The sequence below is a fragment of the Lactuca saligna genome, chromosome 8 (assembly GCF_052625555.1).
Source record: "Lactuca saligna cultivar CGN05327 chromosome 8, ASM5262555v1, whole genome shotgun sequence".
NCBI lineage: Eukaryota > Viridiplantae > Streptophyta > Magnoliopsida > Asterales > Asteraceae > Lactuca > Lactuca saligna.
This window is the reverse complement of record NC_136424.1, coordinates 83,641,682-83,713,770: the sequence shown is the minus strand read 5'-3', so window position 1 is coordinate 83,713,770 and position 72,089 is coordinate 83,641,682. Positions and strand designations below refer to the sequence as shown.

Genomic DNA, 72,089 nt, shown 5'->3' with positions numbered 1-72,089 from the left:
AAGTGAAAATTTTGATCAAATGCACAAAAATTCAAACACCATATATAACCATTACACAGGATCCAATTCCATTCTAGATTTAGAAGCCGCCCTCGAAATCATCCGATATTTGACTAAAAAACACCCGATAACATGTCCAGCCACCACAAAAACAAAAACGCCAACATTGTACGACATCACACACAACATAATTAGATAAACAAGAGCCATTCGTAGTCCATAAAACGTAGCATGAACCAATCCACCAATGAACGGACTACTTCCCTGCAGCTTGACGACTGGAAAAACTGACAGAAACTCGACAACAATGGTGAGTACAAGAACACAAGCTAAAGCCAGTATGTACATACCTAATTTCCCATTCGGCCACCCATTGATTAACATCACAACGTCTTTGCTCCAGAAGAAACTCATGTGCATCATCACCATGTCATTGCTATCCATGGTGTCGTTATGCATGATCATCTTTGCCATGATCATGAAATATCAATTTATATGGAGAAGATGATGTTATGAAGAGAAGTTTTCTAGTGTTTTTGGGATTTGGGTGTGTTAATAAATTTTTAGAAGTTAGATCAAATCCAATATGTTATATATTGAAAAGTTGAAGAATTCCTCAACAAGTTGTATATATATAAATCGTTGTTTCTTGTTATTTATTATAATTTAATAGTTCGTTGATAGTTGTGGTTTGTGATGTTTACGTAAAAAGTTGGCATGATTTTCGATCAATTATCATTTCCATGTCGAGTTTGCACTCAAGGAAATAAAGATGGTTGCACATGAAAAGTGATGATGTAAATACACTCTTTTTATGTATCAAAACCTCAAGAAAGCAGCCTTTCATGTAATGTTTTCGTGTATGTTACGTAAAACATGATGTTTTGTTGGTTATTTATTTAAAGACATAAGATTATTCTTTGATAATTTCTCAGGTTTATGATTTTCGACAAATATATGTATATATCATCGTAATAATTATTACATTTATTTTGTTGCCGTATAAACGTTATTACTCAGCATGCAATATAGATTTCAAAAAATATGTGTATCTTTAATCGTAACAAAACTGGCCTCATGGTGTTCTTTGACTTGCTTATAGAAAGATTGAACTAACTTAGTTATATGTTATTCCCAATATGTCAAAAGGTTAATTCTAGGAATGTATATCTGGTTGGAACTTGGAAACAAATCAAAATAAAACAGAACACTAGCTGAAATTGAAAAATCAAAATTACCGACTTAAGAAAAGCGAAGCGTTCAGCTGTTCTGAAAAAAAAAAAAAAAAAAAAAAAAAAAAAAAAAAAAAAAAGTGAAGCAATCTAAACTAATCTACACTCCAGTTTTTAGTTTTTACCTGGTTTGGTTACATCTTTCTTATAAATTATAATCCAGCCTAAATCAAACCCAAAATGTATAAGCATTTACCCAAATTTTTTTTATGGGCCATCAAAAAATGATTAAAACAGGTCCACTTGTAGTATACATCCACTAGTTTTATACTACAAAATAATATGTTTTCTATTATAATACATCAATTAATGTTGTCTTTGTTGCCCAACTAAAATTAAAAAAGTCTGACGGTTTACAACCTATAACTAAAATTCTATCCGACTCGTAGGATTCAACACAAAAGACACAATTTTGCCTGAAAGCTACTTAATAATTTTATACATTTGAAACAAACAGATTGATTTTAAATCTAATGATGTGCACCTTTAAATTTTAATGTGGGATTTAGTCTCTCTCTCTCTCTCTCTCTCTCTCTCTCTCTCTCTCTCTCTCTCTCTCTCTCTCTCTCTCTCTCTCTCTCTCTCTCTCTCTCTCTCTCTCTCTCTCTCTCTCTCTCTCTCTCTCTCTCTCAACCACACACACAATTTTCTTACTACTATACTTACCATTCCTTCATATAAATTATCACATTACACACATTATTCCACTCACAAGGAGTACATAAAACAAATTACCCATTAAATATACTCTTATATTTTGTTACCATCATATTCATATTAAATGTTAACATGTGTAATATTTAATGAAATTAATAATATTTTAATATACTTGTCACCGATTAACATGTGTATGAGGATGAATATGAACAAAATATAGGAAGATACATATGAACAAAATATATAAGGATATTTAATTTCTCTCACTTTTTTTTTTTTTTTTTTTTTTTAGTTTCTGTCACACATATATATGAATGCTTTTTATTGAAAAAAATCCATGTGTTTTTTGAATGAAAGAAAATCTATTGAAAAAAAGTCTTATCTCTTTGTTATTTAAATACTCAATGTGATATTATTATTATTATTATTATTATTATTATTATTATTATTATATATGGGTTAAGAGAATACGTGACTATTATATACCCAATATTATATATGGGAAGTGATTCATACACAACGATTTTTTGCTATACACAACAATTGATGCATTATAGAGTTGTACAATACAACACTTTAAAGCACAAATTGTTGTGTACGGAGAAAAAGTGTTGTGTACGAATCAATTCTCATTATATATAGAACCATAAAAAACTATATAGTTTGAACAAAATGCAATCAAATCTCTCTACCATCTTTCTCGCATCCTTTGTTTGAGCTTATGATAAGCTTTGCATACATTTGTTTATGAAGTTTTAAAACTTAAATTTTGCACCAGAAACTGTGTATAATAATATATTGTCAACTACCTGTAAAGACTTCATAATGAAATTTATGTAACATTTAGTTTTAGAATGTTTCTGATCTTGGGATAGCAGACCGTAATTTGATCGAATAAAGGTCTTGAGCTTCAAGGGAATAGAGTTTAGACATTATTGGATGATCTTAATGTTAGTTAAGTGATTTAAGCCCTTAAACTGTGTTTTGAAGCCAATGAATAAAATAGGAAAAGTGATATTTCAGGATTCTTGCATGAATTAATGAATTTATTTTGGTATGTTTTTTAAGTCAAAAGTAATTAAATAAGGTTGTGGGGGTTTTCTATACCTTCGTGTGCATACAAATATAACTGAAAACGGAGTTAGAATGAAGAAGTTATGAGTGTTTGAAGCTGAAGCTGAAAACCAAAAAATCAGAAATTTATCTGAGGAGCGCAGAGCGCCCTTAAAGAGCGTGGGGTGCCCCTGACCCAGTGGGATGCATGATTTTGAACATTTTTGGGGTATTTAAAGGCCATTAACCCTAAGGGTTCGTCATTTCCAACCTCCACCTCTAATGAAACCCTAGCCTCCATCTAAGTGTTTGGATCCCATCCTCTCTCTCCAAAATCCATTTTGGTACTCTTTTAATGTCCATTTGGTACTTTCTTTGGTGGTATTGTGCTTTAGAAGGGATAAAAACAAGAAAGATTGGTCCTTGAATGTAACACCCGGAATCCAGAAGACCAAGAAAGGAAAGGAAACCCCTAAGTCAAAGGGGTCAACTCGTCGAGTCCATGGGTGAACTCGACTAGTCGGAGCGGGTTCTGCATCGAGATTTAAGTGATCGACTCGTCGAGTCAGAGGAACTGACTCGGTGAGTTAGGTATGGGTTGGGAAACCCTAATTTTCGGACTTGGTACCCTATTTAAGCATCATTTCAGGCCTCCACCCCAGCCTCCATCACTCCCTTTACCTACTCTCTAAACCCTAAGCCTCCATTGAAGTGCTCTCAAGCTTCTTTACCATTTTTAGGTGATTTAAAACTAGAAGGAAGAAAGGAACCTTTGGTGATTCAAGAAGGGGCAGTAGATCCAAAGTTGGTGTGATATTTCAGATCATTTGAAGGTATGAAGCTCATACCTTGGCTGTTACTCATTTAGACCCCCTTTCCTAGTTAGATTTTGTCACTTTTGGGCCATTTTCAAGGCCAATCCGAGTATTGTGCCTTTGAGGATAGAGAAGACTTCAGATCTGAGTACTTTTGGGTTCTTGAAGCTTAGAGTTGTTAGCTTTTTCCATACATGGCTCCATTCTATGTCATAGACCACCATTTTTGCTTGGATTTGGTGTTTTAGCTTCATAAACCTTTGCATGCACGTAAAGTTAGCAACTTTACGTATGATGCTGGCTTTAAGAGTCCAGATCTACGATTGGGTAGCAATGGAATGGACTGAAATCGACAGAATGAAAATGATGAAGGTGGACTCGGCGAGTCCGTTCTTGGACTCGGTGAGTCGGGTCAAAACCATAACCTCTTCTGGATGCGAGTTGAGTCAGTGAGTTAAGGCGGTGACCCAGTGGATTGGTCAGAACCAGGACTAGGACTCAGAAGTTGAAGGACTCGATGAGTCGCGGGGTGACTCGGCGAGTCAAGTCGCGATTGTGGGGGATTCTGAATCCATGAACTCGGCGAGTATGGTCAACCTGGAAGATTGACTTTGACCAGGACTTTGACTTTGACTAGGGTGTACTTAGTTTGACTTATGGAGGTCAGTTTGGGACTAAATGTTATATTGATATTGAAGCTCGGGGAGCCATTGGAGTAGCGTTTGGGGAGTTGTCAGATAGCATTCAGAAGAGTATCAATCAGAGCTTCAACAGTACAAGGTGAGTTTTCCCTTTTGTGTGGATGGGTCTATGGCTACAATGTCGGCCCATGTAGAAATAAGTAGGAAGACCCGGGGGTTAGCCCTAGCCACTATATGCTAGTATGATATTCAAGACCAAGGTCTAATGTTAGCGGGAGGGTGCCCAAGTATCGGTTTACATGATAGTTTATGCATGTTGTTTGTGTGATACATATATGTGCCTGGTAGGGAGGTGAGTGTGGGCGAGGTCCCGTATCTCACCAATAGCAGAGGGTGGTCGGTGTTCCATACCTCATTAATAGCATAGCAGGGGCGAGGCCTTAGTAAAGGAATGTAGTAGGGAGTGCTCGGTTTATGTGTTATATGTCATTGTTATATGTAGTATGTGTTCAACGGGCGGGGCCTGGAGACAGGAGGGGCCTAAGAGAAACAGATATGTATCCGAGCAGGGCTTGAAGACAGGCAGGGCCGATGTAGCGGGCGTGGCCCAATATATGCAATATGTGATTATGCAGGGTATGTGGTAGGTTGGGGAACTCACTAAGCTTCGTGCTTATGGTTTTCCGTTTTGGTTTCAGGTACTTCCGGTAGCGGAGGAAAGAGCTCGGGGTGATCGCATGGCACACACCATTGATTAGTCAGCCTGGGATGTTTTACTCTAATAATGAAAATATGTTTTAGAATTAACACTCTGAATTATGTTAGGATTTATTTATGGTTGGACAATTATGATTTAAGTAATGTTTTAAAAGAAATTTTTAGACTGTATTTTTGGGACGTTACATTGAAGCTATGCATTTGAAGTATTTAGCCTCCATTCACCTTTTAGACTCTTGTGAGTTGCAAAGATTCTTGATTTATTGTGTTTCATCATTAGATCTAAGAGTATTTGGTGTTTTGGTCCATTTTAATGAGATTTGGTCCTTTTGTGACTTGTTATATGGAGTTTGAAGAAGTCCATGATCTTTAGTTGATGTTCAAAGTTCAGATATAACTATTTGGTGGAGTAAAGAGCGTATGCTAGAACTCTCTTTACTCCATAAATGAAGAAATTGGGTTTTTGGATATTTCTCAACTTAGGGTTTTAGGTCTTGGAAGTTTGTAGTATTATTATGGATAAAGTTGGAAATTTCATCCATCTTAACATCATGTTGATTTAGATATGAAAGTTGGAGGCTTGGACTTAATGGATTAAGTTGAGGAAGATGCATTCTTCGAATCTTTGGAAACTTTATCCATTATGAAGTTGTTAAGTACCAGTTCCGAAAAGTTAAAGCTTCGACTTAGTGGTTCAGAGCTTAATGGAATAAGTTGTTGGGGGTGTTCAACACGATGCGGTGGAGTGCAAGTCCCACATCTGTTTTATCACCTTGTCGATACAATGTGGTCATGGGGTTGACAACGGCGTGGTGGGTCTAGCATGGACTTTTACCTTTGACCAATTTGACTTTTGGTCAAACTTTGGTAGAATCGAGTACTTGAATAAGAAATGGCCTCGGTTTAGCATTATGTAGATTAGGTTAGTTATTCTTTTGTTGAGGTAGCTGTAGAACTTTTGGTGAATAGTTCAGGTTAGTCATGTCACTTTACTGTGTAGAATGCTTGATTGTCTTTGTGACTTTTGTGTGTATATTAGTTGGGGCCCGTTATGTATGTTTGGTGGGGGGGGGGGGGGCGTTATGCAAGTTTGGGGTTAATTATGCATGTTGGGTGGGGCCCGTTATGTACGTTGGGAGGGGCTCATATTGGTATGTGGTATCTTGGAAAACTCACTACTTTGTGCTTATGGTTTTAAGTTTAAATGTTGTGGGTATTTTACTTTATATTTTGGGGACGTTACCATTTAATACAAAAAACTACAGTGAAAGATTGAAAGTGTTCATTAAAAAAACTAACAAACCTCTTCCCATAACCTATAAAAAAGAACCATGCAAGTATACATATGGTAGGTTTTGGAGGGAGTTATGAAGTCTACTAAAGTGTTGGGTAAAAACCCTAAGAACGATTTGATGAATATAATGTCGAATATAAGAACGAACACAATAATGAAGATATATCGAATGATCAATCGATTTATTCAAGAACGTGAGGAATAAATTACACTATAAGAAAATATTAAAGTAAATCTATTCTATCCAAGAAACCTCATTATGATTGGCGGCTACATTTTGCCTCACTCTTAACCCTAATTATGAATAATACATAACAATATATAGGAAATAAAACAAGTCTTGGACCTAATAACCTACACTTCATCAAGGGGGCACATTGCCATAATCCATAGAGTACTTTGAACCCTACAATCTCCCCCTCAAAGTATAGATGGATGAGAAGGCTTCAACTTCCAAAACAAGCATCTAGCAAATAAGAAAAGATCTCGTGACAAGGAATATCAAAAGCGATCCACAAATCTTGATTCTTCAATAGTCTTCAAAAACGGGTTCTAGGATATATCAATCAAGCACTGAAGTAATGTTTTGAAACTTCATTTTCTAATGTAATCCCAAAGATCTTCAACAAAGCCAAACACGCCATAAAAACCCATTTCGGAATAAAGAAACAAAATAACTTCTTGTCTTTGAAGAACTCCCCTTCCTAGTCACAATGATATTCGAATAAGATAATGATATAAGCCACCAAAAAGTACATGTAACAATCCAAATTAAGATTCGTAGCGTCACTTGATCGAGAAATCACTAAAAGTCGAAGATATATCAAAGCTTTATAAGAGTTCCTCTTGAACTTTTCTGTAAAAGCTACTTCTTTGTAAAAGCTTTAGAAGAGTTCATCTTGAACTTTTCTGTAAAAGCTACCTTTATGTCAACACCAACCACAAACTTCATCAAAAATCATCAAATTTGAATATTCACAAATCCAATTTCGAATAGCCATATCAAATTCTCCCCCTTTTTATAATAAAAAATGTGATTATAAAACCTTCAAATGGTCTTGAGAATGATCTTGAATTGGATAAACAGTTACTATGTTCCCTGCAACAAAATGGAATAAACAATGAAGTTTAAAATCTGAAATAGTCGAAAAAATTTGACGTTATCGCGAAAAACGACTTTCCGAACCACCAAGACCTGTTGGAATCCATAATTTACTATTCACGGAAAATATGTGCATTAAAAACCCAAGTATGTTCATCAACCCTTAAATTTGCAAGGTTTTCGGAATATAGGGCTGAAACTGACACATTGCTGAAAGTCAAGGGACTGAAATAGTAATTCTGCATCATTTTCTCTTTGATTTGCAACAAATTTGGAAATTAAACCAAAATTGCCAAGTTGCTGAAGTTACAGGGACCAAAAATGTAAATCAAAGTCCTCTTCCCCATTTAGTATCTGATAAACGAACACAACAAAACAAAAACAACTTGTAACGTGAACTCCGGACATCGACTGAAAACCAAATCGAAAATCATCCAAAGTTTCGAATCCAAATAATTTCGAACATCAATGAACTCCGAATGCATCAGCTCCGAGCATCGAGTTCCAAATGGTACGCAATTCCGAACACAATCCAATTGGGATATGAGCAACGATTCCGAGATTCCTTTCGTTCCGAATCAAGCCATCCAACACCACACATCCGATTCAATTCCGAGCCACTCGTCATTATAATTCTGAATCCTCAAACATTTGTTCCGATTCCGAATAGTCATCCAAATGTCATGGTCACGATTGTTTCGATACAGCCGTCGATTCCAATTATATTCGCAGGTAAGTCCATTCATTCCAATTTTCACTTTCTAATTTACCAGCAATTGCGAACATATACTCAAATCATTCCGGCTGAGTTTCAATTCTGATTGCGAATCTCATCACTTGTTCTTGACTTCAAACAAACGCTGGTACAAACAACAACCCTAAAGATTGATTCTCCAAATCATCTTTAATCCTCACCGAATGATATAATCAAGAAACGAAATTAATATTCGATGAAATAATGTATTGACTTAGATTGAACACAAAATCAGATAAAATCAAAATCGATCTTGATAAGGTATTGTTTATGAATATCGACTCAAGAACAAAAGAACAATGGTTTTGAAGGAAGGAAAATCACAAAAACGAGATTAACCGATTGCAGTAAGCGAATTCAAAGAACGGGATATATGGGCAGTGAGCATTACACGAAAAAGATGGACTCATTACCGGCTGAATGAAACAAATATCAAAAACAATTGAGCCACTATTGACGGAATGAATAATTTTTAGATTCAAATTTAAAACAGTGAATATGATGAACAAAAACACAATTATATGGGCTAAAACATGGATCTATAGAAAATAATTGAATCAAAAGACTTTGATCTTAAAACAAATTAGATGCAAAGAACAGAAAAATATCACGATGAACAGTAGAAGAATATCATAAATCTTCATGAACAGTAGCTTGAACAAGAATCTTGATTTCAAACCGCCAAAATACAAAAAATCTTCAATAACTTGTGCAGAAAATCATCAAATCAAGAACGATTTATGATATTCTTCAAAGACCTGCTCTGATACCACTTGTTGGGTAATAACTCTAAGAACGATTTGATGAATATAATGCGGAAAATAAGAACGAACACAATAATGAAAATATGTCGAATGATCAATCGATTTAATCAAGAACACGAGGAATAAATTACACTATAAGAAAAGATTAAAGTAAATCTATTTTACCTAAGAAACCTCATTAAGATTGGCGGCTGTATTTTGCCTTACTGTTAACCCTAATTATGAATAAAACATGATAATATATAGGGAATAAAACAAGTCTTGGCCTAATATCCTAAACTTCATCAAGGGGGCACATTGTGGTAATTTGTGGAATACTTTGAATCCTACATAAAAGTCTAATAGAAAACAAAACATTCGAAATACATAGTCACATAGATGTTATGGATAAATCATGAAATCAAAAATAATATGAATTCAAACGCAATAAGAAGAAGCTAACCATGAAAGAAAAATATGTTTTTCGAAATCAAAATAAAGTCAATTTGGATGGTTTTACTTTTATATATAATATTGCATACATGACAGCTATATATATATATATATATATATATATATATATATATATATATATATATATATAGAGAGAGAGAGAGAGAGAGAGAATACCTTTTTCTCATTTTTTTTTACCTGAGTTGTTGAGATTGTTGAGATTGTGACTATTTGGTATCATGGAACCATTTTCTCATCCATGCACAATAACTTTTAATTGAAAAAAATTATTGTGTACAAATCACTCATATTATCTAAACTATTATGATCCTTTGATTGTTTAAGATGCTTAAACTTGATGCATGAAGACTATTAATGATTGAACTATTCAAAGGTTGCCTATGAATGGAACTATTAAGAGACTACCAAGCAACAAGCAACCTCAGTAACTTGGGCGAATTGTCACAACTCATACTTGCTCGCTATGCTATTCCTTTATCGATAATATTATACCATAAGTAAATATGTAAACTCAAAACTTTAACATGTTTTGAGACAACTTAACCTTTGACTTGACGAGTCAAAATAAGTGTTTGAACTATAATTTTAATACTCTACATAGAATTTATCCGGTGGCCATGATCTTTTTGTCACATACTTTATCACATGTTCTTACAAAAATAATATTGTCCTTACCAAATCACGTTTTTGTTTATTTTAATTTGTGTGAAAGAGAACGTTTGTTTGACAAAGTTACATCCACTTTATCATGCCCACATATAAAGCCAATTTATTGTTTAAATTTTCAAAAAAGTGTTTGAGGAAATCACGCAGCTTCATTAGTATGCAATTGTGCAAACCCAAAAAAATTGTTTTCTTTTTTTATGAAAGCCAATAGATTTTTATGTGTTGACTAGTCAGTGTAGAAGTAGAACGACTTTTTAAAGTTTAAACTAGTAACATCAATATTAATTCTTAAGCCGGTGAGAATTTTAGTATGTTTAGCATGTTGTCACATTAAGCTGGAGAGAATTTTAGTATGCTTAGCATGTTGTCACATAAGATTTTTTGAAATCATGTGAGATTTTTTGAAGCCGGTAAGATTAGAAATAATGAAAGCATCCAATTTGTTAAAAGGTAAGGAATAGTAACATCTAAAATATGTATTAATTTTAATGAGTTTTATTTTGAAAAAAAAAATTCCATCAAAAGCCCTTGAAGATCCACTTTCTTTCTCTCTCTCCTCTCGTTGTACCTATAGCGAACTCCTTCTAGTGAATTGTCTAGCGAAAAGTGAGGGTTGGTCTAGCATCTTCCTAGCAAGGGTATTGATGAGGCTTAGCGCCTCCACTCACTAAAGCCTTATTATTGGAGTGCGAGTGGATTACTTTTAATTGATTTGTACATAACATTTTTTTTTCATACACAATAATTTGTGCATTGAAGTATTATATTGTACAACTCCATAAAATATAAATTGTTGTGTATGGAGAAAAATTGTTGTATACGAATAACTTCCTGTTATTTTTTAATGTAAGATTACCAACCATTTTTTATTTTTATTCTATTAATTTTAGGGATAATGACTTAAAATAATAATATTTTTTCGATTTGTACACGTTTAGTCACTGAAAGCTTTTTTGTCCATATTTGCCCATTAAACTTGTTTTTCTGTCCATATCTTACCCTTATGACCACAATTAGTGTGAGTTTAGCCGGTTTCGGACGGTCTTTGCATCTCCAGCAAGACTCCGATCATCTTCTTTGGCGAGTCTCCGACCAAAATCTAAAACAATTTGATTTTTTGCTTTTTAGATCAAGAACACACATCCATTCCTTAACTTAATCTATTCAAGAACATACACACTCATGATGCTCTGATCCATAAATCTAAAACAAATATGATGAACTCAAAAGCATAAACACATAAATTCTTTCAATATGTAACAAGATTGAAGAATTTTGACTGATGAAGAACACAAATAGAAGAAGAACACACACACAAACATTTGAATATGTAACAAAATGGAAGAAGCCATTCAAGAACCCACTAATATGGGAAATGAAAACGAAGATCAGGATTTGTTCTTGTGTTTCATCGTTCTTGTGTGTTCATCTGATTAAAAAAAAAAAAAAAAAAAAAAAAAAAAAAAAAAAAAAAAAACTCATATGTGTTCGCGTCTGGAACAAAATTCAAGAACAAAACTGAAAAAGAAAACCAGGCTTCTGTTTTTTTCCCTTGCTCTTGCTATATTGGATGAACACAAAGAACAAAGAAACCCCAAATTGAACATCTTCTTCCTAGAAATCGACGTTTGTGTTCTTGAACATCTTCTTCCTAGATTTCGATTTTGAAAGCATGTGTGAGTTCTTGAAAAGAAATTGTTGTGTGTTCTCGAACAAAAATCGATGTGTGTGTGCTCATCTTTTTTCCAAAAATCAAATGATCTTCAAGGTATTAGTGTGTGTGTGTGTGTGTTTATCGTGTTAATCGTCTATATAGAAATCAAAAATCGAAGTATGTGCATGTGTGTTCACCGTGTTCATCTTCTTCATAGAAATCAAACGACTTCCAAAAGTGTTCTTGTGTATGTGCTCATGCTCGAACATCAAATTTCGGTTTATTTGAGCGATTTTATGATTTGTGTGTGTTCATACTCGGTTTTAGAACAACACACATACACTCATATGATGTGTATGTATGTGTGTGTTCATCACAGATCTTTAGTTCATGAAAAAAGATAAGAAAGATAGAGGGGAGAATAGAAGCCTTGATTTTGTAATAGATTTGATGTGTATGTATGTGCGTTCATCTTTGTCGGAAAAATGATGAACGCTGGAGACTCGTCGGAGAAGATGACGGGAGCATCGTCGGAGGTGTCATATACGTCATAAACCGACTAAACCTTGAATAGCAGGTCATAAGGATGTTATTTGAACAATCCAATGAGAAAATATGGAAAAAAAGCTCAGTGACTAAATATATACAAATCAAAAAATATGTTTATTATATTAATCTCAAAACCTTTATTATCTTCTTTTATTAATTATTATTTTTCATCTTATCTTCGATGTTAAATATTAAATTTCCAAATTGTTATATTATATTTTTATCGTTATATATATATATATATATATATATATATATATATATATATATATATATATATATATATATATATATATATATATATATATATATATATATATATAATTTGTTCGACTAGATAAAAACAAAATATGGACTCTAGATTTAGCAATATCTATTACTAGATGTGAAGTGTGTGGTCATACCTAGACAGTCGAGAGTGAAATATGTTTTTTTATCTGAGTCTATAGATCGAAAATTATGATGGATAATGAGAGTGAAGGAATTCAATGTCTTATGATTAAGGATGGCATAACAAAGACACATGTACATGATAATGTATTTACCCATTAAGATTTAATGTTGGCATTTCAAAGACAAAAATCATTAGTAGGCAGGACAATGAGATGTTAATAGACGCTTCCCGTTGTGTGTATGGTTTTTTGTTGTATCCATTACACACACGAAAGTCTACTAGAAATTGTATGCAATAAATAAACAAATTATTATACTATTAATCGTGTGTGAAAGTAAGAGTAAGAGTGGGAGTGATACTAGACCCAACAAGTTGATACACGAAACCAACATGACATACGTATTTTGTGTACGAGTTTCAGAAATTTATGTTTCGTGTCTATCCGTTTCAACATGAATTTTAAATCAGTCGTTTCCTTGGACGACATTCAGGTGGACGAGAGCATGAACTATATTTAGAGGCATGTTGTGATTTTGGATAGGAAGACCAAGGTTCTTTGGAACAAGTAAGTGAAGCCGGTAAAGGTGCAATGGTAGCACCGAAGGGGCTCCGAATGGATATGGGAGCCGGAGGACGAGATGCAAGAGCATTTCCCCGATCTATTTGCGTCTACAGACTTCGGGGATGAAGTCTAGTCCAAGTGGGGGAGAGTTGTAACACTCCAAATCAGGTATTATCTTTGAAGCACTTGAAATTTAAAATATTGCAAAATAAGTCTCATAACTACACTGGGCGTACTTCATGAGTACGCTTAGCGTACCATGCATAGATGATCGCAGAGGGCCAACGCGTATGTTGGGTGTACCAAAGGGCACACGGGGTGTATGTGATGGATGTTCAAACCCTAATTTCCAGACTTAAGACTTATATGAGCATCCTTATCTCATTTGAGCTTCACCCTAAGTAGCCTTCTTCATATTTAAAATTCCCTGAAAACCCTAAAATCATTATAGAGTGTGTTCTTGAGCTTTTGAGTGGTTAAACATCATCCTTGTTGTGTGTTAGCTACAAAGAAGAAGAGGAAACAAGCTTAAACGAGGAAGAGCTTCTGGATCTTGCATTTTGAGCAGCCTAGGAAACTTAAGGAGGTAAAAAGCTTACACCTTGGTTACCATTTCCATTTCTAGAGCTAAGGTTTCTCCTTAGTCCCTTTTTGTGTTCTTGAACCACCTCTTGAGAGTTTAAGCAACTCCAGAGCTTAGGGATGATAGATCTGAAGTCCTTTGGTCCATTCATAGCTTAAAAATGGAGTCTTGGTGGGTTTTTTGACTTCATGCATGGATTAAGACTCTTGGAAAGGTCTTAATGGGTTGTTGGGAGCCTAGGGGACATGCAAAGGCATAAAGTTGCCAACTTTATGCCTTAAGACGTCAAAATGTGCTGAACAATAATAACATTACCCAAGGTTAGCACTGAAATAATCCAATTGAAGAACCCAAACCCCAAGTCCTCTCAAAATGGCCCAAAAAGTCTTCCTTTGCTAATAGGCCCAAAGTCAATGTCCAAAATCATTAATGGGCCTCATGGCCTAATAAGGCCCAACTAGAGTATCCATGGCCCAAAACAAATAAGCTGGCCCACTAACTCCAAAATTACGGACTATTAGGAGATCAACTTCCAGATTCAGTAGACAAATGTGAGTCTCCTCACCATACCAATGGGTCGAAGGCACCAAGTTCAACACATTTTATGTTATGTGGTACACTAACTGAAGCTATATTATGAGGCATGATAAATAGTTATGTGATAGGAAGTATGCTAGATGGATATGTGGTATGCTTGTATGGAATTCCATGGGAGATTCCATGACACATGGATGTAAGACCATGTGGAGATCACATGGCTTTCTTACTAAAGACCATGGGAGAACCCATGGCAACTGGATGTAAGACCATGTGGAGAGCCCATGACATTCCTTTTAAAGACCATGGGAGAGCCCATGTTACTTAGGTGTAAGACCATGTGAGGAGCCCATGGCATCCTGGAGTAAGACCCTGGGGACGAGCCCACAACATCCCTATATGATTGTATGCATGGATGTCGTGATATATGTAGCTTTTATAACTAATATGATTATGTGTATATGTGGATTGTGTGAAGTATGCTCTAGGGAACTCACTAAGCATTAGCTTATAGTTTTTGGATTTGTTTCAGGTACATCTAAGCGAAAGGGCAAGGGCAAGGCTTGATGGCGCAAGGTGCACTCTCTCTCTCTCTCAGGCATTTTATGGGACACTCTGATGTTTTGAAATAAAATTTTAAATGATATGAATTTTGAAAACAATTGTGTTTAGGATTTCATGGTCCGTGGAAAGTATTTTGGGTAACCAAAAGTAAAAATTTTCTTTTGAAAATTGGGTCGTTACACAAGGAAGGCCATGAAGTGGAGGGTTACTGATTGGCAATTTTGACTTTGACTTTGATCATTGACTTTTTGATCGGTTTTACTTTTGGTCAAACTTGGTTAGAATTGAGCATTTGGCTAAGGATTTGTTTCGATTTGGCATTAGGAAGCTTGGGTTGGATGTTTTATTGTTGAGGTAGCTGTAGGGCTTTTGTAGAATACTTCAGGTAAGTCTCTTCACTATAATCGTAGGTCGAAGGTATCAATGCTGACCCACTGGATTATGTTTGTAGGATGATAGTTGTCTTTGTGACACTTACTGTTATGCCACTATGTGCTTGTTATCTTTGTGACTCTTGCTGATATTATTTTATGCTTAGTTGTAGGGAGTAAAATAGTCTCGATACCGGTTGAAAGAGAGACCAAAGGGGGTAAAATAGACCCAGTACCAGTTGAAAGAGACCAAAATGGGTGAAATAGACCCAATATTGGTTAAAAGAGACCGAATAGGATGAAATAAACCCAGTACCGGTTGAAAGAGACCAAAGGGGGTGAAATAGACTCATTATCGATTGAAAGACATCGGAGGGGTGAAATAGACCCAATTATGTTTTGACTGTTATGTATGAATGGTATGGGTATTTTGGTGAACTCACTAAGCTTTGTGTTTATGGTTTATGTTTAAAATGTTCTCAGGTACTACTGGTTTCAAAGGGAAGGGCCTGACTTGATCGCACTGCATCCCCTGGAGGTTTATTCCGCATTGACTATTTATGATTTTACTCTAATGTTTTAAGAATACTTTTATTATAACCAACTTTTGGGATAATGAATGAATGGTTTTGAATTATTTAAAATGAAATTTTTACTTAGTATTTTTGGGGTGTTACATAACACTTTCCACGTGTGTTATTTGAGGAAGTTTTGTAACATCCCAAGTCCAGGTATACCTTGTAACCCTTGATCTTTTGAGTACTTGTCCATTTTAGCCCCTTATTGAGAAAAGGTGGTAAATGAGTACACAAGTGTATCCTCAGCGTACTCATATGCGTGCTTTTGATGCGGAATCCACCTAGTACGTTGGGCGTACTAGGCCTAGAGTGAAAAATCTAATTTAGGGTGAGTCCCCTATATAAAGGATATGATAGCCTCATTCCTGGCCACCATTCTCAAACAACGAACCCTATTAAACCCTAAACCTTTGTTCATAGATCTTGTGAGTGCATTTGAGAGCCTTCGAGTGATTTTATGTGTTCTTGGAGTGAAGAAGAAGCCTTGGAGAAGAAGGAGAGAGAGTCCAGACCCTTGAATCTGAGCATATATGAGTTGGGAGCTTCATATAGAGGTATAAAGCTTCAATCTTTTGATTTATGCATCATAGTAGAGTATTCTAGGGTTTTGTCCCCAAAGTTGGAGACTTTATGAGATATTGAGCTCCAGAGACTATGATCGACTACCTTTGAGTGTATTCAGTGGTGTAGTGTCATAAAAATCAAGACTTGGACATTGGAATCAATCCATGCATGAGATATGAGCATTTTGAGTAAAGAGAGTGAGATTTTTGTGTGTTTGTGACCTTATCAGCCTTGCCAAGGCTTAAAGTCACTGACTTTATGGAGTAAGAGCTATCAGGGAGTCCTAATCTGTAATATGAGCCAAGGTCTTAATTGATTAAGACCAAACGAGTAGAAAGAGTTAAATTGGGACGTACGTTGGGCGTAATACCAGTACACGCAGTGTAGGGGTCGAGCATCCCCGATGCATGCATGTCAGTTGAGTACGCCCATCGTAAAGAGCTGGTATGCGCAACGTACGCACTGCCGTTGACTTTTGGTTGACTTTTAGGGTTTGGTCAATTTGTGGACTGTTAAGTCCATGGAGGGGTAAAATGGTCTTTTACCCTTCTGTAAGTTTGTAGAAGGGATAGGCTAGCTTCATTGAGAGCCATTATTAATTATGGATAATTATCGTATTGTGTTAGGCGGAGGCTAGACCAGTGATTCGAGTTTGAGATTATCTGAGCTCTTAAGAGGTGAGTCTTCTCACTATACTTTTGTTGGAATAGTGTCAAAGGCTGCAACTATATTAGGCAAGTATTTGACCCGGTTGTGCATGGTCCTTTTGGGTTGCCTTCACCATAGCAACTTGATGGGATGATTTGTTAAGAGAGAGTAAATATTATAAGGAATAATATATATAGTTATTTGATTAATATAAGTCATACATTAATTAGTATTAATTTGGTGACTTAAAGAGATTAATTAAATAAGAGGGTATAAACTGTCAATTGTTTGATAGTTAAACTTGAGACTATAAATGCATATAGATATGGATTGGACGAATTCTAGGAGCTAAAGGATAGCTCAAAATCGTCCATGATGTTATCTAGGAATGGATTTGGATAGCCTTAAGAGAAGATTATCCAATTAGGGTTTAGACTGTAACCCTTAAGGAGTCTGCAAGTATAAATAGACCCTATTGGTTAGAGAAATTGGCATCTCATTTAAAGTAAGAGAACTCTGGCTGATTTCCTCCCCTCTTCTCTCTCCTAAATCATCTTCTTTGCTATTGGTGTTTGTAAGCCATTAGATGAGTGACATTTGTGACTCTAGAAGCTCAAAGACAACTAGATCAACAAGGAATTCAAAGGTATGGTTCTAGATCTATTTCAATGTTGTTATTTAACCTAATTAGGCATTAGAAGTCTTGGATTCAAAGCATGTTTAATTAGAAAGCGTAGATCCGAGCATTAGGGTTTTGCATGCGCACATAGGAAAGTTCTTATGGCTAAAACCCATCAGTGGTATCAGAGCCTAGCTTGGTTTTCTTTAAATTGTTGCTTGATTAACTGAAACAAACCTGCAAAATTCGATTTTTTGGGTTCTGAGTCATGGACTCGGCGAGTTCCAAAGTGGACTCGGCGAGTAGGCCTGACTCGGCGAGTCCCTTTGTGTACTCGGCGAGTCCGGGCGTCAGGATTAGCCAAAACCGGGATTTTTCCATGTTTATCTTATGGAAACTTACCTTAATCATATTAGATCAACCCTAATCCGATTTTTTGATATATATGACTATAATCTTGATCTAATTAAAGATATTTATCATCTAATAAAATATTTAATTTCCTTATATGATAATTAATTAATTATTTTGATTATTTTGGTAATTATCTTAAAAGAAATCTTGGATAAATCAAATATAGATAATTAGGATATTAATTGTTAATGGGAATTATTTGTTATTTGATCCTCCATGTTTTAAATGTTTAAAACTTGCCCTCACGTTTTGAAATTTATATTTGTGATTAAAAGTTTTAATTTAGACAACTTAAATTTCAAACCCTACGTTTTAAAAGGTTTAAAACACAACCCTATACTAATATGATATTACTAGAATAATATATATATGTATAACTAAATGCTAGTCTTACCGTTAGTAGGCCTCATTCACGAAGCCGATCTATAAGGTGGGTATAAGGTTGCGGCCTATAAAATGGTGCTTAATGGGTGTACACTCACACCCACCGCTTGCTTGATTAGTGGAGGGTCGTTAGCCGAACGGGTAGGATAGAGCAACCTCATCCTCTCATTAAAAGTATAATAAATAATACAAAGTAACTACACGTTTTAAAAATTTCCCAATCTTAGTTACTTTAGGAAAAGTGAATTGATGCAATCCCATGAAATTACACTTTGCACCCTTGCTAAGAAGTTAGTGGAGCGTGTGTTGTTTACCGGCACACTGATTGGTTCTAAGCAAAGGTGGCAAAGGGTGATTCATTGTTTATCATAGTTCGATGGAGCGTGTGTGGTTTACCGGCACATCGAATAGGTGATCGTTACAATGAAGACACCATGTGAATTTGCATGGTAATTCACACCCGCTTTGTGATCCTCGGTATCCCAGTCACAAACAAGAGGGGTATATCGAGATTTAAACATGTCATTGAATAGTTTCAATGAATCTCATCCGAACCTAGGAATTCTCAATACACTTAGGACTAATAGTTTAGGTTTTGTGATGGAGAATTAGTGAATCGTCATTCACTTACCTTCAATTTATTTACATGTTAGATTACGACATCCCTTTTCTAGTATGTAAATGTTATTGTTGGATCCTAACCCTAATTTTCTTATTGGGTGATAATTAGGGATTCTTATTCTAATCTATCTTTGTCCTTTCTATAGATGTCGAACGCAAACAACGCTACTGCTAGTTCTTTCACGTTGATGAGCCTTTGCCAAAAGGTCACCTTCGATGGAACGAACTTTAGCGAATGGATAAGATACATTCGCACCATTACTCTCTATGAGGATAAGGAGTATGTCCTCGATGAAAAGCTTGAGAAGATCAACCCCGAAATCGCTACTCCGGCCGAAATCACCGCTTTTGAGACTCATGAGCGAGATGCAACGAAGGTACATTGCATCATGATTGCCACCATGAACTCCGAATTCCAAAAGTCCTACGAGGACATGTACCCGTACGAGATGCATCAAGACTTATTGGAGAGATACCACCAAAACGCGAGACATGAGCATTATGAGATTTTCACTAACATGATTTCCGCTAAGATGGGTCATGGAGAATCTCTTACCGTGCACCTGCAAAAGATGCAAAGGTATGTCGACCGCCTTCGCAAGTTAAATGTTGACTTTGGGGAAGACTTGGCGATCGACATGGTGCTTCTCTATTTGCCTCTGATGTACAACCAATTTAGGATGAACTACCACATGAACAAAGAGAAGGTCACCCTAAGCAAACTCCAAGGTCTCTTGAGGGTCGCTGAGAGCAACTTCAAAGACAAGTCTGTTGCACCTACTCCCAATCCGCCTGCTGCTCCTGTCTTGGCAATTGGTCAAGGAAAGGGAAAGAAGAGGAAGGCTTCATCGAAGAACTATCGCAAGGTTAAAGCCCGAGATGGTGCCTCTTCTAGTGGGACCAAAGTTGATCCCACTAAGCCCTATCCTAACCCGAAGGAGGCAGAGTGCCACCACTGCCACAAGATAGGACATTGGAAGAGAAGCTGCCCAGAATACTTGCAAGCAATCAAAGAAGGAAAGATCAAGCCATCTTTCGCAGGTATATACACAATTAAATCTAACGATTCTAATCATGCTATTTCTTGGGTTCTTGACACCGGTTGTGGTTATCACATTTGTTCTAATGTGCAGGGACTAAAAAGAAGTAGGGATGTGGAGCAAGGAAGGATCAATCTAATCATGGGGAACAGAAGATCGTCGCCTGTGACCAAGATTGGAGTGTATTCTTTAGTGCTTAGGAATAATTTATGTTTAGATTTGAACAATTGTTGCTATTCGCCAGAAATGGGTAGAAACATCATTTCATTTCATGGTTTATATAGACAAGGATTTAGATTTTCTTTTAATAATGAGAGTGGTTCTATTTTGGCTTATCTAAATGGTGTCTTTTACTTTGAAGCTATACCATGTAATGGAATATATGAAACTGTTATGATTGTTGATAACTTAGGAAATGATGTATTGAATATTGATTCTTCCACTAGTATGGATAAAGCATCCTTGTGGCATTGTCGTCTTGGACATGTCAACAAGAAACGCATAGCCCAACTCCAAAAGGATGGAGTGTTGGAGTCATTCAACCTTAGGGAAGATGACACATGCGAGTCTTGTTTACTTGGAAAGATGACTAAGTCACCCTTCACGAGTACTTGTGAAAGAGGTGATGGACTATTAGACCTAATACATACCGATGTATGTGGACCCTTTCGATCAACTACGAAAGATGGGAACCGCTTCTATGTGACTTTTACCGATGATTATAGTAGATATGGGTATATCTATTTAATCAAGCAAAAGTCAGAAACCTTTGAAAGGTTCAAAGAGTTCAAGAATGAAGTGGAGAATCAATTGGGCAGGAAAATCAAGATGCTTCGATCCAATCGAGGAGGAGAGTACCTAAGTCTTGAATTCCATGATTATCTCAAGGAGTGTGGAATAGTTTCACAATTGACGCCACCTAGGACACCACAATTGAATGGTGTGGCAGAAAGGCGTAATCGAACCTTATTGGATATGGTTTGCTCTATGATGAGTCGTGCTTCACTACCTATCTTCATTTGGGGGTATGCCTTAGAGACTGCCGCCCATATCCTTAACCGAGTCCCTACTAAGAAGGTTGCCAAAACACCTCACGAGATGTGGACAGGGAAAGCTCCCTCGTTGGCACACATCAAGGTTTGGGGTTGCGAGGCTTTCGTAAGACGAGATACTCACGACAAGCTTGAACCTCGTAGTGAGCGATGTATTTTCATCGGCTACCCGCAGACATCCTTTGGATATCTCTTCTATAGACCGAAGGACAATGTTGTCTTCGTTGCGAGGAGAGGAGTTTTCCGAGAACGAGAACTCATAAGCCAAGGAGACAGTGGGAGGCAAATCGAACTTGAAGAGATTCAAGAGTCGATAGATGAAGGAACCTCTACCGCTGGCACTCAACCCGAGGAGGAAACTCCGGTTGAACCGATTGACGAGTCCTTACCTCTTAGACGTTCCGATAGAGTTAGAGTTCATCCCCAGTTTTATGGTTTTCATATTACTACCGAAGGGGACACGTATATTAGTGATGGTACACTAGTAAATCTTGATGAACCTAATAGCTATAAGGAAGCCATGGCAGGCCCGGAGTCTGCGAAATGGAAAGAGGCAATGGATAGCGAGATCCAATCCATGTATGATAACCAAGTTTGGAATTTGGTTGATAATGTGCCCGGACGTAAGACCGTTGGGTGCAAATGGATCTTTAAGAAGAAGACCGACGTGGATGGGAACATACACACGTATAAAGCGCGATTAGTTGCGAAGGGCTTTACTCAAACTCCAGGAGTTGACTATGATGAGACCTTCTCACCAGTTGCGAAGATTAAATCTATTAGAGTGATGCTAACAATTGTCACATTTCATGATTATGAAATTTGGCAAATGGATGTCAAGACCGCCTTCCTTAATGGAAAGTTGGCTGAGGATGTTTACATGGCTCAGCCAGAGGGGTTTGTGGATCCGAAGCATCCAAATAGAGTGTGTAATCTTGAGAAGTCTGTTTATGGACTTAAGCAAGCGTCTCGCAGATGGAATCTTTGCTTCGATGAGAAAGTCAAAGAGTTTGGATTTGTACGAAGCGAAGACGAATCTTGTGTATATGTCAAAGCCAGTGGGAGTATAGTAAGCTTCCTCGTTCTATATGTCGATGACATATTACTCATAGGAAACGACATCCCGACTCTGCAGGAAGTCAAGTCCTGGCTCGGGAAGTGTTTCGCTATGAAGGACCTCGGAGAGGCTTCTTACATTTTGGGAATAAGGATAGTAAGAGAAAGAAGTAAGAGACTAATTGGACTTAGTCAGAATACTTACTTAGAGAAGGTACTAAAACGTTTTAGTATGGAAAACTCAAAGAAGGGAGAACTACCGATACAAGGTAATGCCAAGTTGAGTAAGACTCAAAGTCCGAGTACCGAAGCTGAAATAGCAGAAATGAGTCGAGTACCATACGCTTCCACAGTTGGCTCAATCATGTACGCTATGACTTGTACTTGCCCTGATGTAGCCTTCTCTTTGAGCATGGTTAGCAGATATCAAGGGAACCCTGGCAAAGCACATTGGATTGCGGTGAAGAATATCCTTAAGTACCTTCGGAGGACGAAGGAATGGTTCTTAGTCCTTGGAGGGAGTGATGACTTGAAGGTGCGAGGGTATAGTGATGCCAGTTTTCAGACCGATAGGGACAACTACCGTTCGCAGTTGGGCTGGGTCTTTACCCTAAATGGAGGAGCAGTAACTTGGAAGAGTTCCAAGCAAGAAACCGTAGCTGATTCAACGTGCGAATCAGAGTACATCGCAGCGAGCGAAGCGTCGAAGGAGGCAATATGGCTAAAGAACTTCATCGGTGATCTTGGAGTTGTGCCTGCCATAAAGGAGCCCATGGAGATTTTCTGTGATAACGAAGGTGCGGTTGCCTTGACCAAGGAACCGAGGGATCATGGTAGATCAAGACATATCGACAGAAAATATCACTTCATTAGACATCGTGTAGAAGAAGGACAACTTATAGTTAAGAGGATATCATCAGAAAATAACCCAACAGATCCGCTTACGAAGGGACTGAGTAGGGTTAAGCACTTACAACATGCTAGGAGTATTGGGCTGAAGGATGATATTAGTATAGATTAGATAGTATTAGAAACGTATAATAGATAAATGTAATTAACATTTGGCGATTAAATAAAGGAGTTTTATTTATGAGTAATGTTACTGTCTTATGTTAATCGTTTAACTATTGTTTCACTTTGCATGTTTTGACTTCCAGAATAATTGAATTTATTATGAATAATCGAATTGTTAAAATTGTCCACAATCGTTCATATGTTGGAAGTAGATATGAATGAAGATTGTCATGAATTGGTGTGTAGATTGTCTAAATGGTATTAGACATAGCAAAGGGTTGCTGCAACGTTCATGAGTGCTTATGAACTGGTTTTGAGCATTGGAATAAACCCGCGCTTGCTGGAATCACTTTATGGAATACGATATAAAAGGTGATCGCAAGACGATAATATCATATAGTCTTAAAACCTAGATATATGGTTTATTATTTGTTAATTGATTGTACATTGATAATGCGAAAACGCATCAGTAACTCGATGTTATAAAACACATTGTTGTGTATAGTTGGTTAATGAATAAGTAAATGCATATAAGTCGAAGTTTATCTGTAACTTTTATCAAAAAGGTAAAAGCGATATCTCGGCCGCTCGATGATTTGATTTGACTTATGTGTCGGGCCCGGTCTGAACTAAATTGATTTGTTTGATTAAGTTCTATGTCGAATAAATCAGATATCGAGAAATCAAATGCTATACTAACCATTCCATAGGATTGTCAGCATGATATCTAACAGAGGACTGTACGATCGAGTTTGACAGCATCTTTGAGAGCTACGATTGCAAACTGAATTGTACTTGTATAGTTACTAGACTTATCCAAGTGGGAGACTGTTGGAATAGTGTCTAAGGCTGCAACTATATTAGGCAAGTATTTGACCCGGTTGTGCATGGTCCTTTTGGGTTGCCTTCACCATAGCAACTTGATGGGATGATTTGTTAAGAGAGAGTAAATATTATAAGGAATAATATATATAGTTATTTGATTAATATAAGTCATAGATTAATTAGTATTAATTTGGTGACTTAAAGAGATTAATTAAATAAGAGGGTATAAACTGTCAATTGTTTGATAGTTAAACTTGAGACTGTAAATCCATATAGATATGGATTGGACAAATTCTAGGAGCTAAAGGATAGCTCAAAATCGTCCATGATGTTATCTAGGAATGGATTTGGATAGCCTTAAGAGAAGATTATCCAATTAGGGTTTAGACTGTAACCCTTAAGGAGTCTGCAAGTATAAATTAGAGGTGGCAAAAATTGACACGACACGAAACCCAACACGAACCCGACACGAAATAAACGGGTTTGGGTAAGATTTTCAACCCGTTTAAATAAATGGGTTGACACGACACGACATGAAAATTAAACGGGTAAGGTTAGGGTTGAGAATTTCAACTCGAATATGACTCGAAAATGACCCGTTTATTTATATGCAAGTTTTTTGAATCATTTAAATAAACTAGAAAGATACAAAACCAAAACCATAAGTAAAAGAAAACCTTCAAATTGAGTCGTTTTGTAATGTTGAAATGACTTAGCCATCTAGATCAAGACTTAATTTCAGTTTTTCCATTCTCTCCCAAATTACCCAGTCTCTTTCACCACTCTCACATCCTCGCGACCTTTTCATCCGCCTCCCCAACTCCCACTCTTTTAATTTTGTCATCTAAACTTGCTATGACTTCATCTATTCTGCCTCCAAACTATTAGTTTTTCCTTTCCGCCTACCCAACTCCTACTCTTTTAACATGCTCAATCTTTTAACCTCACATGACACGACATATTTCAAGGTATAGCCCTAACCTGAAACCCGACACGAAATCCACACGAAAATAAACGGGCTGACGCGACACGACACGTTAATTAAATGGGTCGGGTTAGGGTCAAGCATTTTCAACCCGTTTAGTGTTTCGACACGACACGAACCCGACACGACACGACATGATTGCCACCTCTAGTATAAATAGACCCTATGGGTTAGGGAAATCGGCATCTCATCTAAAGTAAGAGAACTCTGGATGATTTCCTCCCCTCTCCTCTCTCCTAAATCATCTTCTTTGCTATTGGTGTTTGTAAGCCATTAAAGGAGTGACATTTGTGACTCTAGAAGCTCCAAGACAACTAGATCAACAAGGAATTCAAAGGTATGGTTCTAGATCTGTTTCAATGTTGTTATTTAACCTAATTAGGCATTAGAAGTATTGGATTCAAAGCATGTTTAATTAGAAAGCCTAGATCCAAGCATTAGGGTTTTGCATGCGCACATAGGAAAGTTCTTATGGCTAAAACCCATCAACTTTATCATGAGTGGTATCTATGTGTGACCGGAGGGTCTTATGTGCTTATTTGAGTTATGTGATATTATCCATTTTGTTTGTGTGATATATATGCTATATTTTATGTTTACTGAGATGGGACCGGAGGGCCCAACCCGAGTTGTAGGACCGGAGGGTTTCCACTAAGACAGGACTGGAGGGTCTAAACCGAGTTGTGAGACCGGAGGGTCCTCACTGAGACACATGACCGGAGGGTCCAAATCAAGACACATGAGATCGGAGGGTCCATGTCGAGTTATAGCCACGAGAGGCTTATTATTTGTGCATGTGGTATTTTAGGAAACTCACTAAGCTTCGTGCTTACCGTGTTATGTGTTATGTGTTTCAGGTACTTCTCAGGATCGCAGGAAGACCCCGACTTGATTGTACACACACCCACATTGGAGATATGTTTTTGGAGGATCCTGGATTTGTGATAAACAATTTTTGAAATATGTGTTGATAATTGATACTTGAGATTTTTGTGAAAATGTGACATGTGTTTTATTGTGTTCGAAAATGAAAAATTTGGTTTGAAAATTTATGGTGTTATAAATTGGAATTAGAGCCTTGGTTTGAGGGATTTAGATGCACCTGTGACATCCCCAAAATCACGGCCAGAAAAGACCGATTTTGTTTATGCTTTGTTTAAAAATCAGAGTAACATTTTAAATAAAAGTGTTGCGGAATTTGTCCCAAAACAAAATATGATAAAGATTTATCAAAAGCATTTCCATAGAAATGTATTTCATTAAAAGACTTGGGATGTCATGTTCGTACAGATCAAAAGCATAAACAGTACAATATAAGCCTTACTACATTATTTCATATCTACAGGCCTATATCCGTAATCCCTCGTCCAAACATCATATCTATGCTCATGCACCACTACCTGTAATACATAAAACTGAGTGGGTCAGGCTTGGGAGCCTGGTGAGCACATAGGATTGTCAACCCACAATAAATAAGTTTATTAATTCCATCAATCAACAATAACCCGATTACCGATTCCCGTTATCCTCACATTACGTCTCTAAACACCTATCATAAGGGACCTATCCTAAGGATCATCATCGGGATGGATACTACTGCTAAGGGGGTTCCTCAGCAATAAATGTCCTAAAGGCAACCATGTGGGGGATGGAGTACACCGTTGAACACATCGTTTACAAACACCTACAGGTTGCGAGCCTGCTAGTGTTCCACTGGAATGTCTAGAAGAGTCCGTGGTTGTCATCTATACTCCGCTAGATGACCGGATCAACAACAACAACATCGAGGCCTCTCATCATTTTATCACACATCACCTATTACATCTACCCATGTTTTACCCCAACATTTTCATATATATAAAATACATATACAATTTAAATCATTGAAAACATGTATAAAAACGTTCATCCAACATAGATAGCAAGTATTCAAATAATATGCACACACATAGCACGTAATTTATATAAAATACTTCATATCTATGTGTAAGCTGAAAGTAACTATGCACTCACCTGAAAGGTGGTGACTCAGCACTCGGACAGTGCTTCGATACTCTCAAAACGATTTTCCTTCGATAAAACCTAGTATCGATACCACTAGGGTTTAGTCTAACAATAATCGCGACAAATTAATTGTCTGGGTATTATTATTATTATATAAGCATTAATAACACTCAATATAACTCATAATAATAGCCCAAATAAATATTTTAAGGACCTAATAACATTCCTATAATTATTTGAAAGCTATATAAAAAATTGCGTAATCGTAGCACACTTACAACGAATTTTATCGAAAACCAGAACTTAATTGGAGCAGCGTTTCAAAACCGAAATACTCCTTTTTCTCGGGACTCCGGGAGCCTCGGGGCTTCCCTAGGGTGCTAGGGGTTTTATCTAAGGCTTAGGGGTGTTTAGAGCATTCAGAAAGAATAAGTTTTTAGAGAGAGAGAGTGAGTTTTGGTGTGAAAATGAGGGTTGCCTTCGGACCCCTTTTATAGGTGCAAAGCCTCGGTCTACGCTGGGCGTCCAGCAGCGCTACGTTGGGCGTAGCTCGGATATAGTTGCCAGCTCGCACCATCTGGCTCACACTCGGACTCGGAAGGGATAAGAGCGAAGGTACGCAGGGCGTACAGACTTCGGATGCGGGGCGTAAGTGAGGGGTGGCGTGTCGCAATCCAAAGCGACTTCTGAGACTAGCATCGGACGGTTGTGGTGCTGCCACGTCATCGATTTAGCAACAGACTTCGCAATTTCGAGTTACAACTTAAAAAATTCGTAACTTTCGCGTACGACCTCCGTTTTCTACGTTCTTTATGTCCACGCGAAGGTGGGAACATACTCTACAACTCTCATTTAGACTTCATCGGCTAATTTTGGCTCGATTTTTAATTTTATATTATTAATAGGCCGGGACAGGATTGGTCCGTTAAATCCTCATAACTTCTTCATCCGACATCCGTTTTCACCCATCTTTTTCTCGTTACGCTACTCTCAACGAGATCTTCGATTCTCGTTTAGGTCGTGTTGGCTAAAAATCACTCGATCTAACATTCGAATTTCGAGCTGTAAACTACTATTCCGAAACTTCGAAAAATCATAACTTCTTCATACGAAGTCAGATTTGGGTGTCCTTTTTATCGATGTTCTTAGTTTAACATACTCTACAACTTTTGTTTAGATCGCTAAGGCTAAACCTTGCTCTATCGTAAATTCACTATTTAAGCTTCCCGGTATCGAGCCGGTTCTGTCGCGAAACTTCAACGGGTCATAACTTCTTCGTTATAACTCGGATTTCGGTGTTCCTTATATGTATGGAAACCTTGAGACATATTCTACAACTTTATGTAGAGATATCGGGCTTATATCACACTTTAATTTTGATGCTTATTTTTATTCTTTATTAATTATACATTTATAATTAAATCATAAACACATAAACACACATAATTCACATAATACTCAAATATTTCATCTTTATTACTTCAAAAAGAGTTATAAGAGTTGACCTAGACTATTACATTGGAAAAAATGCTTAGCCCTGAAAGTCGGGCGTTACAGCACCTCCGGGTGTGTTTGGACTCAAACTGAGGATTTGAGAAAAAATTTCAAAAGAGATAATTTTTCTAAAACAAGAAAAGAGTTTAAGAGAAAACGAGTTGGAGCGGTGTGTATAATCAGCCAGAGCCCGTACGGTGATTTCCCAAAATACCCTTAATTTTGTGTTATGAGATATTTTATTAGAAATGCATGCTAAAGAGTAGGCTATGTATTTCATATTCTAGGGCTAGAGTTGCATGATTTTTGATGCCTTAGCCTATGAGATGCTTTTGATTAGTGTTATCTTTTATTTGCTCTGAGTATGTGCTGAGTTCTGAGTCGAGAGATAATATAGGAAGGATACATAGATGAGCATATGAGTAGTCTGCTGAGAGAGTAGTCTGATATGTGAGAGATAGATTACTTGTGAATTAGAATCCTAGGAGGAGGACTTGGGATGACTACAGGTTGGTATGGAAGGTAGTATTGGGCCCATACTACTGGAAACAATGGATCTGTAGACAGTCCAAGTAAGAATCCTTAGGATGCTAAGGAGAAAGTAGGGGCGAGTGATCGAGTGTGACTATACTCGAGCGAGTATCTGATGATTTTGTGTTGTGTTTCAGAGACATCATGGTGGGTACACGCCACAACCCAGAGAGCAGTAGAGTTAGCGATGATAAGATTCGCAGGATGATTCACGACGAGGTGGCCGCAACCATATGAGAGGCTATTTCGGAGATGTTTGGGTCTATTAAGACCACTTTGGTTGAGACGTTTGATGAGCGATATGTTGCAGTCACTGAGGCGGCTGCTGCTGTAGCAACTGCAGTTGTCGCTGCTGCCAGGCCATAGGGAGGTGACTCGTTGTTGTACCGGGAGTTTAGCAACACGAAGCCACCAGAGTTTGATGGGACTCAGGATCCTATTATTGTGATGAGATAGATCTATGATATCAAGGGGTGTTTCTATACTTGTTCATGCCCAGAGCATTTGAAGGTATGGTTCGCACTGAACCAACTTCGCTTGGGAGCGAAGGACTGGTGGAAGTTTGTGACAACTAGTTTTACTCCTGTATATCACACTGCAGTGATATGGGAGAGGTTTACATTGATGTTACAAGATGAGTATATTCTCTTGGTGGAGAGGGAATGATTGGCCCATGAGTTTTTGTCTCTCAAGCAGAAGACAGAGTCAGTGACATAGATTACGAGGATGTTTCACAAGAGGGCGTAGTTCTGCCCTGAGCACGTGTCTACTGAGTAGGCACGTATGCGCCGCTATTTAAGCATTTTAAGGAGGGATATTCGAGAGTTCCCAGTGAACTTGTCTTATCGGACATTTGCTGAGCATCAGGAAAATTCCCGGAAGAGGGAGATTAAGCTGGAGAATCAGGCCAGGGAGGAGGCGGAGTCTCAGGGGAGAGACTGGCGGCCTGCATAGTTGCAGCCGGCAGCTAAGCGGGCTAAGCCCACTGATGCGATATCAGGGGGCCAGAAAGGCCGCACTTGTGGGAAGTGTGGCAAGAGTCATAGGGGATCATGTCGAGCAGGTGTTTGCTACAAATGTGGCAAAGAGGGGCATATGGCGAGGGATTTCCCAAGGGGTTTGCAATCTGCTTCCACTACAACCAAATTGGCCATCGAAAGGCCGAGTGCCCCCAATTGCTTCAGGGATCTGCACCTACTGCTATACGAGCTACCGAGAGCCAGCCAGCAAATGTCAAGACACTGAGGGTTTGTGGAAGAGCCTTTTAGCTAACAGCGGAGGAGGTTTGCGCAGCACCAGATATTGTGGTCAGTATGTGTTCTTTTACTTATTCTATTTTGTGTTATATTATGCTTATATTATGTAGTGTATAGGTACTTTTCTTGTGAGTTCTGTACCTGCCTTGGTGTTATTTGACTCTGGTGCGAGTCGATCCTTCATGTCATTAGCATTTAGTCGCCACATCAGTATTCAACGTGAGGTATTGAGTCGACCTTTCAGAGTTTCTATAGCCTATGAGCATGCGGTGTTTGCTACTGATGTGTGCTCGAGATTTTTGGTGTTGAGTTTCCGATAGATTTTTTGCCAATCGTGTTGGGTGATGTCTGTGGCATTGTGGCCATCGACTAGTTGAGGAGGTTCAAAGTTGCGATCGACAGCGAGCGTCAGATGGTGACCATACGAGACCCTAGTGGGGGAGTGCTTACAATGTATGGCGAGGGTACCAGATTTGGGACAGCTTTCTGCTCGGCTGCTAGAGCGAGACAGAGTCTACAGCAGGGTTGTAGGGGCTTTTTCGCGTATGTAATGGACACGGGTTGCTACTGAGAGACCGAGTTCTATCACCGAGGTTCCGATAGTGAGTGATTTTCTAGATGTTTTTCTCGAGGAGTTACCAGGTGTGCCTCCCGAGAGGCAAGTGGAGTTCCGGATTGATTTGGTTCCAAGAGCGGCACCTTTTCGCCTTGTACCACCAGAGATGCATGAGTTATCCTCATAGCTCCAGGAGCTGTTAGGGAAGGGTTTTATTAGGCCAAACAAATCGTTGTGGGGAGCGCCAATCCTTTTTGTTAAGAAAAAGGATGGTTTACACCGGATGTGCATTGATTATCGGGTGTTGAACAAGCTGACGGTCAAGAATTGTTATCCACTTCCGATGATCGACGATTTGTTCAATCAGTTTCATGGGGCGTCTTGGTTTTCCAATATTGATTTGAGGTCTGGATATCATCATATGAGAGTCTGCGATGAGGATATTCAGAAGACGACCTTTAGGACTCGTTATGAGCACTACGAGTTTGTGGTGATGCCTTTCGGGCTCACCAACGCACCGACAACTTTCATGGACCTCATGAACCAGGTGTGAAGGCATTTGTTGGATCGAGCGGCGATCATGTTCATCAATGATATCTTAGTGTATTCGAGATCCAGAGAGCAGCACGAGGAGCATCTGAGAGAGATTCTTGGAGTTTTGAGGTCGGAAAGGCTTCATGCCAAATTCTCCAAGTGTGATTTCTGGTTATGAGAGGTCCAATTCCTGGGGCACCTCGTTAACCAGAATGGGATATTAGTCGAACCGACCAAGATTGAGGCGGTGATGAGATGGGAGGTGCCTACCCCCCGAGATCAGGAGTTTTTTGGGTTTGGTCGGCTACTATCGGAGATTTATCACGAATTTATCCAAGATTATCATCCCTCTCACCAGGTTGATCCGGAAGGGTGTTACTTTTATTTTTGGTCCCGAGCAGCATGCCTCAATTGAGACTATTCGCCAGAAATTGTGAAAAGCCTTGATGTTAGCCCTCCCTAAGGGAGTGGAGGACTTTGTGGTTTATTACGATGCGTCTATATTAAGGATGGGTATGGTGCTGATGCAGAAAGGGCACGTGATAGAATACGCATCGAGGAAGTTGAAGCCTCGTGAAACAAGATATCCTACCCATGATCTAGAGCTGGGGGCGGTGGTGTTTGCCCTCAAGATATGACATCACTATTTATACGAGGTTTGGTGTACCATATACATGGACCATAAGAGTCTGGTTGGATGTAGTGAAAGACTTTGACTACGAGATCCTGTATCATCCAGGAAAGGCTAATATGGTAGCCGAAGCCCTGATCCGTAGAGCAGCGAGTGCTCCGATATGAGATGTGTGTATGAGGATGACGGTGATGACTCCATTCTTAGATACCATTCGAGACGCATAGGTGGAGGTTGTGAAACCAGAGAACCGCAAGAGGGAGTGGATGATTGGGTAGGTGTCTGAGTTTATGACGGATAGTCCAGGGCTTATGACTATCCGAGGGCGGATTTGGGTGCCCTATACGGGTAAAGCTTGACGTATACTGATGGAGTAGGCACATAGATTGAGATTCTCGATCCATCCAAGGGGTGCTAAGATGTATTTGGACCCAAAGAGAGATTATTGGGGGCCCTGGATGAAGACAAATGTGGTATGGGTAGTTGAGAGGTGCTTAACCTGCCGTCGGGTTAAGGCAGAGCACCAGCAACCACATGGTCCATTACAGCCTTTAGAAATTCCCCAGTGGAAGTGGGAACAAATTTCTATGGACTTTATCACCAAGTTACCGAGGACTGGGCGTGGGGTTGACACGATATGGGTGATTGTGGACCGACTAACGAAAAGTGCTTACTTCCTTGCTATTAGTGAGAGCTCTTCTGCAGAGAGACTGGCTGATATTTATGTGAGAGAGGTGGTAGCATGGCATGGAGTGCCGACCTCTATGGTGTCAGATTGAGACATGAGTTTTACTTCCAGGTTTTGGAAGAAATTTCATGAGGAGCTGGGCACATCTTTGCATTTCAATACCGCATACCACCCGCAGACGGACGGACAAAGCGAGCGAACAATTCAGACGCTTGAGGACATGTTGCGTGCATGTGTCATGGACTTCGTAGGAAGTTGGGACACTTATTTACCCCTGGATAAGTTTTCTTACAACAACAGCCATCATTCGCGTATTGGTATGCCTCTCTTTGAGATTCTACACGGGAGGAGGTGTCAAACGTCCATTTGTTGGGGAGAAGTGGGGCAGAAAGTGATGGGTGGCACTGAGATAGTGTCGAAGATGATTGAGCAGATTCAGCAGGTCAGACAGGGGTTACTGATGGCCTAGAGTCGCCAGAAGAGTTATGCAAACAAGCGACAATCCAAGCTAGAGTTACAAGTCGGAGATTTTGTCCACCTGAAGGTATCCCCTTGGAAAGGGGTGATCCAATTTAGGAAACGGGCCAAGCTAGGGTCCCGATACATCGGTCCTTTCAGAGTGACAACCAGAGTGGGTAAGGTAGCAAACCGATTGGAGCTACCTGCAGAGTTGAGTTAGATTCATCACACCTTCCACGTGTCCCAATTGAGGAAGTGTGTAGCCGATGAGACAACAATGGTACCCCTAGAGGACGTTCAGGTGGATGCGAGCCTGAACTACATTGAGAGACTGGTTGCTATCGTGGATCGATAGGAGAAAGTTCTGAGAAACAAAGAGGTGCCCTTGTTTTAGGTTCAGTGGCAGCATTGGAGAGGGTCCGGTTGACTTGGGAGCCGGAGTCTGAGATGTGAGAGTAACATCCAGAGTTATTTACAGACCATAACTTCAAGGGTGAAATCTGATTATAGTGGGGGAGAATTGTAACATCCCAAGTCCAGGTATACTTTATAACCCTTGATCTTTTGAGTACTTGTCCATTTTAGCCCCTTTATTAAGAAAAGGTGGTGAATGAGTACGTGTGGCGTACGCGAGTGTACGCTTAACGTACTCATATGCGTGCTTTTGATGCGAAAGCTACCTAGTACACTGGGTGTACTAGGCCCATAGTGAAAACCCTAATTTAGGGTGAGTCCCCTATATAAAGGATATGGTGGCATCATTCCTGGCCACCATTCTCAGACAACAAACCCTCTTAAACCCTAAACCTTCGTTCATAGAGCTTGTGAGTGCATTTGAGAGCCTTTGAGTGATTTTGTGTGTTCTTGGAGTGAAAAAGAAGATTTGGAGAAGAAGGAGTGAGCCTCCAGGCCCTTGGATCTGAGCATATCTAAGTTGGGAGCTTCACATATAGGTATAAAGCTTCAAGCTTTCTCACTTTTTTGATTTCTGCATCATAGTAGAGTATTTTAGGGTTTTTTCCCAAAAGTTGGAGACTTTATGAGATATTGAGCTCCAGAGATTATGATAAACCCCCTTTGAGTGTATTCAGTGGTGTAATGTCATAAAAATCAAGACTTGGACGTTGGAATCAAGCCATGCATGAGATATAGGGATTTTGAGTAAAGAGAGTGAGAGTTTTGTGTGTTTGTGACCTTACCAGCTTTGCAAAGGCTTAAAGTCACTGACTTTATGGAGTAAGAGATATCAGGGAGTCCAGATCTGTAATATGAGCCAAGGTCTTAACTGATTAAGACCAAACGAGTAGAAAGAGTGAAATTGGGATGTACGCTGGGCGTAATACCAGTACGCGCAGCATAGGGGTCGAGCATCCCCGATGCATGCATATCATCTGAGTACGTCCATCGTAGAGAGCTGGTATGCACAACGTATGTGCTGTCGTTGACTTTTGGTTAACTTTTAGGGTTTGGTCAATTTGTGGACTATTAAGGCCGTTGACTTTTGGTTGACTTTTACCCTTCTATGAGTTTGTAGAAGGGTTGGTCTAGCTTCATTGAGAGTCGTTATTATATAGGGATAATTATCCTATTGTGTTAAGCGGAGGCTAGATCGGTGATTCGAGTTTGAGATTATCCGAGTTCTTACGAGGTGAGTCTTCTCATTATACTTTACCATGCATGGTATTTATGTGTGACCGGAGGGTGTTATGTGCTTACTTGAGTTATGTGATATTATGCATTTTGTCTGTGTGATATATATATTCTATATTTTGTGTTTACTGAGATCGGACCAGAGGGTCTAACCTGAGTTGTGGGACCGAAAGCTTTCCACTGAGACAGGACCGGAGGGTCCAAACCGAGTTGTGAGACCGGAGGGTCATCGAGACGCATGAACGAAGGGTCCACACCAAGACGCATGAGATCGGAGGGTCCATGCCGTGTTATAGACATGAGAGGCTTATTATTTGTGCATGTGGTATTTTGGGGAACTCACTAAGCTTCGTGCTTACCGTATTATGTGTTATGTGTTTCAGGTACTTCTCAGGATCGCAGGAATGGCCCGACTTGATTGTACACACACCCGCATTGGAGATATGTTTTTGGAGGATCCTGGGTTTGTGATAAATAATTTTTGAAATATGTGTTGATAATTGATATTTGAGATTTTTGTGAAAATGTGACACGTGTTTTATTGTGTTTGAAAATGAAAATTTTGGTTTGAAAATTTACGGTGTTACAAGTTTGAGGGAGAAGTTCCCGATATAATTCCACTTTTGAAGATGAGGATTTATGAAGACAAGAGGTTGCCTGAAGATCCTGAAGTGATTGTTGACTCTAAGACGAAGAAGTTACAACACATGATGGTCGAATTAGTGCTAGTGCGTTGGAAACATTTGAATGGGCTGAACCTAACCTTGGAGACGAAAGCGAGATAAATAATCGATATCCACATATGTTTGCTAATGCTTGATTCCGAGGACGGAATCATTCTAAGGGGGGAGAATTGTTACGTCTGCGTTTCCTGATAGACAATTATAAGAGGATGTAATAGTTAGGGTCAACAATAGTAACCTATTTGATATAATAAAGGAACATTATTTGAGTATTATGTGTTCTACAGTTGTAGCATGTGTGCTTATAGCGATATAATAAATTAAGAGTAAAATACCGTCTAAATAGAATAATAATTACGAAGAGTATCATTGATGAAAGTTGAAGTAGTCGTAACAAGGATTCTGGATATATAATGAATGCCTAAATCGGACTTATAATGAAGAAGTTATTATCCGTTGAAATTTCGCTATTCGACCCAATACGGCAACGTGCGTCGTAAAAAGTAAAACTTTGTTAAGTTACTTTTTAGCCTTAATGATCTAAACGAAAGTCGTAGTAGTCGTTAAACCGAGAGCGTGCATATAGAGAAAGTGAAATCTCACTTCATGAGAGGAAGTTATGATTTTTCTAAGATTCAACATTGAAGTAGACAACTCAGAAATCAAATTTTAGATTGGTAGATTTTTAGCCAAAATGATCTAAACGAGAATTGAAGATCTCGTTAATAGGAGTTCAACATATAAAGATGGTCGAAAACGGACGTCGGATGACAAAGTTATGCATTTTACACAAGCTTTAATAGTCTAATCCTATGTGAAATAAATAAAGTCAAAATTAGCTGACCGAGTCTAAATGAAAGTTGTAGCTCTCGTCGATAGTTATGAGTGGATATAAAGAATGTAAAAAACGAAGTTCGTATGAAGAAGTCAAGCAATTGTGAAGTTTGAGATTCATTGCACGTGTGTGCGCCTCGCGCACAACCTTCTAGAAGCCATCTACATCGCCCCACACAGAGCCGTACACTTGTCAACACACCTGAGGAGCCACATCGACCATGTGCACAACACACATGGCCCTTCCATGGCACGCGGGTCTGGGTTCTAGCTTATAAATAGCTCATTTGTGTTCCTTCGATTCCCCACATCTCCTCTACAACTCTCTCTCGAATTCTACTTCTTTTGGTCCGAATCTTTCTTATATTTTAGGGTATTTTGGCAGTTCTGAGGTCCCTAATCTCCTGGTATCTAGTAGTTATCAGTCTGAAGTTCCGTTATCGTAATTTCTAGACTTTTGTCTAGGAAATCTATGTAAGTTAAATTACACTTTATATATTTGCTATAATTTATATTTAAATTCATAGTAGTTGTTATGAATTTATAAATAAGAACTATCTGTAATTCCAAGTTATAATATTGATTAATCTACTTACGGGAGAGGTGTCTAGAATGGGTTTCAGAAGAGCTATTATGCCGAAATGGTCCTGCCTCCCAACTGTCATGCCTAACTGGTTCTTAATTGATAGAACTATTCATTGGAATAATTGATAGGTCTAGACTATTTTCAGTCACGTAGAATATTAAAGTAAGACTTAGTGCTACTGATATTAGGTTGCGTCAAAGGAAAAGTCAGCTGCTAGAAGCGAAGTGTTGTCTGAGTTCGAGTCATCAATTTATCAAGTGAGTGTATAGTTACTTTCATCTTACACATAGATATGAAGTATTTAAGATAACTACATGATATATGTGCTTATTATCTGTGTTCCTGATATCTATACTAGATAAACAATTTATACATGTTTAACTTGATTCAAACTGTATATGTATTTTTATACCTATAAATATATTGGGTAGAGATGGGTAGATAAAAGGTGATATAGATGATCAGAGATGAAATATGAGATAGATGATTAGAGGCCTTGACTTAAAGATGATATAGTTGTCTAGCGGAGTATAGATGACGACCACAGACTATTCTAGACAGTCCAGTGAAATGCTAGCAGACTCGTAACCTGTAGGTATTTTTGAACTAAGTGTTCACCAGGTGTACTCCACCCCCTCTACTATTACCTTATTGACATATATTGCTAAGGAACCCCCTGAGTATTATTGTCTATCCCAAAGATAATCCTTAGGATATGTCCTTCGAATTAAAGGCTTTAGGGACAGAGAGTGGGGAAAATAGGAATGAGTAATCGAGTAGAATGATTTGATAAAAATACATAATTAAAATTATTTAATTATTGTGGGTTGAAAATCCTATGTGCTCACCAGACTCTCAAACCCAGCCTACTAAGTATTTTGTATTACGGGTAGTGGCATGAGAGCACATGTGTGATGATCAGATGGGATATTTATGGATTATAGGCTAGTAGAATAGTATATGTTTGTAAGGCATGTATTATTTCCGTTTATTCTTATGTATTGTATTAACGATGACATCCCAACATTTAATATATAAATAAAATACATTTCTTTGGAAATGGTTTGATAATGTATTTATCATATTTTTTGGAACAAATTACGCAATGTTATTTTTTCAAAAATGATACTTTGATTTTAAATAAGCATAAATAAATGGGTGTTTTCTGGCCATGAAATTGGGGATGTCACACGTAATGTAAAAGTAAATGATCCCCTTTTACCCCAAAAGAAATATCTATCCACCTACCAAAACATGTCTTTCAGAATATAGCCTCGCATGACCGTTGAGTCCTGAGTTTAGTAGAATATTTTGCAACATTGGCATGTTTAACGCCCCAAAAATAAGACCCAAATTTTTCATTTTTGATTTAATAAAACATTAATCAAAACATTGTCATACAACCCCAAAAGATCAAAGTATGTCACTACATCAAAACATATCAGAGTAAATCTCAAAAGGCGGAAAAAGGTGGTGTGTACTCTACAGTCATCCCGAGCTCTTCCCTTTTGATCCTGAAGTACCTAAAACATAAATTGAAAACAGTAAGCACTAAGCTTAGTGAGTTCTCTAAAATACCACATACTATACATAAAGAAACAAATAATAGGCCCCACCCAATGAGTGTATTGAGCCCCGCCACACTTGCATAACGGGCGTCGCTTACTAAGTATAACGGGCCCCGTCCAAACTCACATATCAGGCCCCGCCCACAGAGTCTAACGGGCCCCTCCCAAACTCGCATATTGGGCCACGCCCACTAAGTATAACGGGCCCCGCCCAAACTCGTATAACGGACCCCGCCCAACATACAAATCATATAAGCATATACACATATAAGAGTCACACATACATCTAGTATCCTAACATAATTTATCATGAGCCAACATTGTTGCCTTACACCCGCTAAACATGGTGAGGAAACTCACATCGCACTGCTGAATCTCACAGAAAAATCTCTAGCCATTAAAACCCTCGCACTATCATAAAATAACATCTAGTTAATATTTGGATCCTGACTCACACTAAGAGTCCAAATTAGGTTTAATGTCCTTTTTACCGTTTTCCTAACTTGGCGCAAGGCCAAAGCCCAATCTAAATGTCCAAAAAGCCCAAATTCCAAAATAATCACCCAAAGCCCAATTATAGCTCAATTTTCCAAATTGGGTCGAAACCCTTTTCATGGGCCTTCAACCAAAGAGTTAAATAAAATATCTACAATCCAACAAGAGAAATTTGATGGCCCAATAAGGCCTAAGATATCAAAAGCCCAACATAGCTGAATACCGAGAAGCCCACATGACCGAAGCCCAATGTTGAGTACATTATACGTACTCAGCTCGTATGCCCATCGTACTCACTTAAGGGCTTGTACGCGCAACACACCTGCTTGTATGCCCAACGTACTCCACGCTCTTAACCAACTTCTCATTCAGCTCTTAAACGGTTAAGACTTCACGCTAACACTTAGATCTGACTTCCTTAAGGTGGTTTATCACGTAAAGTTGCCAACTTTACGTGCATGCATGACTTAATGAGGCTTTTACAGCTCAAAAGAGCTTAACAAATGACTTAACTGATGCATGAGACCACAAATGCCATAAAGCTTGCATTTTTATGGACAAGGGGACCTAAAGGACCCTAGATCTACCATCGATCACTTCTGGAGTGAATTAAGAGGCTCAACAACCCAACTATGGACTTAAAAGTACAAAATGGCACCAAACTAGATCTAGCAATATGGATAGCAAGATGGAAGCTTTTTACCTTACAAGGAAAGCAAATGAAGAACAAGTCTCAGATCTTCGAACTCTAAGCACAACTCCAAATGGTTCACTTATTATTCTCCTTCACAAGCACCCAAAAATCACACTTTAAGGCTCAAACTCTCAAGATCTCACTTAGGGTTCGATTTTTTGGACAAGAGGGGATGGAGGTTGTCTAAACATAATATAGTGAGGGTATCGCAACATTTAAATAGTATACAACACCCTAAACTTAGGGTTTCATTAATTCATGTGTACGCCGTGTGTACTCCATGTACACCCAGCGTACGTTGTCTAAGGTCGCGATCCAAATCCGGGCTAGTACGCTAAGCGTACCACCCTGGACGCCACAAGTACTAGCTCAAGTACCAAAATGCAATACTTTTAATAAGGAGGGATTACATATGAAACTTACAAAATTTCCAAGTGTTACAACATGTTTGCAAGATATTGTAAGAGAAGCATCAAAAATATTGACATGCTGCAAAAAAAAAATTACTTTCAAAATAATCTCGGACTTTATAAGGTGCTCTGGAACACACTGTTATGAACATTCTGAATTAGTTCTTTGTATTCCAAACTACTTAGTTGTATATTGGACTAGCTCCTTGTATTTAGACACCTTTTAAAACTCATCTATGTGTTTTGGAATACAAAAAATCAATGTGGAATAACGTACGAAACCAAAAAAAAAAAAAAAAAAACAATGCCTCTAATACTTTGGTATGATTAACACTAAAAAACTACCTAATTTAGGCATATTCCAAAAATTAACATAATATTGCGGACTTATTCTTCGTGTTTTCGGATTAATGATTTTACAACTTTAATCATAAATTAAACTCAATAACTCACCCGTAAAACTTCAAACTCATCGGAATCAGATATAATGTATTTTTTGCCCATTGAGTCGTAAATATAATAATATTCTAGTATGCATTCCAAAATAGATTATGTAATGGTATGTATCCGGAACCGATAACATCATTCCAAAATTGTCTTCGGAAATTGGACAAGACATTAAATTTTAAAAAATAAGATAGAAATCAAAATGATTATATTAATCAATTTCCCAACAAATGACGCAAACTTTCATAATCATATAACATTCATCATTTTCTATCCATTTTACTTGATTCAAATCAAGTCAATAACATTGAAATGTTCTTTCTATTAGGTTGTTGTTATCACTTGTTCAACATATAGTTCATATAAATTACTATGTTTGCAATTAATTCATGTAAGTTACTATATAGTGAGATGTCTTTTTTTACTATGTTTGCAGTCTAACGGATAATGTAACAAACATCTTGATAATTCTAGCTATGCATTCTTATTACCTAATACACTTCACACTCACACATGTAACTTTAAAAAATAATATAACCTGGCACTCGTTGCTATAAATATAGAAATATTAATTATCCAATATAAAAAGTGACATTGTATTTTTTTAATAAATATTCACACTATAAATAAATGTTGTTCCCATAGGAGTATGAAATGAGCAAACGTGGCATGAGATGATTGGTTAACAGAATTCTTTCCCCTCCTACCACTACCAATATGATTGGAAATTTGGTGGTGCGAGAGCACACGAAGACAAATCTGAAGTCGCTGCTCCTCCGTCCCACTCACCTGCTCATCGTCCCTACAGTCCGACTACTGCATTCATTCTTGGCTCACGGGAAACCCGTATGACGTCACCTCCTCACCCTATGGGCCCCACCAGCACGCAACGTCTGGGCCCCACTATCGATTCCCATTCATTCCCCTTTTAACCGTTCGATTGAAAGCGAAAACCCCCCTCTCCTCCTCTCATCTTTCACAGAAAAACACACACACTCACCCACACAGTGGTGCAGATTTCGCGGGGTTTTCTTCCTCACATTCAACGTTACCTTCTCGATTGCTTTCGTTTTCCGCCATTGGAGACAACAAATAATCATATCGTGTTATTCCTGAAATGGACAATCGTCTACTGCAGAGTAAGATTTCGTTGATTTTTGTTTTTCTCTTTCCTTTCTTATTGTGTAATTATTTTCTTCTTGGCTCATTCGTGTAATGCGACTGAATAGAACTAGGTATCTTGAAGCTTCGAATGAAGGTAGCTTCTAGATTTGTGATTTTTGATTTGTCTCCGTTCGTTTTCTTGATTTGTTTGTTTGCGTCGGCGTACTCCTTTCCTTTCTGTTTGATTTTTTTCCCCTTTCCTATTTTATCAGATATATAGTTATAATGTATGTGTGAATTTCTTCGTTTTTAGCTATTTGATTCCTTGGATCTGTGATTTTTGTGTATGAACTTGAAGATTTATCGGGGATTCGTATTGTTGATTTATTTCCGCCACATGCTTTCGCTTCCAGATTCGTTTCAAATAGGATCTACCTCGTTGCTTTCCGATCTCCGGTAGAACTATATTCAGATGCCTTTAGAAAATTCCAAACGTGCTTGCCAAAAAAAGTATCAATAAATGCAACGTTTGTTCACATAGCTTTTTTTATGTTCTTTCCATCCGTGTTAGATTTATTTTAAAGTATTCGCTGCAACTTGAAGGATTATTAATGGTGATGAAGAAGATGCTTTATCTGTTTGTCTTTACGTATTCCCTAAAGTTTTTACTTGTATAAACATATAGTGGTAATTTTGGTTGTTAGTGTCACTTCACTTGTCATTTTCTTCCTGTCTTCTACTGAAGGCAATTGGGCGAGTAGATCCAACAGTTTTTTTATGGTATATGGATTTTCAGAGCTTGCAATAGATTACTTAGTGATAGTTTTCTTCATAACACTATGCCTTTTACTGAAACACTATCTTGTTCATTGTTGCCAGTTGCCATGAATGAATGAAAGCATCAGATACAGTGCACGGCTAATGATGAATTCACGAGAACAACAAACGCCAAAAGGGCTACATGAGAAAACAGTAACTCTACGAGCAAATAGGATCAGAAAATCATTAGACTACACTAAACTCGAAAACCCATTGTATGTTGGTCAACGTCATGAACCTAGACAAAATGCAAGTGAAGATCATATTCATACCGGAGAAAAAGATGAAAGCCTTGTGAAGCACATGAGAAATTTGCCTGGTTATCTCCAACGTGAAGAAAAAGGTGAAAAAAATATTCAAGGGAAAGCGTTAAATTTTGGTGTTCTTGACTGGGGTCGTTTAGAAAACTGGAAATCAAACGAAAAACGCATTCCACCAAGATATAACATGAAGAAGACATCATCACCCTCTCATAATCACAATAGGAAAAAGATGAATCCACATCGGAGGGATCAACAAAGATCAAACACCACTCCAAATTCATCTTCTTCAGAAAGACTTCCCCCAGGTGTTAGATGGCCTAGAGGCCAGGTACTAAAACTTCAAATTCCTGAAACTTCTGGACAAATGTTGGATGATATGCAAACTCAGTCGGTGGAGCTCGATACTAAAAAAGGGAAACAATCAGAAACAAAAATTCCGTCCAAGGATATTGATATTAATCATGGCGATGATGTTTTGATTTCACCTGATGTTCATATGATCGAAGCAAACGAAAGCAGAGCATCCGATTCCTTTTCTCCAGAGGTGGAGTTTGATTCAGTAATCCCGTTTTCCGATGTTCCTCACTCCTGTCCTTTTCCTTTATCTCTCGATTCCGTGGCAGAGCCTGAGGTAGATTTACCATTGACTCCATCGACAGATGAACAGAGTGGTGCAAAAGGGAGACATTCATCTCCGATGAGGAGGTTTAGCTTTAGTAGCCTCGGGAAGATGACCAGAAGCTTTAGCTTCAAGGAAAGCTCATCAATTCCACAGCTAAGTCCAACTTATATATCTGTGAAATCTGGACCTGTTAATCTTGAATCCGAGGATCATAGATGGAAGAAGGGAAATGCTACAACTCCATCGAGGTCTAGTCCATTAAGGAGGTTGCTAGATCCATTGTTGAAGCTCAAAGGAGGAGCTCATTTTTCCGATAAGGTTCAGAAACCAAAAATGGATTTAAACGATAATGAATCGATTCATAGCAAGAAGCAGTACAACAGATCATCAAACGTACAGGCTCTTTTACAGCTTACAATGAAGAACGGAATCCCTTTTTTCAAACTTGTTATTGAGAGCAGTAGCGACATTCTAGCTGCTGCTGTTAAAAAACTACCATCTGGAAAAGATGATTCGAGTTTGATCTACGCGTTCTACTCGGTACACGAGAACAAGAAGAAGAGTGGAAGCTGGATGATGTATCAAGGGTCAAAAGAGAAAAATTACAGGTTCGGGTACACCATTGTTGGACAGATGAAGATTTCGAGTTCTTATCATGCTGAGTTTAGTGGAGCGGAGAAAGACCTGTACGTGGTGCGAGAGTCGGTGTTATACAGCACCGATTCTGTCCAGGCGGATCAGAAAATGCTTGATTGCATGGTGGACAGGGAGTTGGCGGGTATAATTGTTAAGAATTTAAGCGATGAAAGCGGTGGAGATATTGGGAGGTCCAACAGCACGGTGGTGGTTCTTCCTGACGGTGTTCACAGCTTACCAAACTTTGGACTGCCTTCTCCGTTGATTAGCCGGTGGAGATCGGGCGGAGCTTGCGACTGTGGTGGGTGGGACATCGGTTGTCAATTTCGTGTTTTAGGTCCTCATCTGAATGAAATCGGCAAGCCTCCATCTCCATGTAGCTCAAATTCTTCAAATCGGGTCGACCTTTCTTACCAGGTACTTGATACTTGGTAATTTAATTTATAGAATTGTTTATTTTATGTGATAGATTTTTTTTAATTGGTTGCAGGGAGGACGGAAGAAGCAGTGTGGTTTTAGTTTGGTGTCACTTGAGGATGGGCTTTATTCGGTTGAATACGATCAATCAATGAGTTTGCTTCAAGCGTTCTCGGTGTGTGTGGCGGTTGTAAGTAGTCACAAGCTGACTCATATCTTTCAGGTGAATTCGGTTCCGGAATTGTCTAGAATGTTAACCGGAATTGATGACAAAGTGGAAGTAGTCGCCGGAAAATATGCTTCCAAACCACCGCCGTCGCCGGTTGGGAGGGTATAGTATTATGGGTTATGGAATATAGAGATTAGTTTTTACTTTTTTTACCTAAATCTTTTAGAGAGGGAATGAATAAGAATGCATGGGGATGGGGAGGAAGAGAGTAAAAATTTGGAGGTGGCGGAGGCTATGTTTTTAGGTATATAGCTGCTGATGGTATACTAATGGTAATGGAATATTGTGAGTCACGTACAAAGTCGTACAAAAAGCTATTCACGTCTTATCATTTTCACCAATTTTGTTTGCGTTTTTTTTAGAGAATGTCTAATATACATTTCATAATTCTAGAAAAGGATTTAAACCGATAAACATTTAGGTTCGTGCATGTTGAAGGGATAAACAATAAACCTACATCCAATTCACACTACTAACCTAATTACATGATCAAAATCAATTTACAGTCAATCCATGGACAATTGATGAAGCTAGGGTTTCAATTTACCCATCAAAGCTTCATAACTTAATTTTGGTAATGAATTCTTATCAGTCTAACGTTACAACATTAGACTAAAATACAAAACTTATTGAATGCTCAAATGTCAAGGATAAGGAATAAATGACTACCTTACTGCATTTAATTCAGTGATTTGTGTTAGATCTCATTCTCAACTTAGGTTTTCCCACTTAATTTCTAGCTCTCATCCTCTCATTTCGATGAAGGGTTTGGGTGTTAAAGAGAAATTTACGTGATTTAACAAAAATGGTCCATCAAAAAAAAAAAATTTCTTCTAATTTAACCAAAAGATGACATTCTAAATCCCTTCACTTTTCTTTCAACCATGAAAGTTAATATCTTAAGTCCTAAATCTGGTTAGATAAGTCAACATATACACAATTCTTTCCTCTCACCTCCAACCCTCCCAAACATAAAGACATGGAAAATGGGACCCTCCATCCCACACAATTAGGTACAAGTATGCAAGCTCATGGTACATGTAGAGATGAGAGAAAAGAGAGGGAGCTTCAACTCCTTTAATCCTCAGATAGCTCAAATTTGATAGTTACAGCTTTAACGTAATGGTGTTCCCGGTGACACTGTCGATACCAAAACCAACTTGTTTTCCACTCAACTCCATTCCGTATACCCTTAGTGCAAATCATCTCCCAACTTCAGATTTTGAAAAGATCGACTCCTATCTTCTAGAGCATTTCTAACTACGTTCTATTTTAAATGATAAAATAAAGTTTAGAATGATTCGTCTTCAATCCATTCTACTTTAAATGCTAGAAAGAGTATTCCTAAAATATTAAGTTTTATTTATTTATTTATTTATTAATACCCCTTCAAATTATAATGTCTTACAAATTTGTCTAAAGTCATTTTGTTACAATAACATTAAATTTTATATTATTAAATAAATATAATCAATTACAAACTTTTTTATGCCGGTTTGTAGAAATATTACACTATTTTAGATATTTGTTTATAGAAATATTTTACATATATTTGAAAAAAGATTACATATGCATTTAAAGTTACTTGATGCCAATTTGAATATTTGTAAAGTATATGTATATGTCAATTAGAAATTTTGTAAAATATGGGTTTATGTCAATTTGACCTTTTGATAAGTATGATATCACGTTATACATTATTAAAAACTAATAAAGTTTTAAATACATTTTAAAATTTAATCACATTTAAATGTAAATATAATAATATAATTAATATTTTTAAATTACATATACTCGATATTAAAACAAGTTAAACAACCCCATATATATACACAAAACCAAATTAGAAAAATTGAATAGTAACACTTCATTAGAGTTTTACTATTCTTTTATGGTTTTATCTGTAAATCTATAAATGTAAAATATGGGTGGGTTGAAAATTTTACTCTATTTACCTCTATAGGAATTTAATTAAGTTCAAAATTTCGAGTTGATCATTTTCGTTTAATTTAATTTAATTAATTGATTTAATTGATTATTTTCATTTAGTTTAATTTTCAAACATGTTTTTGTTATTTTTGCAAAAGAAAAGCTTAAGCTATGTTGTGTCTAAAACTATGAAGCAAAAGAACAAAATTTTCTTTCCATTTTCTTCCATTAGGGCGGATGAAGCGACAACGGATTGGTGGTTTTGGGACCACGGTATCAATTGATTTACTCTGACTCGTCGCGAGTTGAGGTTTTTGGCTCACATGCGGATCGAGGAACCTGAGATTTCTTCTCTCCAACAAACAAAAATTTGAAGTTATTTATTTATTTATTTATTTTTTTATAAAATTACATATTATAAATACCAACTTTTACCGTTTCAAAACAACACATTTCTTTCTTCCAAAAAAGATGAATACTCAGGAGTCCGAGTTTCTGATGAAGAAGTTTCAAGCGTAGCAAAAAATGAGTATCACAAACATCATAACATTAAAGATTTTTCATTACGAAACTGTGTAAAATATTTCAAAAAATCACCTTTCTGTTTTTTAGAATTTAAGTATTTCTTTTAGTTTTCGTTTGTTGTTTGTAGTATGTTTTTTTTTAAGTTATTTTGTTTTTTGTTTTAGGATTTAATTTAATGTTATTGTAGTGTGGTTTTAATTTATGTTATTGTGGTGTGGTTTTTTAATTAAATGTTAATTTTGATATTTTTTTTATATTTTTTTGGTTATAAATTAGTATAAGTTTATTTTAAAGATTACAAAAATCATAAATATATTATGTTTTATTTTATTTTGAAATTGCTAAATAAATTAGCTAAAAATAGTGAGATGGAACATGAGTTGAGAAATATATTATTTATGTGTTGTACGTTGAAATGATGAAAAATCTTAATATGACAGCGAGATGAATTAAATAACTTTTTTCACCCTAACTAGCAAACATCGGACATTAGTAATGATAATTCAAAGTGAGATTAGTTTTTCTATAAGAAAGACAAACCTCCTTTCTATTTTTGGTTCTAGTTATTTTAAGAATGTCGGACGTTTTATCAATATAATCAGGTTGATCTTATGTTGTCATTCTTTTTTCTCTTACACATATGTCATCTCCATATTACCATACTTTTAATATTTCTTGTTGGTAATAAAGAATAGTCACCATTAGGGTTGTTTAATGTCTTTATAAACTAAAGTGTTTGACTAAACTTTTGGATTGGACTAGTTGATTTAATATTCCGATTTTTAGATTGGTTTCGATAAAAGCTAATTATTATTTTGGATTTCGAATTTGGTTTTGGTTTATAAAATAAGAACCGGGTAATTCAAAAAAAACGAACAACAATTTAATATATATATATATATATATATATATATATATATATATATATATATATATATATATATATATATATATATATATATATATATATATATATATAATCGTTTATTAACTTAGTAAGTTATTTTTCAAATGAATTATAAAAAAATCACCTAATAAAAACCAATAATGTGAAATTTCTTTCAAATGTTTTTTTATCTATAAAATATTAAACTATAATATTTTTTTTAGTAATTGTTTATAACGTAACATCATAAAAATACCAAGAAAAATATTCATTTTTATTAAGTCATAACCTTTTCTTCTTTATTTCAAAAGATGATCTGAGTAAAAGTATTTTCAAAACATCAGAGTAAAATCATAAATAATCTTTACGAAATAATCTTCAAGGGATGCAATACTATCAAGCCGGACCTTCCTTTTGAAACCAAAAGTACCTAAAAATATTTTAAACATAAACTGTACGCTTAAAACTTAACGAATTCCCCAAAATACCATATATCAAACATATAAGTGCTATGGGCTACCCCCATGGTCTTTCCTTGCAATGTCGAGGGCCAAATCTTCGTCTTACATACAAGTGTCATGGGCTACCCCCATGGTCTTTTCTTGCAATGTCGATGGCCAAATCTCGGTCTTACATACAAGTGTCATAGGCTACTCTAATGGTCTTTCCTTACAATATTGATGGCCAAATCCCGGTATTACATACAAATGCCATGTGTTACCCTTACGGTCTTATTATACATAATTATAATTTGTATAAACTTGAATTGATAGTAACACAATCCTTTTGGGTTGCTCTCAAACCTAGCAATTGGGCAGGATGATTTTTGAAGAGAGAGGTTAATTTATTATTTGTTTATTAAATTGAAATAAATAATTTATTAATATATTATGAGAATAATATATTAATTAGAAATAGTAATATTCAATTAATAATTATTCAGAAATAAATTGGAAATAATTTCGGGATTAATGGAATTAATTAAAAGTGCAGGGTCTAAAGTGTAATTATTCAATAGTTGAATAAAAAGCTCTAGAACCTTCCGCACATATGGTGGATGGTTTCTAGAGTCCTTTAGGGTTTCTAGAATTATCCTTGGAGGATAATTAGGAAGCTAGATAATTATCAATTCAAGATAATATTATTATATTGGTTTTGGGTTTGTCTAGGGTTTTCAAGTTGCACTATATAAGAAGCCTTACCCCTAGCATTTTTCGGCCACTCTATTATTCTAAGGAATAGCGAAAAAATTTCTCTCCTGCCTCCTCTCTCCATAATATTCTTCTTGCTAGTTTGGGTGTGAACCACTAGAGGCACGATATTTTTGTTGTTTGCTTCCAAAGCTTCTACAAGTCAATGATCATTGTTATTTGCTATAATAACAATAATGTTCAATAAAGAAAACATAGATTTTCGTTTTAGGTTGCATGCACACTTAAGAGTTTTAAGTTTGTTTTCATTATGCCTAAAACCCATTAGATCTTTCATACAATTGTCATGGGCTACCATCATGGTCTTCCATGCAAGTATCACATAGACAAATAGCATCCTACATAATATAGTGAGAAGAATCACCTGAACTATTCAATAAAAACCCAACAGCAACCTCAACATCATAACAGGCAACCCAAACTTCCTAAAAATGAATCGAGACCAATCCTTAGTCCAATGCTCAATTCTACCCAAGTTTGACAAAAAGTCAACGCCCAGCTTAGTCAAAGTCGATGTCACCTCGTGACCATCCCTTGGTCACATCATGAGAATGCAATGAAAAAACAATCGTGATTTTAGGCACCATCACATCGTGACACATTCTATGTCACGTCGTGATTTTTGGCTAGAAGGTCAAAATCTTCATTAAGTGATTAAGTGCTAAATAGCTTCATAATGGATGAAGTCTCTAACTTTATTCATTAGGATGGTCCAAAGAATCAAGATCTAGTCTTTAAGTCTCAAAGGGACTAAGAATGCATCTCTCTCAGCTAAATCCATTAATTCCAAGTCTCCAACCTTCATATATGAATCAATATGATGTTTAGATGGATAAAGTTTCCAATTTTATCCATAATAATGTCTCAATCTTTCGAGATCTAAACTTTAATACACCAAAATAACCATGACCAAAATAACTTGAATGGCTGAAAGGGAAGGCAAAATATCAAAACTTTCCTAGTCCATGAGATCCAAGAAAACATTCTAAACATATAAAAAAGGTGTTGGAGTCCGGATCTGAAACATACATTGTCCTTAGGTCCTTGGATAGTAATAAAGTTACAAACTTTATTCCCAACTCTCACGCAAAACTCATTAAAATGGACCAAAACACCAAATACAGTTAGATCCAAAGATGTAATGCAATAAAAGTTGGAACTTTATAACTGACAAAGGTCTAGAAGGTAAAGGAAAGTTGAGATCTTCAATTGCCAAGCTTCAAGAATGTTACATGAAAGCATTGCTTCAAAAGCACCAAAAACTCCAAAAATGGATGAAATAGGAGAGGGGATGCTTAAATCTTGAAAATGGAGACGTTCTAGATATGATGGAGGCTAAGAAAATACCTTATGAATTCTTACCTTTAACTACCTTGAAAACCCTATAAAATTCGTGAGCTTTAGGTTGCACAGTTTTCATGTCGTAAGAATATATTCTCACCTCGCGAGAATAGTTTTTCACCCAATTCCACTCCAACTTCAAGCAGTCATAACTTTTTTGTTTCAACTCCATTTCGATGATCTTTATATTCACGGAAAAGTATTAACAAGCCTGATACTTTTATCTATGTAGTTTTGGTTTAGCACATGTTGAACTAAAAACCATACGTCATGAAAGAAGTGTAAAACATCATTTTTCCTATTTTACCCTTTGACTTCAAGACACAAACCAAGGCTTTAATCACTTATCCAACATTATCATCATCTAATAAGGTCTAAACCCTATTCCCTTGAAGCCCAAGACCTTACTTAATCCATTCATTGTCCACAATCCTGAAAATAAGAAACTTATCGAAACAGGATGTTACATATAAATTTTAAACCACAACAAAATAATTTCTTTTTGTTTCTTCTAAAAAGTTGACTAATATTCTAATTATATGTGGTTTTAAAATGTTACGATTTTTGAAAACCGAATTATAAAGTCAATCCAACTGAACTACAATTTGGATAGATCGAATTGAATTTGAATTTAGTTTGGACTATTTACATCCATATTTTGAAAATCAAATCAATTTGGATTCACTTGATTGGATCGGATCAAACCGACTCATCCATAAAAACACCCTAGTCACCATGGCATGCTACATTTAACAATTTATTTTATATACACAAATTATTTTAAATCCATTAATTGAAATTAAAACTACTTAACATGAAATTTATAAAAAAAAAAAGTTAGAGAATGTGAAATCATTCTCAATCGATCATTTATTTTTGCCGCAAAACCCTTCGGTGTATCCGTCCGACGGAGGATGAGTAATATTCATATATGAATATAAATATAAATGTATTCATATATGAATCAACCACCTCCCCTCCGGCACAAACCATCACCATCACCACCACCAACCACCAACACCACCTTTGCAACCAACCACCACCTCCTTCGCCACCACCCACCGTCGCTATATTCATATATAAATAAATAGTTCATCTATACTTATTCATATATGAATATGCATATTCAGATACACTTATTCATATATAAATATAAATATCCAGATACATATTCATATATGAATATGACACGTTCCTTCGGCCGGTACCCTGAAGCGGTAGATTTGAAATGAATGGTCTATATTCATTCTCAACCCTTTTTTCTCAATTGAACACACACACACTCTCTCTCTCTCTCTCTCTGTGTGTGTCTTTATAGGGCTGACAATTCTCGATACGGCCCGCGACACCACCCGCAACACAACACGACACGAAATAAATGGATTTGAGTTGAGTTTTTCAACCCGCTAACATGTCAACCCGCCAATCCGTTTATTAAACGGATCATATATGGGTTTCTAAAAAAATTAACGCGTGGACCCGCCAACCCGTTTATATTTTTAATAAAAAAATTATATTTTATTTTTAAATGTATTTATGTATCAAGTATTAATATTTAATAAGTATTATATAATATATATACCATTGATTCATACACCACTTAAATTATCTATGTTTGTATTAATGTTTAGTTTAAACATGTTTCTATGAATATTTTTAATTTTCATTTGGATGTTTAAGACTTAAGTGTCTAAAATTTGGATATGCATCAACCATCAAGAATTTAATCATGTTTAATTTTCAAGTTTATTTATGGAATCTAACCCACAAACCCGCCAACATGCGAACTCATATAAATAAATGGGTTGACGAATCATATATGGGTTTATGTTCCAAACTCGTCAACCCGTGACCCACCAACCTGTGACCTGTATATTTAAATGGGTCGCGTTTGGGTTGACATATTTTGACCCGTCAACCCGCCAACCCACAACACGCCAGCCCGAACACAACACGATTATCAGACCTATATATATATATATATATATATATATATATATATATATAATGTAAAAAAAATATTTAAAAAATATATATTGGAAAACTAATAAAAAAAAGAGAAAGAGAGTTGAATTAAACAAGAGAAAAATGGGTACGCCGCGTTCGGCTCTGGCAATGGACTAGGGATATTGTACGACATATCCATCGTTATACAACCTCATACCACCACAATGTTAGAAATCCTTTATTAGGAAAACGTGAAAATATCACTTTTAAAACATTCAAAACAAAATATCAATATTACTAAAAACATCCTTAAACAAATTCCAAAAATAATTATCAAAGTTTATTCATCAGAAAATCCTGATTTTTTATAATTGAAACCATTTGTAGTAAAAACATTTGAAATATCATGTTGTTGACGTTTCCAAAATGTCATCAACGTATAAATATTTTGAAAACCATAACACCATAAGAAATGTGGAAATTTAAAAAGAAATCCCGGTTACTTAAGCATTATATTATGAAAGAAACTAACTAAAAACTTTAGGCGAGAGTTTATATGAGTCCAACTGTGTCTTTTCCTTTGAAAAATGTTAATAAACTGTAAACGGAACATTCAATGAATAATCATAATAATAATACGAACATAATACCGATCATATCTGATGCACATAGCACTTATCATATCATCACATATAATGTTGGTACCAACTACTATCCCATAGACTGATTTACCCTTCTTAACTCCATTCTTTTACAAAGGTTATCATTAATTCTTACATAATATTTCCTTAGCTTTTCATTGATATAAGGTACATATTAAAAATTTCTATCATTTTTATAGATTTCACAATTTGATTATAAAAATTAGCTTCTTTTCTGGACCAATCAGTGAAAATTGTTACAAACACACTAAAATGAGTGAGGAACAAACTATGAAAAATATATATATATATATTCTAAACTACCTTATCTAAACTCAACCACGACTTCATGCCAATTAGATATTTCTATAACTAATTACACGTTTTACAAGATAATTATTGCAAACAGACATTATTCTAAGACCAGCCTTTGAAGAATTCCAAATCCATGCAACATAGGAATCAATCACACAAGAGAAATTAAATTGCCTCCTACCTTTTACTCCTACAATTATTCCTACCCACTAAAATTATGACAAATCACCATTCAATTTAATTGTATTTGATATATTCCTAATATAATCTTAATGATTTAGTTTAAAAAATATAGAAAGATGACACTTGTCATAATTTTATTGGGTAGGCATATTTGTAGGCATAAAAAGTAGGAATCAATTTAATTTCTCATCACACAAAACCCATTTTATGGAACAAACCGGATACAATTACCAAATTCCAAAAAGAAACCTCATGTATTTTGAATTTTCCTACATTTAATTTTGATTTTTATAAAATGACTAAAGTGGTCAATGGAATCTTCAGACGAACCTGCACCCATTGCGAAAACTGTACATTTGTGTTGGAAAAGGCAGGCCTTTGGTATTGGATGAAACTACACATCCATACCTTTCTAGGACACGAGTTTCGTGCACTTTAAACATTTTTATATGATTTTTCAAAATTAATGGACAGTTTCAAGACTTTGTAATAACAACAAAATTAACTTTAATTTTTGTCCCACTCATTAAGAACTTAACCAATTAAGCTCATATCCATCCAATTCAGTAATTATTAAGCTCTAGGATTAGCCCTAAATTAGAAGTTTAACGTTACGGATTTAATTGATTAAGAACCGTGTTTTTACACATCCAATTTCAAAAGTTGGTTGCTCTGACGACATCCAACATTGCACCCTTTTTCCTTTCTACTAAGGGCTTATTAAGTCACTAATTAAGACATATGGGGGCCAACTTTTAACAAGCTTCAAAGTGAAATGGTGTTTTAAGATTAAATTTCTTATAAACGAATCTCAAGTCAACGGATGTAATGTTTACAAGTTACGAGTGCGCACATAAGACCCAGCATCATTACTGACAACGATCTCACCTCAAATCTTTTTATGTTCGTTGAGGAACAAATATTTTACAAATTCACGTTATCATTTTTGCAGAAAAACTTGTACACGACTATAAATATACCATAACATCATATTTACTATTTCTTGATTTATGTCATCAAAATTAAATCCAAATCATCAGTTCCTAACTACTAAAATCACTGATTTTTTGCTTCCACACTCGCATGCTAAAAATCGAACTACAAAAAACTAATCAACAGCAATAGATAGCATGATAGATGATGAAGGGGGTAACATCAGTTTTAAAAAGCTCGATTTTGGAGCCTCATGGATTAAATCAGCCCAAATAATATCAAGTTTTTTCATCATCTGCAACCCTCGTTCCTCTAGAAAAACAAATGTTGAATTTAAATCCTAACATATAAATCGAGTATGCAATTAAGAAAACGTTGATGTGTTGATAGAAACATAGACCGACTTACAGGTATGTAAATCACATGAAGAAGAAAAAAATACATTAATCAGCAGCAACAATAGATTACAGTGGTGGGAAGGGAACGCATCAGTTTTAAAAAGCTCGATTTTGGAGCCTCATGGTTTAAATCAGCCCAAATATTATGATTTTTTTCATCATCTGCAACCCCAATTCCAACCAGAATTACAAAAAAAACATAACTTTACTTTAAATGTTACCTGGAACTGAAAGCTTGAGTATGAGAAAATCGATTGATAGAACCCTAATTTATATACAGGTATCGCAGGAATCAAACCCTAGAAGGATATTTCTATCTATTTCGTCAGCTTCGGCTTTAGTTGGCCCAACCCCAATTAGTTGGTAATGGGCCAACCTAACTCGAGTAACTTAGTATTGATGGTTGGCTTATTGGCTTTAGGCCTCTTGTCTCTTGGGTATTAACAAATGGATTCAACCTTTTCTAAAAATTAAAACAAATTAAACCAAATTATCCCCTATTTGGTGATATACATATATACCACGCAAAATGGTTGCAGATATCTCTTTCTAAAAGTATCAAATTTTAAAAGTAATAAGATGAGACGTGGTTTTTATTTGATATATTATTTGAATGGGTGGGGTAATTTGTTGCTTCTCAAAAGGAGCCTTGATATATTTGATATATTATGGTCTTGGGTTAAAAGTATTTTTGTTTTTCTTTAAAATATTTAATTATTTTATAACAGTTTTACGAAATTCAGGTCCCGAAAGTTATGAGTTACAATCCAAAGGATAATGTTTCTAGATTCGAGGATGTACGGTTATATCATCACATAAGTTAAGTATCAAATATCACGTACATAAGTTAAGTACCAAATACCAAGTACCAACTTATATTTATATTGTAGTTTTCTAACTAGATTATAATCCGCGTTAAATGCGGGGACATATTAAAAAAATACCAAAACATTTATATATATTGCATAATAATTATAAAAAAAAGTTTATGGCTATTGTTAATATTGAAAAGTGAAGAAGAAACACTGAAATCGATAAATAACTATAAACGTTGAAGGACCTCTTTGTAGACAACGTTTTTTGTTTTATTAGTTGAACGATCTTCTTCGTCACATATAAGTACCTTCAAACTTTTTTTGCTTATTACATGAGAAACAACTACATATAACTGACCATGGCTGAAAACAAATCTACGCAAATCCAACATTTGATAACGATTGCCTTTGACTTTTGTTAATGGTCATAGCGAAACAAACTGCTATTGGGAATTGCATACGTTGAAAACGGAATAGAATTTTTAAATCGGATGGGGTCAACTTCATGCGAGGTATATAAGTAGTTTCGTTGAAAAATCTACCAGATATGATTTGTGCTTCAATGACGTGTCTTCCAAGCCTTACGATTTGTAATCTAGTACCATTGCATAGTCCTCTGGTTTGGTCGATATTACAAAACAACATGATTGGAACATCTTTTTTTACTATAAGTTTATGGTTGGGAATTCCAAAGGCCTTAAAAGCGTTCAACACATCCGGAGAGTATACTGATTCCTCAAAAGAATCTTCTGTCTCGGTCTCACATAAGGAATTTGAACTCATATATGTTTTCCTTTAATCTTTCATCAATTCTAACATTTAGTTGTTGATAGCATCAACTTCTTCATTAGTAGGGACCAAAATAGCTTTATCTTTAAAATACGATGGATCATCAAGATGGTTATGAAAAGATGAATAAATGCACAATACAATTGAATGAACATGGTCACCCGTAGAGGGAACGATCACATCTTCTGGAAATTCAACTTCAACTTCAACTTCACCATCATTATGACCACTGATAGTACCTTCACCAGTTTTAAGAATCTAATCAGCAAATGATTTTGTCTCTTCAAAATCATTGTTTGGACAACCAAACTGAAGCCTCATGTTTATAGTCAAACATAAAAATGTACATTGACGCCATAATCTTGATGAATACAATGATGCCTGCACAATAGCTGAACGATTTCCTCTTTGTGTTACTGGAAGAATTTGTCGAAAGGCGCCTCTAAATACAATGGTCTTGCCTCCAAATGGTTTATCATTGTTCTTAGGAAGGATAATATCTCTAAGTGTCCTATCAATTGCTTCGAAACAATGACGATGCATCATCGGGGCTTCGTCCCAAATTCTAAGGTTCACTTTGTTCAACAGGGAAGCTACATCGTTACCTGGTGTAATAGAACAAAACGAAATCTCATTCAAGTTAATTGGTATATGAAGTCTTGAATGCGTTGTCCTACCACCAGAAAGCAAGAGTGCTGCAATTCTGCTTGAAGCAACATTAATAACTACTTCACCTTTAGATCTAATAGTAGCAGACAATGTCTTCCAAACAAATATTTTTCCTTTTACTCCATAACCATAGAGGAAAAAGACACCACCTTTTTGTTGTTAACTGCATTCATAATTATATCATAAATATTTTTTTGCTCGACATTTAATTTTGAATGCAGTTCTTGATGTTCAGATTCGAGATTGAGGGATCATACTTAAGTTTATCTTGAATTAGCATATTACAAGAATCTTGAATATATTTGTGACCAAGTAATGGCATATTAGGTATTTGCTTAAGACTCAGTCCACAACTCAATACATATTTCTCAATGTACAACAACGTTAGGTGGTAAATTGCTTCCGGTTTTAGCTTCAAGCCTGAAAACATTAAAAAGTAATGAAATAATTTATGTATAATATCAATTAAAATGGGAACGTTTTTGTGTGAATGTACCTTTCACGCCTATTTCTTGTTCACGAACGTGAACGACATCATCAGAAAGACAATTATATGTCTCTTTAAAAACATGATGAGGTCGGGATAGACTATATGATATAATCAACATAACAAATAGAGACCTGTAGAGAGAAGTGGTGGCCCAATAATGTGTTTCTTGTATAGAAGATATGTACTCTCTATCATCGTCTAATAGACCAAGAGCGTAGCAAGCATCTTTGTAAGAGTCATAAATGGTCCCGTTAACCGTTCTAATATCTTCATAGCAAGTAGGACCCTTTACTTTGTTGAGCAAAATGCGCAAGTAATAAACATCACTAGACTTGGGAGACACATGATTAATTCTGCCAAGTGATTTTGTCTTTGTTTTTCTTCTTGTCCATACTTTATCTAATTTATTCCAAACATATTGAGTTGGGAATTCAACATAGGATAACTCCCTTGCCTTTTCGTCGTAGCTATTACATTCCATCCAGGCCAAAAATTGAGAAGCAACAATAGTTGGTTTAGAAACAACATTAGTAACACATTGGGATGGTTTAAATACAACAGGTTGTGTGTCTTGTAGGTGAAATGACAACCTTTCAACAGGTGGTGTTCTATAATGAATGACATACCTAAAAGGTCTCCAACATGCCTCACAAGCAGAAATATAACGACAATTGTAATACTCAACAATTTCATCACGATCGTTATTTTCTTTATGTTGTTTTTTGTTATTTTTGCCGTCGTAAAAAGACGCAATGATCCTGTTTGGACCTTTGTTAATATACTTAAAAAGGTACCTTATCGATCCAAGCTGATTAAACCACTCAAGATTCATATGGGATTGGTATTGCTTCAAAAGTGTCTTATTATATGGAACAACATATATGAAAAAAGAAACAAAATGTCATAAAGAAAATTAAGATCATTTAACATATCTTTCCTATAAAAGATAACATTTATAAAGAAATAAATGTTTATATAAAAAAATTAAATTATTATACCTATTGCCCAAAGAAACTCTGTTTTTCACGACATTGTTTCCTTTGTCGCGTCTTCGGTAAACTGGATAACCACCATCATCAATATATGTGTCATTTGTAAAGTCTTTTGGAAATCCTTTTGAACATTTGCCATATAAGAAGGAAAAATGAAGAAGACCAACAATAATAATAATTATTGATTAAGAATAAGTAAAAATAAAACAATAAATAATTATTTCATAATCATCAAATACATGTGCCTTTTTAAATTCTGAAATATGATGCATATCATCATCATTAATATGCAATCTCGACCCAAATAAACAGTTACCGACTTGTGGCTGACCTATAAATAGCAATTGGAGTAATAGATTATTTCATATTATAAATAAAATATAAATGTAATGAGCATAGACATCTAAAAATAATTATTCTTACCACCCAAAGTCTTGAGCTTTGTCATACGTAGGAGGATGATCACAAGAGCATTTTCATTTTGATGTTCAGATATGTAGCTTTTCAACTTCAATGCAAAACCATACCACAAAGCAACTTGCATTTTCCTACTAGTATAATTTATTGTTTGGGTTATACTAATAAAATATTAAACATGATAAATTAATGAAAAATAAAGAAAAGTACCTCAAATCTTGTGAAACAATACTTATTAGCCTTGTTTCCCTTGCATTCTCCTTAATCACTCGCATGGGTTCAGTAGATACAACTTGACCAGTAAAATCTACAAAAAGTAAATTTGAATAAATTATTATAGTATAAATTGGTTAAAAAAATATATAATATAATAAATGCAAAACTGTTAAGGGAAAAAACTCACAAAATGCAACACGAGTGTCAAATTTTCTGGTTATCATCACATGAGAACTCACAAAATTAAAAGGATCGACCCTGTCAACAAAAGGAGTTGATATACGAATTGTGGTTGCCTTGTAGAAATTTATCTTATGCTTGTGAGCAACCAACATGTAATCTTCTTCGTTTCTGGCCATACCAAAGTTAGTGATTTGCCTTACAACTCCTTCTTCTAAGAGGGCTTGAAATGCATTTATGAGATTTTTTTATTGTTGTATGTATTCTAGTGCCCTGTATGTGATAAAGAATATTATTATATGAAAAAAAACATGAGTTTTTTTTTCATATTATTTTAATCTTACCTCCTGGTGCATTAAAATCATGTCCAAGTTGCTGACAATGTTTGGGTTGTTTTTGTATGTCTGTTTTCAAATCATGACAACTTGAACACGAATATTCCATAATTCTTTAGAGGCATCTATGTCAGCCAACTTATCAATGACGATTTCACTGTCAATGTTATGTGTCATTTTGCTTGTGCTACAAGAAATAGAAAAGTATTAGAGATAACTATGAGATATAGTGAAAAAAGTAATTCAAAGATTCACAAGATTTTTCTTTAATGTAAATATGATGTTGTTTAATTAACATAAACATACTTAACCATGAAAAAAAACAAAAATAAACATTAATTGTATTTTGCAAGATAATAGTTGGATGCAATTATGGGTTAATGGAAGTAGGATGGTATCAAATCAAAACATACATAATATGTTGATATATTTCACAGAAAACAACAAAGCAAAAAAAAAAATGAGTATGAACACTTATCATATTGAAGGCTGTAAAAATGAAGAAGTATTGATAAACAATGAAATGCGTACCTTTTTGCCTTTGATTAACCAAGCTAACAATTATTTACTGCTATAGAAGGTTGTAGAAAGGAAGAAGAATTGATTTAGTATCGTGAATATCAATATAAACGAAGAGGTGAAAACATAGATAAAGCACAATAAAAACCCACCTTTTGCAGGAGTGTGGAAGGAAAAATTAAAATGGGTTTTTGCGGAATATGTCATATATATGTATTGAATCCAAGTTGATTTTGGAGTGATAAGATAAAAATCATTTTTATTTTATTCCTTAAATGTTGAATTTCAAAATGTAGTTAGGCTAGATAATGTAGAACATTTTAGGATTATTTTTAAAATTTTAAAATTAGGATAATGTTGATGGTTAGTTAAGTTCCCGTCTTTGGTTGCTAATTTTTCGATTTGAATATGGGAAATAGTTATGATAGACGTAAATAAATAGTGAATTGTTTTGTTAGAATAACGTCACCAGAAATATTAAGAACGATCTAAGGGTTGAAATCAATCAAAGAAATTCAATGAATGGTTCTGATTGTTGAAGGTGACATCATCAGATTTATGTTTTAAATATATATATATATATATATATATATATATATATATATATATATATATATATATATATATATATATATAAAGATAGTCCAAGCTACCATTTTATCTATGCTTCTTGTTATTGATCTAAGAACATATCACATTTATATCATTAAGCTTGGAAAGTCTAGTAAGTAAACTCGGAGATAAACTTTGAAATGAAATTAGGTAATGACAATAATCAAATTCCTTGATCATAACTACCAAACCATTCCATGTATCTTATAGTGTTAGGTCATATTTTGTTGGTTTAAGCTAGTCATTTGTGTTTTCTAGGCTTTGTATAAGTATTTCATGGGTTTTTGGTTGGGTGGACCGAAAACGTCGTTTTCGATCCAGATGGTGTTTTCGGCCGCAAACCGTTTTCGGTTACTGTTCCCTATATATAGTGTCAGTAGTTGTCATATGTCAGTAGCAGTTTTCGGTCATGTATGTGTGTGTTTTGCTTCCATTGTACCAGACGATTGAGTTAATTGAAATCGTATGCAATTTGGTTGAATTGGTTTCTACTCCTTCTTCTTTCATCATATTTTAGCTTGATTGTTTGATCACTAGTTGGTTATTCAACTTTTATGGGACTTACAATTGGTATTAGAGCCACATTAGTATCAATGTTGACCAAGCTTGTTTTCAGCTGAGTTGGGATCAATTTGGAGCTTTAAATTGCAAATCATTCATTGTTATTGTTGTTGTTGCTGGGTTTTTGTTGTTAACCGTGAGTTCAAGGTTGAAAGGATCGAAAATCTGCTTGAAATAGTCTTTTTCGTCAAATCTAGGCGTTTTCAGTTGACCATTACTCATCAGTTTTCAACCGAAAACCCTGTTCGACAAAGAACCCTTTCGATCGTGAACTGTTTTCGACCGAAAACTATTTTCATCCGTGAACAATTTTCGGTTATAAACTCTTTTCGGTTGTGATTTTCTTTGATTTTTGAACAAGTTTATTTTTTATTAAAATTAAATTTAAAACTAAAAAAAACAATCAAATTTTCAAAATTTTAAAATTTCATTTTCAACCCAAACCTTTGACTTTTAATTTTTTACTATCATTATTGACTTTTGACCCTAAAAAATTGACTTTGACTTTCAAGTTTGACCTTTGAATTTTTCGTTTAACTTTCAAGTTTTCACATTTAGCTTTTCGATTTGAGTTTTAAGTTTGATTTTTTAAAATTGACTTTTAAGGTTGACTTTCAAGGTTTCAAGCCAAACACCAATTTTTTTTTTTTATAAACAATGAGTTCTTCAAACACCAAATTCAATGAAGTTTCATGTTCTCAATCTTGTGAAGCTACTATTAAATTTCTTCAAGATCAAAGCGATTTATTAACAAGAGAAAATGAGGACCTTAAGTACGAAGGCTATACACTTAGGAAAGGACAAAAAACTCTTAAAGAGCAATTAGAGGCCAAAACAAATGACTTTAGGAAATTTTAAGAAGAATATAGCAACAAATATGCAAATTATAAATATGTTAAGGAACAGATTGCTAACCTGACTACCGAACTTGATGCATTAAAAGCTAAATATAAAGATGTTGAATTCAACTTTAAGAAAATTGATGTGTCGAGTGAGGTAGTTGCATCCATGATAGAAAAACAATTAACATTTAAAGATAATCAAACCAAGGGTTTAGGGTATCACAATATACCACCTCCCTTCAATGATAATTATAACCCACCCCTTGAGACCAACGGGGAAGAAATACCTGCTCAGTTTGGCCCACTCCCTGAACAAGCTTCAGTAAATACAGAACAATTTGGGCCTACTGAGAATATTAAGGTGAACATTTTTAATGATTCTACTTCTTATGCATGTAAAGTAGTGGAAGATGAGAACAAGGAGAACACTATTGAACAAACAAATGACAGCTTGAACTCTGAATTTGTTGCTTCTAATTAACCCGTTGTTGGTAAATACAAGCCACCAATTCAAGCTAAACAGAGTGTCTGTTGCAAGTGTGCTTATAGGAACAATCAGAGACAATGCAAGGGTGTGCTACCAAGGGAAAGCAGAAACAATTCCTACATGAAGAAAAAGACATGTTTTCACTGTGGAACACTTGGACACATTTCCAGAAATTGTCCTAATTGCGCATACATTCCCTACTACGCATAAGGGTGGCAAAATACGCCAAGAGGGAGATCCGCCAAAAGAAGCCCTTCAAAGGTCAAAATCGCGAAATGGTGATTGGAATGTAAAGAAGACCAAGAAATCAAATCCCAACAACAAGAAGGGAATGTCGGCCAAGAAGGCAAGCTCAAGAGATGCTCAAGTGAAGCAAAGACTAGTTAGGTCAAATCCATCTCGACAAACCGACTTCAAGTTCAAAAGAAATTATTCAGCCACCCATCCGATCGAACAAGAAATGGGTTAAAACCAAATACAGATGGGTACCAAAGGTTTAATCTTCCAAATCTTCTAATAATATTTCTTCATCTTCTATTTGTGATAAGCAGGACATGTCATGGGGGAGAGATACCTTGCGTAGACGGTAACAGTCAACCCAGTTTCAAAATGGATTGGCTTCCAAAGACCAACTGATCCCGCTCTGTGTTGGAGTAACTATGGAGGCGTATCATCAGACTTTGGTTTGTTGGTAGTGGCTATTCCAGGCACATGATAAGGGACATCTCTCAACTGTACAACATTTAGAACTTTGTTTGAGAATATGTGTCCTTTGAGGGAAAGGAAGAGAGGAAATGATCACACATGGGGTTTGTGCTTAACGATGTGAAGAATTATCATATCTATTATGAGATTATGAGTGTCGTTCTCAGTACTTCTGGATGCAAATTCAGTCGGTGACTTGCGATTTGAGTTTTCTTCTCGATACTCCTGAGTTTATCTTAAAATGATTCGTTTTGAAGACAATCTTTTATTTTCTTATAGTTTTTGTTTGTAGGTTTTGTTAATTGGGAAATGATATGAAGTATAGTGCTAAAGGGAAATTTATGATGCGTGTAATGCACTAAAGCCGAATTATCTAGACTCTATGTTCAATGTGCTGGTAGGCATAAAGGATACAAAAGGACTAGACTTAGTTTGACAATCGAAAGGACTTGAAAATGTGAATTTAGATAGTTTCATTTGGACTGACCATATGACGTTCGGGTAGATTGAGCAATGAGATAAACATGGGAACCTGCGAGATACGCTAAAAGTTAATTATCTAGAACTATGGCTAACATTTCCTTGATGTATGGACTCATGTCCTTAATTTCGGTATTGATAGGGCGACTGGGGTTTCCGATAAAGTAGGTCTGTATGAAATTATTTTCTTGCTTTCTATCTGTCAGTCATATGTTGCCTCCTTTGCACGGTTGGAACATATCTGACCTGGAATGCAACATATGCAACTCTTTTTCTTTGCACCTTCTTATATATGCATTTCTTTCTGTCTGTTAGTCATATGTTGTCTCCTTTGCGTGATTGAAATAATCTGACCTGAACACAACATATGCACCCTACTATCTCTCTAACCCCCCTATCTATGTTAGTCATATGTTGTTCCTTCTACGTGATTGGAAGACATCTGACCTGGGATACAACATATGCATTTCTATATTTGACTTCTCTCTTAATGATTGAATACTCACCTAAAGTAAGGTATTCTTTGGAAGTTCTTGATTATCGGGGTATGTCGGGAAGTGGGAAACACATTCTAGTACATCTAAATTGAATCATTTAATAGGTTCTTTGTTGATATTGTTGTTGAATTTAAGTGGACAACAATATCCTTGGTCGTCGTCAGCCAAATTGTCCATTTAGGAATATAGATCACAGTGACTTGTCACTTATAATCTGTCCAATTTGTCAAAAATCATTTGTGTTTAAGTGGATCACAACACCGGTGATTGACCAGATACAGACATGCAGGCCTGTGCTGATAAACGATATTGAATTGTCTGACAACTTTGATCCTAAAAGTCTTAAATTTAGCTATTATTTTTGTTTTGATTAAATTTGTTCATAGTTTTCCTCTATGCACAAATTTAGGGGGAGAATTAAAACAAAATCAAACAAAAATCAGAAAATTAAAAATCCAAAAATACTTTTGTTTCTGTTTTAATTATTCACAAAGTATAAAAAATCCAAAAATATTGTGTACTAAGTTTCTTTTAGTTGTGTTTTTATCTCAAATTTTCTTTGTCTTGAAAAGTGAATTCAGATGTAAATGGGACTCATGGAGACTGTATCGAGATTTTTTGAGCCAAAGCTTCATCTATGATTATTGAAGAATTCTCATTCGAAGGAACAAATGTGAAGATTATTCTTTCAACATTCAATCTTTTAACCCCAGAAGCAAGGTGAAGCTGTACTTGAAGATTATGTGACAGATTGCATTGAAGCCTCCTCAATCAATTTGCTGCTATCTATGAACCTGCTGAAGTGATCCAGATGATTCGTTCTCTCTGAAGATTCTCAAGCTGAAAGCACCAATTTTCAAGAATCTCTACATGAAGCATCTGCACCCAACGTGCGTTCAATGTTAAATTTTGAAGAGAAGCCCAAATGTTCAAGATGAAGTCACTCACGTAGAAGATTCATTTGTTCATCTTTAAGCTATGAAATTGGTGTTTGGGTTTGATGTTTCATATGAAATGAAACACGAAAAATAGGGCTATTACCCTCTTGGTATCGCTAAAAAAAAGAACTCACTTCAATGGTATGTTTATGGCAGAAAAACAAAGAAGAAGAAATGTAGGCGTGATTTTTTTCTTTTGTATTAAATCTTGACTGTGAAATGATGCAGAACAAAGTAGGGAAAGGAAGAGTGTTTGAGTGAGTTTTTGGCTGTAAAGTTCTAAGTGTCTTGGTAAAATTTTGCTTCTAGATTGATTGTATTTGGATAGAAAGTTAGAAGCAATCTCATAAACATCATGTATACACTTTTAGCCTTAATAATATTTTATGAATGTGTGTATTTGTTTGAGATATTTGAAGGCAATAATGCATATACAATATTTATACATTCTCATATTAAAAGTTTATTATGTATGTTTGTGAGATATATATATAGAATTGGAGATTTATATATAACAAGTGTCCAAATTGTCATATATGCTAGAAAATTGGTATTTGGAAAATAATATAAGACATATAAATATACATTTTAATAACACAACCTATATACATTGTGATTACATGATTGGCTATTATTATTTGGGATTCCTGAATAGCTTATGTGTACAAACATAGAGATAAGTTCAAATGTTCGTGACAACTATTGTGTGCATGTATGCACCAATGAGAATTCAGGAAATAATATAATAATTAAATAAATAAATAAGGGTATAATGATAATCTTAGTATATTTAATTATGGTAAATGAATAGTTTAAGTAATATATCCTAAAATAAGAGATTAAACACTACAAAACCTACATCCCTTTATCAAGTGTGGACTAAAATATAATCACGTATCCCTTCTCAAAACCCTATTCCCCTCCATTGAAGGTCTGAAATTACAAAGATTTGTGGTCGAAGTTTGGCGTTTTGGAAACCCAAAATACCCCATATGATGTTCATGTCTCTGATTCAGATGATTTGCTTCAACCTAAAATCAACGTTAGAAGTTTTTCTCCATCCCTCATTCATTCTCGTTCTTGTTATGGTATGACTGCGAAGAAGATCCTTTGGCTGCTATTTTAGAAGTTGGGGATGTAGTATCGAGATTTATGGAAAAGGTGAGCCTTCTTCTCCCATTATTATAATTTCTAGTTTTTTTTCCTGTAATCTAATTGTTTTTTACATGTGTTTCAATCAAGGTTTTCAGTCAGTTCTTACACTTATTTTTTTACATGAATTTTGGCTTGTTTGATGATAATGCCTAACATGTGTTTGTTGAAATGCCTGAAAGAAAATATAAAGAATATAACCATGTGGTATGCATTCTATCAGAATTACTAGCAATGAGTGTTTTATTTCTAGTTTTCTTTCTGTAAATCTAATTGTTGTGTACATATGTTTCAACTGAGGTTTTCAATCAATTTTTACACTTGTTTTTAACATGAATTTTGGCTTGTTTGATGATAATACCTAACAAGTGTTTGTTGAAATGTCTAAAAGAGAATTTAAAGAATCTAACCATGTGGTATGCATAGAATGAATAGGTTTTTGCATTTTAATATGGAAAAGAAAGAAAACATGGTAAATGATAGTGTAAGAATTGATTGAAAACCTTTCAGCAAAGCATTATGGGGATGATTTCTAACCCTAAACATGACTTTGGGGTTGAAGGAAAAAAGAAACCAGGTTATGGGGTTAATTTCTAACCCTATAGTTTGGTTGGAACTTTATTTTTTGTTTATGTTTATAGTTTTCTTTCTAACAAGAAATTTGAAGGCTTTTGCTCCAACAAGAAATGAAAAAAATTAAAAGTATAAGTTTTATGTACAGAACAGTGGTCTTGATTGGATAATTACCATAATTTTTTTATTATGGGTGTATTTCACAACAATTATGTCGGAATGGAAGATCAAGTTCTAATTCGTCATAATGGAATCTCGATTTTATGGCATGGAATCTCAAATTACTCGTTAGTATTTGAAGGTATACACTCTTTTATTGTAAATTTAGTCACATTCATGTCTTTATTAATTACATATGTTGTATGTTTAATCAAATGGAGTATAAGGATCCGAGCATCCGATTTTGCCTGCCAATTGTTTGCTAAAATGCTTGAATCAAATATTTCAGTCATTTTTTTTGTTATCTTTGAGCTATCATATCTCTCTCATACTAGCTTGGAATGATTTATAAAAAATTATGTATGTTCTCCTTTGTGTTAGCTACAAGTTAGGTTCTAAAGTCCTTTTAATTCGATTAATACTGGTTGAGTTATAGTCCTTCGAACATTGGATGCTACAAGTATATTTTTAGCACTTTTACTTTGTTCAGAAAATTTTTATGATCTTTGAATTGTCATATTTCCTACTTTCTTGCTATAATATGACCTTTTTCCAACGTATTGTCCTCTGTGTTAGCTATAATATAGGCTCTAGAATCATTGTAATTATATTAAGTCGATTATTTGATCAAGTGACTTGAGGAATACTTGATCAAGTGACTCGAGTATTACATTCTGTTAGAATAAATTAAAAGTCTTTAATTTCTAACACATTCTATTAGAATTTATAGTTTTATTATTTTAGAATATACTAAAAGTTTTAATATTTGAAAGTTGATTATGTTTTCTTTGTGGATATAGATTTTGAAGAGGCTGACATTGATGTGGAAAAAGAAGAAAATATGAAGAACGAGAGTTTTCTAGCAGAATGTATTAATAGCTAGAATGTATAAAGTGTTTTTGTTAGATTTTGATGTTTTTATTTTTATTTTTTAACCATTCTTAGTTTTAATCTTTAAGAATAAATGTAATTCTTAAAACATTAGTAATCATTTTTTTTTCAGAATGAATGTAATAATTGTTTAGTATTATTCTTTACGAATTAATGTAATTAGTGATTCTTAAAAAATAAAATTTGTATTCTTTAGAAAATGTTATTCTGGATAGTATATTGCATAATACTTTAAGCATGTTAATTATAAAAAACATATTGAATGAACTATATTCTGCAAAAATAAAATCAAAAATATATTTAGTAGTTTATGTTTGAATCTCTGTCATTCTGATAGAATAAAATCGGTAATTATTAGAAATTATAATAAAATTAAATTTGACTTAATTTAAAAAATTCAGATTTAAAAAAAAAAAGAAATTAATTATCCCTTAAAATCCGGAAATTCCTTTTTTAAAATATGTTAATTGACAAAAACACTCTTTTGCTGAAATTTGTGTAATTATATGGTACATGTTATCCTATTGTAATATCGTAGACCCTCAGATCATGTCCATTGATTTTATTCATGCATTGGTTCAGAATTGTGCTTACGGACACACAATAGATGTAAGAAACAAAATAACTAGCCCTACAAACATATATATATATATATATATATATATATATATATATATATATATATATATCTGTGTGTGTGTGTGTGTGTCCCAAACCATTTACGAACTAATTCTTTCGTACTTTTGTAAATTTTTTCTAACTTTCTCACTTTGTGTGCCATCGATCTTGATACCAAAATAATTTTTCTGAAAATTAAGAATAATGGCCCCGGTTACAAGGATTCCAAAAACTTAAACAAATTAATCTTTTTTTTTTCTAGTTGTAGAACTCCGGGAAATCTTGTTTAATTGGACCCAAAATGTCTCGTTTTTATACTTTTGCAAATATTTTTTCTAAAACTATTTCTAGTATGAAATTAAGTAATAGACTATGACATGTGTCCAAAATGTAACACCCATAAAAATTAAGTCAATTTAAAACTTTTTCAACCATTCAAAACCATTAAGTTATTACAAAGTGTTTTCATAATAGTTTAGACATCAGAGTATTCCAGAAATCCAGATCATAAAAATGTGAGGAGGTGCACGATCATGCATTCGCCTTCCCACGGTCATCTAAAGTACCTGAAACAAAATCCAAAATTGTAAGTCCGAAGCTTAGTGAGTTCCCCCAAAATACTCATACACACAACAATATACATATAATCACAAACACCGTACTATGGATCCAATCAACCACCGGGTTGGAATAACCCAGGCCCTCAACCATCAGGTTGGAATGCCAACATACTATAGGTCCAATAAACCATCGAGTTGGAATACCCCAGGCCCTCAACCATCAGGTTGGAATGCCAACATACTATGGTAGAGGGTCTGGGGTATTCCAACCCGATGTTTGATTGGACCCATAGGATGTTGTTTGTGATTATATGTATATTGTTGTGTGTATGGGTATTTGGGGGAACTCACTAAGCTTCGGGCTTACAGTTTTGGATTTTGTTTTCAGGTACTTTAGATGATCGCAGGAAGGCGAATGCGTGATCGTGCACATCCTCACATTTTTATGATCTAGATTTATGGGATACTTTGATGTCTAAACTATTTTGAAAACACTTTCTAATAACTTAATGGTTTTGAATGGTTGAAAAAGTTTTAAATTGGCTTGATTTTTATGGGTGTTACAAGTTGGGTTAGAATGCCAACATAATATGAGTCCAATCATCCTTAGGGTGGAATACTCTCGTTACCAATCAAACATGTGCATCTATATTACATAATCATATAACAGTCTACAGAGACAACATACTAGCGTCCAATCATCCACAGGAATAAATACCCTTAACTACCAATCAAACATGTGCATTTATAATAGGTAATCATATAACAGTATATAGACAGTCAAACCAATCTACATATATCTAACAAAGCAACATCCTATCTACCAGGATACTGATCTAAACGATCTTACTAATAACAAAGCAGGATAACAATCCAAAAGGGCTAACCTTGGTGCCTTCGACCCTTGAGTATAGTAAGGAAAACTCACCTCACAAGTAGCTCGGGATGATAATGTCAATTCTCCAAATACAACTCCACACTCAATCACCTACATCCACCTATGATCCACTTCCATAAATTTCTAATTTACTAAAATACCCCCCAGAAGTCAAACTGGTCAACCTTTGGTCACAATCAAAGTCAATGGTCAAGGTCAACAATCCATGTTAACCCAACTCGTTGAGTGTAGCTCCCCCAACTCGTCGAGTTCTTCCAGAACTCGAGAAATCGTGAAAACCTTAGTTGACTTGCTGAGTTTCTAGACAACCCGTCAAGTCCATGTGGTGTCCAAATGCCGGGAAAACCCTAACTAACTCATCGAGTCATCTCACCGACTCTCTGAGTACATGCAAAAACCAAAAACAGCCAATCTTCATCCGACTCGTCGAGTTGACCATGCAACTTGTCGACTCCCTTCAGTTAATTTCTCATTCAGATGTTTTTAAGCTACCCCAAAGCTGCAAATTGTAGATCTAACTTCATAAGGCATAGTTACCACGTAAAGTTGCAACCTTTACGTGCATGCAAGGTCTTAAAAGCTAAAACCAATCTAAAGAAGGAGTTCTAGGTAAGGAGAAGGCCATAACTTGCTAAAGACTAGAACTTTATGACTATAAGGACTTAGAGGAGTCCATATTTGAAGTTACAACTTCTAATCATGCCCAATACCCGAAATAACCCACAACCAACTAGAAATGGCCCTAAACCTTTGCATGAAGAGATCTAACTAGAGAGAAGTCAAGATAACGATTTGTTACCTTCAAGATGATCCCAAGATGAAGTAGAAATCAGATCCACAAGCTTCTCTATACTCCAAGCTCCTTAGACTTCAAGCTCTCTTCACAAAATCCACCTTCCAATCATCTTAACCCACAAAAATGGAGAGTAGATGCGATTAGGGTTTTCTGAGCTTAAGGGGACAGTATGGGAGGCAGAGTGAGGCTAATGACCCTTTAAATAGGGTGTAAAACCCTAAAAATTAGGGTTTCATGCACAGCCCTTACTCGTCGAGTTGGGGTCCTTCTACTCGTCGAGTATAAGTCAAAAATCACGTGGGCTGACCAGGTTCGACACGACGAGTTGGGGCCTCCAACTTGTCGAATTCCCTCAATAAACTGAATACAAAGCTTTGAAAATTATGCCTATGAGTCGGGATGTTACACAAAAACATTCTCGAAATTTCCATCTGAGATGTGCAAGTCCCTTAATGAATAGAAATGGTTTTAGCAATTGTAAGAAAATCAGTATTATATTGGTTTTGGATTCTTAAAATGGTCGTATCTTTTGCATACGAACTCCGTTTTGGACATTCATTATATTTTCGGAAATAGGGAATATGTACTATGAGACTAGAGTGTTTTCTTTGCTCGTAACTACGTAATACGAAATTTCAGTTTTTCAGACGCATTACTAGGGTTGCAGTTTGAATTGTTTGATTTGTTTGCCAGTTTATACATTTGGAGGTAAGATATCATCTGGTATCTTATAATAGTTGTAATAAACTCACTTATTTTACAGAGGATGCACTAAAACTCTATGAGTCAAATCACCTAAGAGATTTACTGTGAACTT

General features: G+C 35.8%; 2 protein-coding genes, 3 long non-coding RNA genes and 2 other non-coding genes across 8 annotated transcripts in view; 2 read left to right on the top strand and 5 right to left on the bottom strand.

Moving 5' to 3' along the window:
- Positions 1-671, bottom strand: part of LOC145011867 (uncharacterized) — a 723-nt gene extending 52 nt beyond the window's left edge. The window contains exons 1-2 of the long non-coding RNA XR_013664296.1: positions 351-671; positions 1-264 (exon numbers count right to left, since the gene is read on the bottom strand). The exon at positions 1-264 is cut by the window's left edge and continues 52 nt beyond it. This is a non-coding gene — a long non-coding RNA (uncharacterized LOC145011867). The remainder of the gene's footprint in view (positions 265-350) is intronic.
- A 7,238-nt stretch (positions 672-7,909) lies between these two features.
- LOC145012859 (uncharacterized) lies at positions 7,910-15,898 on the top strand. The gene is made up of 3 exons (XR_013664696.1): positions 7,910-8,243; positions 14,960-15,003; positions 15,846-15,898. It is a non-coding gene; the product is annotated as an uncharacterized LOC145012859 (long non-coding RNA).
- Positions 15,899-41,626: 25,728 nt separating this feature from the next.
- LOC145009161 (uncharacterized) lies at positions 41,627-45,113 on the top strand. The gene is made up of 3 exons (XM_078967833.1): positions 41,627-41,821; positions 42,666-44,543; positions 44,617-45,113. The coding sequence occupies exons 2-3, from the start codon at positions 42,675-42,677 to the stop codon at positions 44,878-44,880; spliced, it is 2,133 nt and encodes a 710-aa protein (XP_078823959.1). The 5' UTR covers positions 41,627-41,821; positions 42,666-42,674; the 3' UTR covers positions 44,881-45,113.
- Positions 45,114-54,619: 9,506 nt separating this feature from the next.
- Positions 54,620-55,445, bottom strand: LOC145008235 (uncharacterized). 2 transcript variants are annotated; one of them, XR_013663312.1, is made up of 2 exons: positions 55,303-55,445; positions 54,620-55,023 (listed from the first exon to the last, which is right to left on the bottom strand). It is a non-coding gene; the product is annotated as an uncharacterized LOC145008235 (long non-coding RNA). The 2 variants fall into 2 exon arrangements; XR_013663311.1 differs by having other exon boundaries at positions 54,620-54,995.
- LOC145013406 (small nucleolar RNA SNORD36) lies at positions 54,900-54,984 on the bottom strand. Its single transcript, XR_013664967.1, has one exon. It is a non-coding gene; the product is annotated as a small nucleolar RNA SNORD36 (small nucleolar RNA).
- Positions 55,166-55,249, bottom strand: LOC145013405 (small nucleolar RNA SNORD36). The gene has a single exon (XR_013664966.1). It is a non-coding gene; the product is annotated as a small nucleolar RNA SNORD36 (small nucleolar RNA).
- Positions 55,446-56,715: 1,270 nt separating the features above from the next.
- On the bottom strand, positions 56,716-59,828 carry LOC145009823 (uncharacterized). Its single transcript, XM_078968452.1, has 8 exons — positions 59,657-59,828; positions 59,464-59,560; positions 59,260-59,414; positions 59,076-59,167; positions 57,851-58,703; positions 57,640-57,774; positions 57,033-57,503; positions 56,716-56,924 (listed from the first exon to the last, which is right to left on the bottom strand). The coding sequence occupies exons 1-8, from the start codon at positions 59,826-59,828 to the stop codon at positions 56,716-56,718; spliced, it is 2,184 nt and encodes a 727-aa protein (XP_078824578.1).
- Positions 59,829-72,089: the final 12,261 nt, after the last annotated feature.

What these genes read in the sequence shown, in the direction of transcription:
- LOC145009823 (XM_078968452.1), bottom strand. Translation starts at nt 59,828, where the DNA reads ATGGCCAGAAACGAAGAAGATTACATGTTGGTTGCTCACAAGCATAAG. An exon ending in TGACACTCGTGTTGCATTTT is followed by an intron (nt 59,561 to 59,656) that starts GTGAGTTTTTTC and finishes TACTTTTTGTAG; the next exon opens with ATTTTACTGGTCAAGTTGTA. An exon ending in AAAGCTCAAGACTTTGGGTG is followed by an intron (nt 59,168 to 59,259) that starts GTAAGAATAATT and finishes TGCTATTTATAG; the next exon opens with GTCAGCCACAAGTCGGTAAC.
- LOC145009161 (XM_078967833.1), top strand. Translation starts at nt 42,675, where the DNA reads ATGAATGAAAGCATCAGATACAGTGCACGGCTAATGATGAATTCACGA. An exon ending in GGGTCGACCTTTCTTACCAG is followed by an intron (nt 44,544 to 44,616) that starts GTACTTGATACT and finishes AATTGGTTGCAG; the next exon opens with GGAGGACGGAAGAAGCAGTG.